Source organism: Mustelus asterias, chromosome 3 (genome assembly GCF_964213995.1).
Source record: "Mustelus asterias chromosome 3, sMusAst1.hap1.1, whole genome shotgun sequence".
Classification (NCBI taxonomy): domain Eukaryota; kingdom Metazoa; phylum Chordata; class Chondrichthyes; order Carcharhiniformes; family Triakidae; genus Mustelus; species Mustelus asterias.
In genome coordinates this window covers 79,359,415-79,431,503 of record NC_135803.1, presented here as the reverse complement: position 1 = coordinate 79,431,503, position 72,089 = coordinate 79,359,415, and the positions used below count along the sequence as shown (strand labels likewise).

Sequence of the window (72,089 nt, the reverse complement as noted above, 5' to 3'; positions counted from 1 at the left end):
CCAATCACGTATGTGTCACACCTGTTGTCGGAAACTGAACACACAGACACCACTGGAGAGTGGGAGTTTTGCTCTCCACCTATATGCAAACATGGACTATATTGTTATTAAGGTCAGGATCTGGTCCACATGCTTACAGATGGTCAGATCAACTTCATCAGCACAATCTCAAGGTCAGGTACCTCACAGGTCCATGTAACCAGGGAGCTGACAAGCCTAGATATACTACTATCACAAATAATATTAGCAATAGCATAGTGACTTACAACATCAAAACTATCCAATCGCAGTGATTTCACACACAACAGAAAATCTTGTTACACAAGAGGAGTTGAAGGCAAAACTGGCGATAGAAAGTAAACCAGTACTAAAAACCAAGTGTTCTCACAAAATAAAGGAAGATTTGGCCACATATTACAGAGAATACAATGAACTCACATTGTTAGAGGACAACTGCATTATACATGGAACTCGTAGGGTTAACCTGGAAGTGCTAGGGCAGGCTTCTCCAACCCACAGCCCATAGGACACTCCCGGCCCACGAAGCCTCTCTATGTGACCCCCCCAAGCCACTTCTCAAAATGCTGGTAAGATGGGTAAGTGGATTGAAAGATTCTGCAAGGAATTTGCTCGCCTAATGATGAGCCATTTCTCCTTGCATTTGCTGATGATAGGCTTATTGATGAGCTACCAGCAGCAAATATGGGAAAAGAATAGCCTGTGATTGGGGGTAATGAACACCAGCAATGGCGAGTGTGCTCAGATCAAAGAGAAGGGGATAGGGGAGGGACAGAAAGGGAGAGATGGGGGAAGAACAGAAAGGGAGAGAGAAAGAACAGGGCCCGGGGACTGCAGGGCCCATGGTGGTGGGGGCAAGGGTTGGAGAAGGCTGTCTGATGTCTGTGTAAAAGAGAGTGTGAGTGTGTATGACAGTATGCGTGTATATGTGAGAGAATGTGTATGAGAGATGTGTGAGAGTGTGTGTAAGAGAGTGTGGATGAGAGAGTGAGTGTGTGTGAACATGCTGTGTGAGAAAGAAGTGAGAATGTGTGAGGGAGCATCCGGGTAAATGTGAGAGAATGTGTGTGTGTGTGAAAGAGTGCATGTATGTGAGAATGTATGTATGAGAGATAGAATGAGTATGTGTGTGTGAGAGTGTACGCGTGTGTGTGAGAGCATTCATAGTGTGAGAGTGTGCATGTTTGCATGTGAGAGAGTCTGCATGAGTGTGAATGTGTGCGTGTTAGAAAGAGTTTGCGTGTGTGTGAAAGAGAAAGAACTGAAAATGTGTGTGTGTGCATGTGTATGTGAAGAGTATGCAAGTGTGTGTGTGTGAAAGAGTTAGTGTATGGATGTGTGTGTGTCGATTTGAGTGTGTGTGTGTGTGTGTGTTTGTAAGAGAAAGGGAATGTGTGTGCATGCGAGAGAATGTGTGTCTATGAGATAGTATGTGTCCAAGTGTGTGGGTGTGTATGTGTGTGCGTGTGTGAGAGGGTGTCTGTAAGTATGAGTGAGTGTGTGAGAGAGAGAAAATGAGAGTGTGTGTCAAAAGGTGAAATAAAATATTTGACCCCATGAAGCAGTCTGGTGGCCACGGCATAGGAGAGTTTGTTGCAAACTGTCTAGCTTGTACACTCAGTGAGAAATCTGTTAAACTGTGCTCTACACCTCTGCAACAAACTCCATAGCCAAATAGAGAATCTCACCAGTGAGATCTTGTGACATGATCTTCCCCACCCCCTGCCATTTATGTAACATGGTTCACACCCAGGAAGGTCAGGAACCCTATTTAAAGACATTCATTCCCCCACATTCAGAGGAGTATTGCCCAGGCATCTCCGTGGCTCCCTCCCCCCGCTCCCTTTTTGGGGGCTGTACCTGTGTGTCCAAGGTGTGTCTCTTCGCCAGGTTCACATTGCTCCAGACCTGTTGTAAACATCACCAATGGCACTGCCCAGGGATTGTCCCTGGCACCAGGGGGGGGCAATGTTGGGGGACAAGGCAGTAGGGTGTCTTCCTCTGGGGAGGTCCATGGTGGAGGGGGCTTCCTGTGACCATGGGGGAGGGGGTTCCCAATGACCATGGGAGAGGAGTTTTCTTGTGTCCATGGGGGTGGGGGTTCCCTGTGACCATGGGGGGTGGGGGTTTCTTGTGCTCATGGGAGGGGGGTTCCCCGTGTCCATGGGAGAGAGTGCTCCCTATGTCCATGGCGAGGAGTTCCATGTGTATGTGGAGGGGAGAGGGTTCCCCATGTCCACTGCGGGTAGAGTGGGGGGGTCTCCCTTCCATGTGTTATGGGGATCTCAGGTTATAATTTTAGTGCTGTTAGCCATTTATAAATGATGCCCTCATCTCTGGAAGGCTGTAATTGCTGGAGGGAGTGGGCTCTTCCAACATTTTATTTCTCAAAGTGCTGGAAAATATGGTGGGAAAAGCCAGCAGTGCAGCAGGTGAGCTGCATACTTCACCTGAGTAAGAAGTCTAACAACACCAGGTTAAAGTCCAACAGGTTTATTTGGTAGCAAAAGCCACTCGCTTTCGGAACAAGCTGTTCCTTCATCAGGTGGGTGGGAGTTCTGATCACAAACAGGGCACAAAGACACAAACTCAATTTACATGAATAATGATTGGAATGTGAGTCTTTACAACTAATCAAGTCTTAAAGGTTCAGACAATGTGAGTGGAGGGAGCATAAAGCACAGGTTAAAGAGATGTGTATTGTCTCCAGACAGGACAGCTAGTGAGATTTTGCACATCCAGGCAAGTCGTGGGGGTTACTGATAATGTGACATGAACCCAACATCCCGGTTTAGGCCGTCCTCATGTGTGCGGAATCTGGCTATCAGTTTCTGCTCAGCGACTCTGCGCTGTCGTGTGTTGTGAAGTCCGCCTTGGAGAACGCTTACCCGGAGATCAGAGGCTGAATGCCCGTGACCGCTGAAGTGCTCCCCAACAGGAAGAGAACACTCCTGCCTGGTGGTTGTCGAGCGGTGTTCATTCATCCGTTGTCATAGCGTTTGCATGGTTTCTCCAATGTACCATGCCTCGGGACATCCTTTCCTGCAGCGTAACAGGTAGACAACGTTGGCCGAGTTGCAAGAGTATGTACCGTGTACCTGGTGGATGGTGTTCTCGCGTGAGATGATGGCATCCGTGTCGATGATCCGGCACATCTTGCAGAGGTTGCTGTGGCAGGGTTGTGTGGTGTCGTGGTCACTGTTCTCCTAAAGGCTGGGTAGTTTGCTGCGGACAATGGTCTGTTTGAGGTTGTGCAGTTGTTTCAAGGCATGAGCCAGAGCCAGCATTTTGAAACAAAAACCTGGAAAGTTCTGCCACTGTTTTCCAGATGAGATGTTAAACCTGAGGCTCTATCTGTCAGCTTGGGTGGAATGGGAAGAAGTTAGAGGAAATAATTCCCTGTATCCTGGCCAATATTTATCCCTCCAGTTTTGTGTGTGTAGACTGGCTGAAGTGTTTCCAGCAATGACTACATTTCAAAAAGTATTTTATTGGCTGTAAAGTGCTTCGAGATATCTGGTAATCATGAAAAGTGCTATAAAAATGCTAATCTTTCTTTTTTTCTCCCCTCTCCCCCTTCTCTTTCTTTCATCTCTCCTTTCCCCATCCACTTTTCCCACTTCCCTTCTGACCCCCTCCTCTTCCCATCCCCACTCGCCTCTCCTACCCTCCGCTCTACCCCTCCACTCCTTTTAACTTCCCTCCTTCTTCACCCCACTTCCCATCCAGTCTCCATTTCATCCATTTACCCTCACCCCAACCCCCTTCAATTCCTTTCACCCCTTCCCCTCCAATTACTCTCCTTTGAAATCGCCATCACTTCACACCCCCTTCCCCTAACTCTTGCTGCAAAGTGTCCATCACTTCCATGCCCTCAATTTCCATTACCCTTCCCCCCCCCCATAATATCCTCTACCATCTCCCTTCCATTCCACTCGCTTTTATTCCTCTTGTCTACCCTCCACCCTCCCAATCCGCTTATCCTTCATCTTGCCCTCCCCTCCATTCCTCGACCTCTTCTCAATCTCTCCTTTCCTCCAACCTCCTCCCCCTCTCCCCCCCAATCTCCCCTCCCCTTCCTACGATACTTTGTTCATCCTGGTCTGACTGGTATCTTCCAAATATTTAGACCTAGTGCAGTGATGTCATCACACTAAAAGAAAACACACTCTATTGAGTTCAAATTGAATACGTTTATTTATTCAACAGGCTCAGTCTCCGACCTTGTGTAAAGGTAAAGTCACCACAGTCCCAGATGACCTTAGGCTCAAAGGGGAGAGCTGACTGGTGGTGATTTAACCTAAGGGCGCACACCACAGGTCAGGGGCAAGGTTGAGAAGGCATAGGCTTCACGAATAACCTCAATCGGTACAAGAATGCTGTTGGCATCACTCTGCATCACAAACCAGCCACCCAGTCAATTGAGCCAACCGACCTCTAACCTGTGTGAGGAACCTTTCATTCATAATGATTTAATTAATGAAGCACTGCCTCAGTGAATGGAACTTCAGTATTCTGAACTTCCATTTTGCAGGATTCTATACAATAATTTTTGAAAAGCAAACAACACAAACCAATGACTGGTAATTGTAGAAAGTCACACAAATGTTTTTGATGATTCAGACATGGTGATGCGACAGAAAAAGAAAATCACTGGAAAATGCAGAAGCTGGGTGGTCAGGGGAGAGGGAAAGAGGAGTGAGAGACGGTGAAAAGAGTGATAGAGAAGTGAGAAAAAAAGGAAATAGGAATGAGGGAAATGAGAAAGTGAAGAAGAGGAAGGAAATGTTAACCTTGTTACATTAATGACAATTCTTCAAACCCTCAAGCCAATTGCCTGTTTTTGATCTATATTTTTGTGAAGTTTTTGGAGATATTTTTCTACATTAAGGAAATTACATAAATGCAAGTTATTGATTCAGTATACCATCTTTCAACATCCAAAACTCTACTGCCTGTGTTCAAACTCTACCCCAACTCCCGTTCACTCATCAGCCCTGTGCTCATTAACCTTCAATGATTCTCAGGTAAGCAACACCTCAATCCAAACATTTCTCATTCCTGTTTTCAAATGCTTCCAGGGCCTCATGGACAGGAGTCCCAGATTTATAAGCAAGTCAACCTGTAAATGGGGTTGTAGCCATGGAATGTAGAGGAGGGAAAGACAAATTTAGGATCAATGATGGAAGATGTTGAGATGTGATGTATATGTACCTTAAAAGGAGCATGTATCAAACTGTTCATAGAAATCATAGAATAGCAACAGTGCAGAAAGGAGCCATTCAGGCCAGCGAGTCTGCACTGATACTTCCCCAGGTCCTATCCACGTAACCCTATCCCTGTAACCACACATATTTTATCCCTCTAATCCCCCTAACCTATATATACCTTGGGACTATAAGGGGCAATGTAACATGGCCAATCCATCCTTTGGAATGTAGGAGGAAACTGGAGCACCCAGAGGAAACCAACACAGACACGGGGAGAACGTGCAAACTCTACACAGGCAGTCACCCAAGGCTGGAATTGAACCCGGGTCCCTGGCACTGTGAGGCAGCAGTGCAAACTACTGTGCCACCATGCCATCCTAATGTTGTCCATCACTATTCATCATGAGACAGGGTATGATGGCATACCATCATTTAGGGCAGCACAGTGGCACAGTGGTTAGCACTGCTGCCTCACACTGCCAGGAACCCGGGTTCAATTCCAACCTTGGGACAGTGTCTGTGTGGGGTTTTTATGTTCTTCCCATGTCTGCGTGGGTTTCCTCCGGGTGCTCCAGTTTGCTCCCACAGGTCAGAAATGTTAACATTGCTTCTCAGTTGCCTTTATACATATATTGTATACCTATATTGTTCATCTTCAAATAAAGAACACATTATTATTTTACCAATCCCTGCTGAATGATTGGTACTTTTGAGATAAACAGACAAATGCAACAGGAGGAGCTGGTGAGGACAAGGGTCAAGATTTTTGACACATTGGAAAGGTCAGGGTGACAGATCAGGGGTCCAAGAGTGGAGTGAGATGAAGCGGGGTAGGTGTGCGATCAGTGGGGAGGCTAACAGAATAGATCCTAGGGGTAAGGGGGCAGGGGACGTACTCCTCCTCATCATCATCCTCCCAATCCATAAGCAGTGCTGGAAAGGCAATTACCCATTCCACTTTATAACCCTTACCTCCTTCAGGCTGGGAAATACTTTCAGGCAATATTACAGCTGGAATACAGAAAAAAAAACTTCAGAACATTCCCTTATTAAAATATTTAAATGAGAGCCATAAATCCTGAGCATGGATTGGTTCCTCACGGGCAGTTCCAGAAGTGGCCGGTTTGAGGTTGGTTATGTTGTAGGTAAAAATACCTCTGAGTCTATTCGTCGGTCAAAATATAGTGGTTTATTTGCACAATTGTGGGAGACCGTCCGATGCCTAACATGGCCTCAGACTTCTCAGCAAATACAGGTTAAAAACATATATTTATACCCCCCCGTTACATTCAGTTTCCCAGGCCTCACAGGTTCCCAGGCTGTGGCTTGTCTTCCATCGTGTGAACCTTGCTGCCTTGGCGGTTTCTTCACGGTTGTCTCAAGGCCGTGACTGTTGTTCTCTGAACACAGGTGGGATATCTTACTAACGTACAAGGTTACAGTCTCGTACAAACAAGTTAACTGGCATACAACAATTTATATATGTTCGTAGGTACTTGTATAATGTATATCGGTATAGGTTATGATGAATATATATGAATGTATCATTATACAATCACAGAAGGCCTACATGTAGGCTTCTACTGTTACACAGCGGTACATATTAAAGAATACAAAATGGCGGGATTAGCCACATTCCTGAACAGATTAGCCAGCACAACATATTCTTGTATACCACAGCTGCTACCCTTATCTGTTCTTGGATACATGAGCATGAAAACACCCTCACGTAAACATGAGTTCTACGGTGTTTCTCACACAATCTTGAAATAGCACAGAATTCACTTTGACACTTTGTGTATTAGAATTCATTAACCCATTCCCGTCTTCACTCCCCCCTTTTGGTCGGGTGCCAGGTGGTCCGCACATGGCCCCATGACCAATTCAGAACCAAAGGTTACCAGCATATGGGCCCATCTCCTTTGTCAGGAGGTCCGCCCCCTCTGCCTGTACACTTGCACCCGGCATAATTCGGGCTGTTGCCGTTTTACAGCAGTTGTTCAATAATGCCATACAAACACAGCAACCAATTACAATTAATACAATCAATCTATGCATCAGGTATGCACCCCATGACCCAAACCATTGCCCCAACCATCCCGGAGTGTTATAATTGTGATACTGGCTCCCCTCATCCTGTATTGTTTTCGCCACGTGTTTAATATGATCTGCTAAGCGAGTTATATTCTCCGAAGCATCGGGAATATACATACAGCATTCCGAGCCAACTATGGCACATGTTTCTCCCTGGGAGGCTAGCACATAATCGAGTGCCAATCGGTTCTGTAACGCCACAGTCCAAATAGCTACGACCTCTGCTGATATCTCAGAGACGGCCGTGCTCACCTCCTCGAACCCGTCCTTAGTCTCATTCGCAAGTCTCTCCAGGGTCGAGGCCATCCATATAAGTTTTTGTGCTGCCTTTGCTGTCCCATAAAGTGGGTAGGCTATCATGAAGAACCATTCTGTCTCACTAATGGCTCGCTTAGCCCTAAGCAGGTGTATCTCGGGGTGGTCCCGTAAGTCAGTGTAATGGTGAATATAAGGCACCACATATGCCAAATAACACGATCTTGTCCAATTCCAGGGAAGCCATGGATAGGCATTGCTTCCACAGATAAAATAGGTACCATTATATGCAGTCATCTCGCTTACATAAGCGGCGGAGAGGCTAACCGGGACGGTGGCTTTGGGGCACTGGATTGTGCCCTGTACCATGGCCCAAGCATCATTAGTGATATCAATCTGCTGTATACAGTAGCTATGACCAACAGGTATGGTTCCATTTCTTATCAGGCAGATAGATCCCCTTTGTTTTTCACAACGAAGTAGAGTGGGGAACCTGATCTGTCATAGCTGGCCTGGTAATGTTTCTTAAAGGACGATAAAGTGCACCCTCCACCCCCTAGCTTTAACACAACATCACTGTTGCTAATACTAAACGTACCCTGCATGGTGGTACCCAATGGGGTTTTGAATGTCAGTTTCCTTGTCCCTTCCTGGGTTCCATTCTGATTTAAAACCCATTCAATTACTTCCGGAGCTGATAAAGGGATAGGGAATAAAGGTATTCCTCCCTTTCCTCCGTGCGTAGGAATGTGTGAACAGACCCAGCACTTGCTCAGATTCGATTGTGATGCATACAGATAAGACATATACATAAAGGTGTTCATATAATAGACAGAGTCATCATTACAGAGATGTTCACTGTGCCCCATCCCCAAATTCTCATAATTCCATCTATACTTTCCCGCTATGGCTAACAGGGCCAGGGTCGTGAGAAGCAGCATGAAAAGCATCTTATCTCTTACTAATAACCCGCGCGACCGTTATACAATGGTCCAAAGGCTATATTGCCCACGCACAACTTTCCGCGAACCTGTTCAGCTTGCTTGGAGATCAGTCATTGTCTGTACACTCCTGCGATGGGAGTATATCACATATTGTCCCAATTAGTTTCAGCATATTCTTTCAACTGAGTTTAATGCTTAATATTGCCATATACTTTTCCCTCTTATGTCTATACAGGCACAGGTATCTCCACTAATTATAACTTCATACAGCCCATCCCATTTCAGTACAAACCCTGATTTGTCAGGTAGTGTCTTCACTAGGACGTCCCGCGGTTGGGACATCAGGGAGCATTTCAAGCTCTCTCTCCGTCTGTTATTTCCTGATTGTCTTTTACCAATTTGCACATCCCTTTCAGTTGGGTGCCTAGTTCCAAAACATATCTCCTGATTTTATCTTTTAGTGAACCTACATCGGTCCCACCTGTTATGATGCGGTCTGGTAATTGCATCACCTGTCCTGTCATTAGCTCATAAGGGGTTAATCCGGTTGTTCGGTCTGTGGTAACCCTTAATCTCATTAATATGGTGGGCAATACCTTTGGCCACAAAAGCCAGTGCATTATACATTCAACGACATACCCCCCCCCCTTGTATAGAAAGCTCAGTGTAAATCAAATAACACTTTGTACATCCATTCATTTGGATATAATTCTATCAAAAGACATCGCTTTCCTCATTACAAACACATGCCATACAGCTCCGATCTTTATATGATGCATTCTTAGATTATATCTAATTTGATCATTTGTTTGCCCACATTTGAAAGTGCACTGTTCAAGCAGAAATGATCCTTCTATAGACAGATTGTCTCATAAGATAAACAACAGTGTTTCGTGGTCACAGATGTGTATACTGCCAGACGCAGCTCTTTAAAAACACAGATAACCGAATGAGCTATCTGTTGTGTTCAGTCGAATGCTGCAAGATTTTTGAGTCTGGCTGCAAAGCCAGTCTCCAACTCTTTCTCTCTCTCTCTCTCTCTCAAGTAATCCAGTTTCACTTCCTGTCATGTTAATGTTAATTGTGCAAGTTATTAAAAATTATGGCAAAGAATGGCTAGATGTTTGGAATAAATAGCCTTTTCTCCTACAGAATTATGTTTTATCAATACACAATATATATCAATATATAAAATTGGTTAAGGCTCTTCAGGATTTGATTTTCTCGGGTAAATCCAAACCCTCTGAATTTAAGCCGTTTCCATTTTTAAACTGCTCCAGATCAGAATCCCTGCATTTTAGAACAATAACAAGCACAATACATATAACAATAGTTACTTGATTAGAAATGTTTTGGTTTGATTCCTAGCTGGCTAGGTGCTAAAACCTTGAACAATATGCAATCCCAACGGTAATATATAATTTGAACATCATACAAGCCTTGAATGTCATATTATTATCATGTTATTTAGAACTAACTGGCAACACAAGTTCCAACAATTCATGGTGTTCGATGGTTAGCAACTAATGCAGATTAAAAATACTCAAGAACAACATTTGTATCTGTATTAACAACTGAGGTTTTAACTGATTAATCTCTGCTGTAACTTGGAGTAATCAGAACTACTATTCACTAATTTGATAGACTTTAAACTGACTCATAGACAATATATTCACCTCATTCTTATGTTCCTGCTTTTCTATTTTTTTTCACAAAATTACTTATTTTTAACTTCTCGACTATACTCGTATACTTTCAACTTCAAGACAAGGAAAGGGCACATGGTCCTTCCAAGGTCTAACTCCTTTCTTAACATTGAACCAGTGAAACGAACAATAACAAAACATTCACGCAACCACTTTGTTAAACACACAGATACACATGGAAGCTTCCAACATTTATTCAGACTTAACATCTTAAACTGGGATGAAAGTAAAACGCTTGAGAATACAGAACGTTGATTAACAGTCGGTTTTATTCTGCTATTTTCCAAACTGTAAATACTGTAAAACTAAATTTTTGTAAAACAGTAAGTAAATTCAAGAAATCGTATCATTTTAATCTCAAACAGTTTGTAACGAACACTTCCCCAGCCTTTTCTTATCTCATTTATTCCACTGCATTATTTCCCTCCTCTCTAATTATATTAATTTGTCAATTTGGTATTATAGGCGGGCACTCCCTTTTAGCCCATCTGGCATTTAATACAGTTTCATGGTTGATCCATGTAACACATTTTAATTAGAATGCATTATGGCAGTATAATAATTGTAAGAAGTTTAACAACACCAGGTTAAAGTCCAACAGGTTTATTTGGTAGCAAAAGCCACACAAGCTTTCAGAGCTCTAAGCCCCTTCTTCAGGTGAGTGGGAATTCTGTTCACAAACAGAGCTTATAAAGACACAGACTCAATTTACATGAATAATGGTTGGAATGCGAATACTTACAACTAATCAAGTCTTTAAGAAACAAAACAATGTGAGTGGAGAGAGCATCAAGACAGGCTAAAAAGATGTGTATTGTCTCCAGACAAGACAGCCAGTGAAACTCTGCAGGTCCACGCAACTGTGGGAGTTACAAATAGTGTGACATGAACCCAATATCCCGGTTGAGGCCGTCCTCGTGTGTGCAGAACTTGGCTATCAGTTTCTGCTCAGCGACTCTGCGCTGTCATGTGTCGCGAAGGCCGTCGCGACACACGACAGCGCAGAGTCGCTGAGCAGAAACTGATAGCCAAGTTCTGCACACACGAGGATGGCCTCAACCAGGATATTGGGTTCATGTCACACTATTTGTAACTCCCACAGTTGCGTGGACCTGCAGAGTTTCACTGGCTGTCTTGTCTGGAGACAATACACATCTTTGTAGCCTGTCTTGATGCCCTCTCCAATCACATTGTTTTGTTTCTTAAAGACTTGATTAGTTGTAAGTATTCACATTCCAACCATTATTCATGTAAATTGAGTCTGTGTCTTTATAAGCTCTGTTTGTGAACAGAATTCCCACTCACCTGAAGAAGGGGCTTAGAGCTCCGAAAGCTTGTGTGGCTTTTGCTACCAAATAAACCTGTTGGACTTTAACCTGGTGTTGTTCAACTTCTTACTGTGTTTACCCCAGTCCAACGCCGGCATCTCCACATCAGTATAATAATTCCCAGCATTACACACACACTCCCATTCTACCTTATGTAACTCCCTTCTCTGTTAAGTTTTGACTCAATATCTTAAAATTACTGCAAGTCTTATAACACGAAGACCCATCCTGTCTAGGACAGGATGGATTAGTTCTCTGCTTGTTTCAGCAGAGAGGCGAAGGGGTAAGTTCCCTCAGCTGAACATAAACAAGTGATTAGTCATCACTTCAAATACGCAGGGATAATTCTTTCCATTTATCTTTTCAGTTTCAGTTCTATCAAGAATACATTTTCAAATTTAACAAAAACCTGATCCAAATAATCCATTTATTTTTATCACTTTTAAATATCCCTGCTAACTTAAGACATTTACACTGTCTTACAGACTCTCCGGTCTCAGCTCAAAAGGTGCATAATTAATTATTTCTACAGCTCTGCCTTTGTAATCTACACAGGCAGATACAAGATCGAATCTACTGTGTGCTTAAATGGTTAACTCTCCTTACGGCTCTTCAGATGTAATGTAATGCTATTTTTCCCACATTCCCCAAATCTCTGTCCGATGCACTATCATAAAATTTCAACTAATTTATTAAAACTCACACTCAGAGCAAGCAGTTCACTTTGATCTGCTATACCCTATTCCACCACATGAGGCTCTCGATCGCACACTTTCACCTCTCTCTCTTTTCCTTTGTCAAGAGAGTGAGGGAGAGAAACTGACAGCCTGCTAGTGTTTAACTCTTTACTATCACACTTCAAACTAACCAAGTGAGCCTGATTTGAGGTCCTTCTGTCTTTTCAGTGGCACTGGCGCTGGTGTCTGTCATATTTATCGAGGCAATGACGGCTACCTTAGATTTCTGGTGATTACCTACACTGGGTCGAGTCCACCACTCCTGTTCACCCGTACTGGTATTGTGGAACAACATTGGCAAGCCAGATACCTCTTTATCTTTCCTGTGTTCGGCTTGCTGTACTAATCCTTTCCTCTCGGTCTCATCTTTGCTTTGCAGTCTTTCCTGTTCTGCTCTATCTCTTTTCTCTTTCTCATACCTCTCACATTCCCACTTCAACCTTACCCAAGTCTTAGTGTTGCCCTCGTTAGCACACACACTGATCCCTCTTCTGTGTGCATTCTTCCCCCTCTTAATTGTTTTATGGTAATTCTGCTCCAATAAGTGGGAGTATTCCCTAATACTCTATGAATCTCCTCTCTGAATCTCTGTTTTACACTAGCTGAAGGGTTTATAATTAGCTTTTGGCCGTGCACCAGTTCCCCTCTGGGTTACTGGCGCTAAGTTGTATTCCAGCGCTTCCCACTCCTCTGGAGGAGCGGTTGGTCCCTGTTGTGTGGACTCATTGGGAGGTAGAGGAACAGTTTCCCCACCCCATTGTTTTTCTTCTAAGACTTGGTTTCGTTTCTCCAATTCTCTTATTCTGGATTCTAACTCTCTAATTTTTTCATTATCTTGCTCAATTAGTCCAGCTAACTGATGTATTAACACTACTCCTATCTTCTTTGTCTTGTTTCTCTTTTCTTTATCTATCCACATTTTCTGCTGCTCTAAGGTCTGGGACGTATCCCAGCCATCCTTTTGCATCCTCTTTATTAATGGTTTTTTCTTTGACATGTACACTTTAATGAGAGAATCTGCAGATTCCCTCATTACTTCATTATCTGCCATTTCGCAGACTTCTCTACCCCGCTTTGGAGCCCGACAATCTCGGGCAAAGTGGCCTGGTTTCTCGCAATTGTAACAGGTACCTTTTGATTTAGTGGCCAATTGGTGAACTAAGAGAACTCCAGTTTTCTTAGTTCTGACTTTCTTTTCTTTTTCCAACCACTTTCGTTGTTGGTCTAGTGGGTGGTCTAAATTCCACCCCCCTTTGTTCATCTGTTTAATGAGTTTGTCCCTCTTAACCATATATTCATGTCCCAGCCCCACTGTCCTTGTCCCGCCATATCATTGATAAGGTTATACTCACCACCTTGGAGTCTTCTAATCTCCTTTCTCGCTCTCCCCCTCCTAGGTTTCTCTTATCCGAGTTCGGTGATACCTGTCAGGGGTGATCAGATCCCTCCGTACCACCACTTACACAGTATTTTTATTAAGCCGGCTTTCACATGAGGGCTTCTCCTTCAACTCCGACGATCACTCAGACAGTTTCTATCTATCACTCACGTCTGAACATCACACCTCAGGCAACCCTGACACCCATTTCAAGTTCCTAACATCAAAGAACAAAGAACAAAGAATAGTACAGCACAGGAAACAGGCCTTTGGCCCTCCAAGCCTGTGCCGCTCCTTGGTCCAACTAGACCAATCGTTTGTACCCCTCCATTCCCAGGCTGCTCATGTGACTATCCAAGTAAGTCTTAAACGATGTCAGCGTGCCTGCCTCCACCACCCTACTTGGCAGCGCATTCCAGGCCCCCACCACCCTCTGTGTAAAAAACATCCCTCTGATATCTGAGTTATACTTCGCCCCTCTCACCTTGAGCCCGTGACCCCTCATGATCGTCACTTCTGATCTGGGAAAAAGCTTCCCACCGTTCACCCTATCTATCCCCTTCATAATCTTGTACACCTCTATTAGATCTCCCCTCATTCTCCATCTTTCCAGGGAGAACAACCCCAGTTTACCCAATCTCTCCTCATACCTAAGACCCTCCATACCAGGCAACATTCTGGTAAACCTTCTCTGCACTCTCTCTAATGCCTCCACGTCCTTCTGGTAGTGCAGCGACCAGAACTGGACGCAGTACTCCAAATGTGGCCTAACCAGCGTTCTATACAGCTGCATCATCAGACTCCAGCTTTCATACTCTATACCCCGTCCTATAAAGGCAAGCATACCATGTGCCTTCTTCACTACCTTCTCCACCTGTGTTGCCACCTTCAAGGATTTGTGGACTTGCACGGCTAGGTCCCTCTGTGATTCTATACTCTTGATGCCTCTGCCATTTATTGTATAACTCCTCCCTACATATTTTCTTCCAAAATGCATCACTTCGCATTTATCTGGATTAAGTTCCATCTGCCACCTCTCTGCCCAATTTTCCAGCCTATCTATATCCTGCTGTATTGCCCGACAATGCTCATCGCTATCCGCAAGTCCAGCCATCTTCGTGTCATTCGCAAACTTGCTGATAATACCAGTTACACCTTCTTCCAAATCATTTATATATATCACAAATAGCAGAGGTCCCAGTACAGAGCCCTGTGGAACACCACTGGTCACAGACCTCTAGCTGGAAAAAGACCCTTCGACCGCTACCCTCTGTCTCCTATGGCCAAACCAGTTCTCCACCCATCGAGCCACTTCTCCTTGTATCCCATGAGCCTTAACCTTCTTAACCAACCTGCCATGTGGGACTTTGTCAAATGCCTTACTGAAATCCATATATACGACATCCACGGCCCTTCCTTCATCAACCGTTTTTGTCACTTCCTCAAAAAACTCCACCAAATTTGTAAGGCACGACCTCCCTCTTACAAAACCATGCTGTCTGTCACTAATGAAATTATTCCGTTCTAAATGCACATACATCCTGTCTCTAAGAATCCTCTCCAACAACTTCCCTACCATGGACGTCAAGCTCACCAACCTATAATTTCCCGGGTTATCCCTGCTAGCTTTCTTAAACAATGGGACCACATTCGCTATCCTCCAATCCTCAGGGACCTCACCTGTGTCCAAAGAAGCGACAAAGATTTCCGTCAGAGGCCCAGCAATTTCATCTCTCGTCTCTCCGAGCAGTCTAGGATAGATGCCATCAGGCCCTGGGGCTTTGTCAGTTTTAATCTTCCCTAAAAAACCTAACACTTCCTCCCTTGTAATGGAGATTTTCTCTAACGGGTCAATACCTCCCTCCAAGACACTCCCGGTTAACACGTCCCTTTCCTTCGTGAATCCCGATGCAAAGTATTAATTTAGGATCTCCCCTATTCCCTTGGGTTCTAAACATAATTCCCCTCCTTTGTCCCTGAGAGGTCCAATTTTCTCCCTGACAACTCTTTTGTTCCTAACGTATGAATAGAATGCCTTAGGATTCTCCTTAATCCTGCCTGCCAAGAACATCTCATGACCTCTTTTTGCCCTTCTACCTCCCCGTTTGAGTTCTTTCCTACTCTCTCTGTATTCCTCCAGAGCTCCATCTGTTTTCAGTTGCCTGGACTTAATGTACGCCTCCCTTTTCATTTTAATCAGATCCTCAATTTCACTGGTTATCCACGGCTCTCGAATCCTACCTTTCCTATCTTTCATTTTTACAGGCACATGCATATCCTGCAGCCTTATCAATTGTTCCTTAAAAGACTCCCACATGCCAGACACGGACTTACCCTCGAACATCCTCTCCCAATCAACGTCCACCAATTCCTGCCTAATCCGGCTATAATTAGCCTTCCCCCAATTTAGCACCCTGCCCGTAGGACAGCACTCATCCTTGTCCATTACTATCCTAAAGTTAACAGAGTTGTGGTCACTATTTTCCACATGTTCCCCTTCCGAACCTTTGACGACCTGACCGGGCTCATTTCCCAGAACTAGGTCCAGTATAGCCCCCTCTCTAGTCGGGCTATCTACATACTGTTCCAAAGAACCTACCAGTATGCATTTTACAAATTCCTCCCCGTCCAGGACCCCAGCTCTAAGCACTTTCCAGTCTATACCAGGGAAATTAAAGTCCCCCACTACAACAACCCTATTGTTTCTGCACCTATCCAGAATCTCCTGACATATCCTTTCCTCCACTTCCCGTGGGCTGTTGGGTGGTCTGTAGTACACCCCCAGCATAGTGACTGCACCCTTCCTGTTTCTGAGTTCCACCCACAGTGACGCAGTACATGACCCCTCTAAGTTGTCTACCCTCTGCACCACGGTAATATGCTCCCTAACTAATATCGCTACTCCCCCACCTTTTTTAGCCCTTCCTCTGTCTCGCCTAAAACACTTATTCCCCGGAATATTCAGCTGCCAGTCCTGTCTTTCTTTTAACCAAGTCTCCGTCACCGCAACCACATCCAAATTCCGCGTAAGCATTAAGGCCCTAAGTTCGTCTGTCTTACCCATTACGCTCCTCGCATTGAAGCATGGGAGATTTCACCTCTTAACAGTCAGTTTAAGGCAGGGTGCCAGAGCCAATTGCCTCCTTGTCCGTATGTGCTCAGTTCAGACGTCTTTCATCAGTTCAGACACTCTCTCATCACAGATGATCACCCACTATATTTTGACCCACTTCATCAAGTTCAGTAATCTAGTTCGGTGTCCCGGTCATGGCCATTCGACCGGACCCGCAATCAGATTTCCCGGATTTCGGCACCATTTGTTGTAGGTAAAAATACCTCTGAGTCTATTCATCGGTCAAAATATAGTGGTTTATTTGTACAATTGTGGGAGACCGTCCGATCCCTAACGTGGCCTCAGACTTCTCAGCAAATACAGGTTAAAAACATATATTTACCCCCCCCCCCCCCCCCGTTACGTTCAGTTTCCCAGGCCTCACAGGTTCCCAGGCTGTGGCTTGTCTTCCATCGTGTGAACCTTGCTGCCTTGGCGGTTTCTTCATGGTTGTCTCAAGGCCGTGACTGTTGTTCTCTGAACACAGGTGGGGTATCTTACTAACATACAAGGTTACAGTCTCGTACAGGCAAGTTAACTGGCACACAACAATTTATATATGTTCGTAGGTACTTGTATAATGTATATCGGTACAGGTTATGATGAATACATATGAATGTATCATTATACAATCACAGAAGGCCTACATGTAGGCTTCTACTGTTACACAGCGGTACATATTAAAGAATACAAAATGGCAGGATTAGACACATTCCGGAACAGATTAGCCAGCACAACATATTCTTGTATACCACAGCTGCTACCCTTATCTGTTCTTGGATACATGAGCATGAAAACACCCTCACGTAAACATGAGTTCTACGGTGTTTCTCACACAATCTCGAAATAGCACAGAATTCACTTTGACACTTTGAGTATTAGAATTCATTAACCCATTCCCGTCTTCAGTTAAAATCAAATTTTAACCAGAGCTAAAATGTCCCCATGAATTCTACCGATTGTCTGAGTTTGAGAAGGCAATGCTAAAAGGAGCACCATGTTCTACATTAATGGCAGGTCCCAGATTCAAGTCAAAGCCAGTTTCACTGCTACTGAACTAAAGGAAGAGGAAAACCAATCAGCACTGGGGTGTTGTTCACAGACACTTAGAATGGGACGCACGTGTGTCGGAGAATCAGATTCGAGGAGTTGATGCATTTCACAGCTGAACAGCCTGTCTCCACACGGGAAGGATCACCATTTGAATGAAGTGCAGGTAGGTCACCACAACCCTTGGAATTCCATCTCAATAGGGATGCCAACTTTCTGTCGAGGAAAGAGGACAACATTCTTGTGCACAGACCCTCAGCTGAGCACAGACATTGATACCATTGGATTATGAATCAGTAATACAATGAAGATGGTCAAGTACTATAGTACAGTCACTGTCTGCTGTGACACTCCGATACTGTGTCTGTAATGCGGCTTATATCAAAATGCCCACATATTCAATAAGGGGTTTTACGATTTAAGGCCATTGCAGTAACAGTCAGCAGGGGCAAAGTTCATTGACCTGGTCTGGTACTAATGAGATGCTCGTGGTCTTAAAATGAGGTCAGTCACCTTCCAATCCCATTGATACCAGTCATGCGGCTGCTGCCAAGAAACCTACATGTGGAGATGCCGGCATTGGACTGGGGTGGGCACAGTAAGAAGCCTCACAACACCAGGTTAAAGTCCAACAGGCTCACCTGATGAAAGACCAGTGCTCCAAAACTCATGATTCCAAATAAACCTGTTGGACTTTAACCTGGTGTTGTGAGACTTTTTACTAAGAAACCTACAGGCAAGGTGTCCAAAGTACCTGCCTGTTTCAGGTGATGCACCTCATTTAATATGGAAATCAAGGCCCCAAGAGGTAAATAGCACCCCAATTGTCAATTTAGGTATGAATGAGTCTGAACTGGCATTGTGTTCACTGCAAACAGCTCCACAGTAGATGGAAGAATAAGGCCCCAGCAAAAGGTTTTGAATTACTAATATGGGTCCAAAAGCAGTCAGAGTGACCTCAAAAATGATCTGATCCACTGATGCCCCGGGAATTCCCACCATCTGTGTACCTCCAGCCCTACGGACCCAGCCTGAACCTAAGGCCTCAGTCTGGCGTGCTACCCGTTTGTCTCCCCACCTGCCAAATTAAAATGGAGGCCAGGCTTCAAAATCTCAGCAAAAGGTGGGGTGTGCAATGAGGGGTTGGAGCACACAGTGCAGGCCCCTTCTCCATTGCTTGGTTCATACTCCACCCTCAAGAAATTCTTGCAAGTCTTATCCTTGACTGGCATTTTTTACCAGAGATTTGTAGGTCGTGGGGCAATACTTTGAGAAGAAATATTCCATTAGGGTTCCACTTCCTGCAGTGACTTGCTTTTGCTGCCCAAAGTTTTTGTAATTCCAGACATGTACTCCTTTCGACTCCGCAAAAAATGATTTAATATTGGATTCTTGCCAACGTTGGAAGTAAGTTTCCCATCTTGTGTATGAGATTGGATAGAAATATTTGGGTGGCAGATAGGAAATGCCTTTACACTCCAAATTGAAAAACTGTCCCAGTTCATTAGATTGGCACCACCGTTTCAAAACTCTGCTCACCAAAGCCGGGCCTTGGGAACCCCAAGTGCCTCCATCGTAATTGCTAACGTAGTCTTCCATGCAGTCCCAGATAAACTGATGCTGCTTCTCAAATCCCAATGCTGCACCGTTAGCTACCTCATATCCTTCAGCACAGATGAAGTTTCGGAACTCCAAGGGCCTTAGCGATATGATATCGGTGTCCAGGTAAATTCCTCCGTACTTCCACAGCAGTGCTATCCGACAGGCATCAGACAACACATGGATCCAATACTTTTCCCAATACGGATTGACCTGAAATATACAGAAAACAATCTGATTCAGTCCTTAAAGATACCGCTTGCTGGATATCCACCTTTGAACTCAATAGCTCTGCATCAAGGAAAACAAACACATCGTGGCCCAGACAACTGACATGTATACTGGTATGCATGTTAGTTGTCTGGGGCATTTCGATTTCACCACATGTCGAATGAATCAGGGTTGTGCGTACAAGATCATCCAGTCACAAGCTCTGAAGTATGGTGACTGGGGAAGAGATCAAACCATGAAAATGTCAACAGGGAGACAGGAGAGGTAGAAGAGAATGAAATGGCTGAAGGATGAGAAGGTTGGAGTTCAGCGGATTGCAAATGAGACTAAGATCTGATGTGGGAATGCTATTGTAATGGTTAAACCAAGTCTGTATTGTCCATTTTGAGATAAAGAGGATGATGCCAATTTCGTAATAAAGGAGGAGGTAGTGGGGAAATTAGATAGGGCAAAAATAAATAAAGAGAAGTACTTCAATTGTTGGTGTGATCAAAATGAAAAAGTTGGCCAGTCCAGATAGGATACAATCTGGTTACTAAGGGAAGAAATTGCAGAGGCTCTGGCCTCATTTTTCAAGATGTGGAGATGCCGTGGACACATAAACACTCACCTGAAGAAGGGGCTTGGAGCTCCGAAAGCTTGTGTGGCTTTTGCTACCAAATAAACCTGTTGGACTTTAACCTGGTGTTGTTAAACTTCTTACTCATTTTTCAATCCACCTTAAATATGAGGACTGGAGAATTGGATCCCTCACAATTAGAGGCCGGTTAGTATAAATTGTGATTGTTTGAAATTTGGTATTCTTGCATTTGTCCTGATGAGTGAAAGATGTAAAGATTCAGCAACATGTCTCTTTTCAACAATAATTAAGGAAAACATTGAAGACAGAACCAAACAGGGAAGAAGCTATTTTTGATCTTGTTTTTGTATAAGACAGGGTCAGGATCATCTTCTCTGTCTTCTCTCTGCTTCTGGTGTGTGCTTGCTTTTGAAGGGAGCTACACTGTTTTTTTATTTGAATGAGCCACCTGCAGTGATCCTGTACGAGCTTCTGGGGGTGGCACGGTGGCACAGTGGTTAGCAGTGCTGCCTCACAGCGCCAGGGACCCAGGTTCGATTTCCGGCTTGGGTCACTGTCTGTGCCGAGTGTGCACATTCTCCCCATGCCTCTGTGGGTTTCCTCCGGGTGCTTCAGTTTCCTCTCACAGTCCAAAAGATGTGTTGGTTCGGTGCATTGGCCATGCTAAATTCATCCTCAGTTAACTCGAACAGATGCTGGAGTGTGGCGACTAGGGGATTTTCACAGTAACTTCATTGCAGTATTAATGTAAGCCTACTTGTAACAGTAAGAGAACAGAACTTAAACAGAACTCGGGGTGTTATCAAAACTCCTAAGTGAAGCCTTCCTCTACCGTGAGTGCGTAACCCAGACTCAAGCACTTCATAGAAGATTTGGTTTGCTAAGTGACTGTCAGGCATTCTGTCTACATGACCAGCCCAACTCTGTTGTGACTGTCTCAATATGGTGTGAATGCTTGGCATGCCAGTGTTGGTGAGCACCTCAGTGTCTGGCATTTTGTCCTGAAACTGATCTTCAGGAGGTTCAAGTGAAAGTGCTTGAGCTTCTTGGCCTGACATTCATACACAGTCCTTGTACATCATACATGTGTAGAGCAGAGTGGATAGAACTATTGCTCTATAGATTTTCAGTTTTATAGGCAGGCTAACTCCTCTTCATTGCCAGCCTGATGTTAGAGTTCTGCTGAAGACAACACTTGGTTTGAGAATGCTGCCTCATCCTTTATATAGACAGCTTGAGAGAGTTTATGGCTGAGATATGTGAACTTACCAGTGCTAAAAGGTTCCGGTCCTGCATTGAAATCTTGAGCTCAAGATGGGGCTTTCCTGGAGCAGGCTGGTATAATACTTTCCTTTTCTTCATGTTCATCTTCAGGCTGTAGTCATAGAGGTCATAGAGGTTTACAACATGGAAACAGGCCCTTTGGCCTAACTTGTCCATGCCGCCCTTATTTTTTTTTTAAACCCCTAAGCTAATCCCAATTGCCCACATTTGGCCCATATCCCTCTATACCCATCCTACCCATGTAACTATCTAAATGCTTTTTAAAAGATAAAATTGTACCCGCCTCTACTACTACCTCTGGCAGCTTGTTCCAGACACTCACCACCCTCTGTGTGAAACAATTACCCCTCTGGACACTTTTGTATCTCTCCCCTCTCACCTTAAACCTATGCCCTCTAGTTTTAGACACCCCTACCTTTGGGAAAAGATATTGACTATCTATCTTGTCTATGCCCCTCATTATTTTATAGACCTCTATAAGGTCACCCTCAGCCTCCTACGCTCCAGAGAAAAAAGTCCCAGTCTATTCAGCCTCTCCTTATAACTCAATCCATCCAGTCCCAGTAGCATCCTAGTAAATCTTTTCTGCACTCTTTCTAGTTTAATAATATCCTTTCTATAATAGGGTGACCAGAATTGCACACAGTATTCCAAGTGTGGCCTTACCAATGTCTTGTACAACTTCAACAAGATGTCCCAACTACTGTATTCAATGTTCTGACCGATGAAACCAAGCTTGCCAAATGCCTTCTTCACCACTCTGTCCACCTGTGACTCCACTTTCAAGGAGCTATGAACATGTACCCCTTGATCTCTTTGTTCTGTAACTCTCCCCAATGCCCTACCATTAACTGAGTAAGTCCTGCCCTGGTTCAATCTACCAAAATGCACTACCTCACATTTGCCTAAATTAAACTCCATCTGCCATTCGTCAGCCCACTGGCCCAATTGATCAAGATCCCACTGCAATTGGAGATAATCTTCCTCACTGTCCACCATGTCACCAATCTTGGTGTCATCTGAAAACTTACTAACCATGCCCCCTATATTCTCATCCAAATCATTAATATAAATGACAAATAACAGTGGGCCCAGCACTGATCCCTGAGGCACACCGCTGGTCATGATGTGGAGATGCCGGCGTTGGACTGGGGTAAACACAGTAAGAAGTTTAACAACACCAGGTTAAAGTCCAACAGGTTTATTTGGTAGCAAAAGCTTGTGTGGCTTTTGCTACCAAATAAACCTGTTGGACTTTAACCTGGTGTTGTTAAACTTCTTACTGTGCACACCGCTGGTCACAGGCCTCTAGTTTGAAAAACAACTCTCTACAACCACCCCCAGAAGCCAATTTTGTATCCATTTAGATACCTCACCCTGGATCCCGTGAGATTTAACTTTATGCAACAACCTACCATGCAGTACCTTGTCAAAGGGCTTGCTGTAGTTGTTACATTACTATCAAGAAAAATATCAGAGAGCATGGCGGAGAAAAATATGTTAAAATATGTTGGCGCTAAAACGCGGAGTGTTAACGTCTAACTCCATTAGTGACTGGGACACTCTGAAGGCTCAATGCGGTCCGAGACATTCGGGTGCATCCCGTCATGGAACTGATGAACTATTGTGATGAATGGATTTCTCCATTTTTTCCAAAGATCCTCATGGCTGACTGTGTTGAAGGCCTTGGTCAATTCAATAAACGTGATGTGTCTAACTGCAAACACCATGCCAGTGGTTCCTCGATCTTTTCTGAAACCAAGCTTACTCTCTGGAAGCAATGCAACATCTTCACCAGTATTTATGCAGCTCAAAGGGGTTCTGGTGAAGCCACAAAGAGAAGTTAAATTCCTCGATAACTGTTGCGAGATTAGCAAGTTCCTTTCCACATGTGCAAGTGGGCAATGGAAGCCGTTTTGTATTCTTGTGGGATCCTTCCTTGCTCTCACATAAACTGAAAGAGGTCAATGAGCTTCTCGACCAAGCACTGATTTCCAGCTTTGTAGAACTCAGCTTGGATAGCATCAACTTTTGGAGCTTTCCCTAGTCAGGAGTTTTTATAGGTTTTGTCATTTCTAACAGTGTCGGACAGTCATCAAGAAAAGTTTATGGGAACCTACGGCAGCCTATTGGTTGCTTCTCCATTGATGGACAAAGGCTGGTTGAGGATGTGGTTAAAGTACTCATAGAATTATAGAAACCCTACAGTACAGAAAGAGGCCATTCGGCCCATCGAGTCTGCACCGACCACAATCCCACCCAGGCCCTACTCCCATATCCCTACATATTTTACCCGCTAATCCCTCTAATCTATGCATCCCAGGACACTAAGGGGAAATTTTAGCATGGCCAATCAACCTAACCCACACATCTTTGGACTGTGGGAGGAAACCGGAGCACCTGGAGGAAACCCACGCAGACACAAGGAGAATGTGCAAAACTCCACACAGACAGTGACCCAAGCCGGGAATTGAACCCAGGTCCCTGGAGCTGTGAAGCAGCAGTGCTAACCACTGTGCTACCGTGCCGCCCACTCTGCACATCTTTCTAGAATTTGAGTTTTTTGTGTGAGCAGCCTTAAACCATTGGCATTGAGGATTTGTGATGAACCAAAGACTGGGGCCCATAGACAGATTTCAGAGCATCATAGAATCACTACCAGTCTTTGTGGTCTGCATACCACTGAAGTTCATCTGCTTCTCGATTTGGCCAAGTATCAGGTATCTCTGAACATACACAGGACAGTCCTGCGGATGTTTCCCTCAACATCATGCTTGGATAATGATAACCTCTCGTTGAAATAAACCTTGCAGAGACAAAGTTTCTCCTCCCATGGTGTCTGGATCACCTCACTGTTTTCATTGAATCAACCTAGATGCTTATGAGAGGTAGGATCAAGGGTATTTAAAAAGTGGAGTACACTCTATTCCTGAAGGTTGAGTGAGTATCCATTTTCTGTACAGAGGAGACTCTTCAGTTTCTCTGAGAGACATGCCTTCATGACTGTCTGTTTGAATCATGAGACACTTTTGGACCTCCAAGATCTTGATGTTTAGCTCCGAAATGATAAAACGATGGTCAGTCCGGCAGTCACCGTCTCACTTGGCTTTCATTACACACACACATCCTGTCTATCCCTCTGTCTGGTGATAACATAGTCGATCAGATGCCAGTGCAGAGAACAGGGGTACAGCCAAGGTATCTTATTGTGATTTCGGAGGCAGGAAATGGTGCTGGTGATTAAAAGCTGCTGTTCAGGGCACATTTTCAGCAAGAGGAGGCCATTGAAATTACAACTGCATTTTTCCAATGATCTCTTTGCAAGCCTGGAGATCCCTATTGAAATTGCCACAAGCTTCTGCTAGTTTGTGGTTTCTTAACCTCTGTGATAGCCACGAGGCATTGACCACTCAAGACTGGATCAGGAACACAACATGGATCCTTTATTCAAGCATGGTTCTGCAAGCCCACAGTTCTTCACGGTACAGGTCTCTCCTTCAGACTGTTAACATACAAAAGTCACATCCTTTAGACTCCTGTACATTAGAAACACAACCACACCTCTTAAAGGTAAACTGCAATGTACCAAAGTTTACATTAAAGTCACCATGAAAGCTTGCAGGGAACATAAAGACTGACACTAAGAGTTTCTATAGATATGTGAAGAGAAAGAGATTGGTGAAAACAAATGTAGGTGCCCTACAGACAGAAACGGGGGAATGTATAATAGGGGACAAAGAAACGGCCAAGCAACTGAATACGGTGGCACAGTGGTTAGCACTGCTGCCTCACAGCGCCAGAGACCTGGGTTTGATTCCCAGCTGGGTCACTGTCTGTGTGGAGTTTTCACGTTCTCCCCGCGTCTGCGTGGGTTTCCTCTGGGTGCTCTGGTTTCCTCCCACATCCGAAAGATGTGCTGGTTAGATGCATTGGCCCAAACGGGCGTCGGAGTGTGGTGACTAGAGAAATTTCACAGTAACTTCATTGCAATGTTAATGTAAGCCTTACCTGTGACTAATAAATAAACTTTAACTTTAACATACATGGGTTCTGTTTTCACAAAAGAGGACACAAATCAGATGCCAGAAATGTTGGAGAATTCAAGGTTTAGTGAGAGGGAAGAACTGAGAGAGATCAATATTAGAAGAGAAATGATGCTGGGAAACCCGATAGCATTGAAGGTGGATAAATCCCCAGAGCCTGATAATCTACATCCCAGAGTACTTAAGGAAGTGGCTCTAGAAATAGTGGATGCATTAGTGGTCATCTTCCAGGATTCTACAGTCTCTGGAACAGTCCCTACAGATTGGAGGGTCGCTAATGTCACTCCAATATTCAAAAAGTGAGGGAGAGAGAAAATAGGGAATTATAGACCAGTAAGCCGAACATTGGTAGTGGGGAAAATTCTCGAATCCATTATCAAGGACTTCATAGCAGAGCATTTAGAAAGCAGTGGCAGGATCAGACAGAGTCAGCATGGATTTATGAAGGGGAAATCATGCTTGACAAATCTATTGGAATTCTTTGAAGATTTAACTAGTAGAGTTGACAAGGGGGAACTAGTCAATGTGGTATATTTGGACTTTCAGAAAGCGTTTGACAAAGTCCTGTATAAGAGATTATTGTGCAAGATTAAAGCGCATGGGTGTGGTGAACCATAAGACCATAAGACATAGGAGCGGAAGTAAGGCCATTCGGCCCATCGAGTCCACTCCACCATTCAATCATGGTTGATTTCAACTCCATTTACCCGCTCTCTCCCCATAGCCCTTAATTCCTCGAGAAATCAAGAATTTATCAATTTCTGTCTTGAAGACGCTCAACGTCTCGGCCTCCACAGCCCTCTGTGGCAATGAATTCCACAGACCCACCACTCTCTGGCTGAAGAAATTTCTCCTCATCTCTGTTCTAAAGTGACTCCCTTTTATTCTAAGGCTGTGCCCCCGCGTCCTAGTCTCCCCTGTTAATGGAAACAACTTCCCTACGTCCATCCTATCTAAGCCGTTCATTATCTTGTAAGTTTCTATCAGATCTCCCCTCAACCTCCTAAACTCCAATGAATATAATCCCACGATCCTCAGACGTTCATCGTATGTCAGGCCTACCATTCCTGGGATCATCCGTGTGAATCTCCGCTGGACCCGCTCCAGTGCCAGTATGTCCTTCCTGAGGTGTGGGGCCCAAAATTGCTCACAGTACTCCAAATGGGGCCTAACCAGTGCTTTATAAAGCCTCAGAAGTACATCCCTGCTTGGAACCATCGTTGGTTCCCACTAGATAGTACTGAGCCAGGGTCTGGCCAGTACTCCAAGTATGTATATATGTTGCTGTTGGGGTTAGGGATGGGTTGTTCTACTTGTTGCTGTTGGGGTTAGGGTGGGGTTGTTACACCTTTGTTTTATAGTATTGTGGTACATCCCAGTCGGGCTCCGCCTCCTGGGAGAGGTATAAAGGTCTCTGCTCTGTCTGGGACCCTCAGTCTGGGATCGTGTATATAATTAGTAGCTGCCTTGTTACAGCAAATAAAAGCCTGTATTTCCTGAGCATCAAGCCTCGTGTGTGATAACGCGCATCAATTTTATTTGCTGTAAATAAACTCTCATCGAAGAAGAAAAAAAAAGAGAGTATGGAGCAGATACTGAAGCATGAACGCCTTACTCTAGATCCACGTGCGGTGGGCGCCTCTAACACCTTTGACCACTGGTTGAAGTGTTTTGAGGACTACCTGGCAGCCTCCGCAGCGGTCACCACAGATGATGACAGACTCCAGGTCCTCCATGCGAGGGTAAGCGACACCGTCTACCTCGCGATCCGTGCGGCCACCGATTACACAAAGGCCCTCGAGCTTCTGAAGAAGTGTTATATTAAACCGCCCAACGAAATACACGCTCATTACCTCTTAGCCACTCGACGACGGCAGTCCGGCGAAACGATGGAGGAATACGCGAACGAGCTCCCACAGCTAGCCAGGGGCTGTAACTGCAAAGCTGTGTCGGCATAGCAGAATATGAACGACCTCGCTCGAGATGCGTTTGTGGCAGGAGTCAGATCGTCGTACATTCGACTCAAACTACTGGAGAAAGGTAACCTTGACCTTACCCAGGCAATAGAACTAGCGGAGATGCTGGAGACGGCCTCCAAAAGCTTAGTATTGTATCCTGAAGACCACGTGGAGACAACATGGCAGGAGCAGTCGCCAATCCCTCCTCGTCCCTCGGGTTTGAAATGCTGCGTGATGGCGTGCTCACACTCGGGCCAGACGACGGCAGCAGCTCCGGGCGGCCCACGGTGTTACTTCTGTGGGGGAGCGAAGCATACTCGGCAACGGTGTCCCGCTAAAGCTGTGTTGTGCTCCGCCTGCGGTAAGAAGGGGCACTATTCGAAAGTGTGCCAATCTAAATCTGCTTCCAGGAACAGCAGTGCGGCCTGCAATTCCTCAGAGCCCGGTTCTTCGTCGTCGAAATCGTCGAGGGTTTCGTCCACGTGCGAGGCCAGGACAATGCCATTACGGTCGATGGAGTCGGAGATGTGTGACCACCAGGGGTCGCTGAGTTTGGCGCCATCACCCACATGCGACCTATGGGAGCGGCCATGTTGGTCGGCACTGACCGCGAACGACCAGCAGGGGTCATCCTCATCAATTTCAGCTGCCTGCAGTGGCGCTCATGAACCAACGGTGGCGTCGATCATCCTGTACCAGGCCAAGCCTCATAGACTTGACAAGTCTATGATGGACATTCAGGTAAACGACCACTTGATGTATTGTCTGTTTGACAGCGGGAGCACTGAGAGCTTTATCCACCCAGAGGCTGTGAAGCGGTGTGGACTCCGGATTCAACCTGTCAAACAGACAATATCTATGGCATCAAGGTCCCGGTCTGTCACCATGCTAGGGAGTTGTCTGGTAACTTTAATGGTGCAAGGCACAGTTTACGAGCGTTTCAAGCTCCTAGTGTTGCCGCACCTTTGCGCGCCAATACTTCTCGGACTAAACTTCATGGTCCACTTGAGGAGTGTAACCCTACAGTACGGTGGGCCACTCCCTTCGCTTTCAGTGGGAGAACTGCAGCCTCCAAATTGCCCAACGCGCCCCGCCTGTAGCCTCTCGACGCTGAAGAACACCACACCCTCCCTGTTCCAGAATCTCGTGCCAGGCTGCAAGCCCATCGTGACTAAGAGTAGGTGTTACAGCGCTGAGGATCGGATCTTCATTAGATCTGAGGTTCAGCGGCTCCTCAAAGAAAGGATCAAACAAACCCAGCGCTAGTCCGTGGAGAGCGCAGGTCGTGGTGGTCAAGAGTGGGAACAAACCCCGGATGGTCATTGACTATAGTCAGACCATTAATAGATACACGCAGCTGGATGCGTATCCCCTCCCGCGCATATCTGACATGGTCAATCAGATTGCGCAGTACCGGGTGTTCTCCACCATAGACCTCAAGTCTGCCTACCACCAACTCCCCATTCGCCCAGAGGACCGACAATACACGGCTTTTGAGGCGGATGGTCGCTTGTATCACTTTCTCAGGGTTCCCTTTGGTGTCACCAATGGGGTCTCGGTCTTCCAGCGTGCTATGGACCGAATGGTGGACCAGAACGGGCTGCGGGCTACCTTCCCGTCCCTGGATAATGTCACCATCTGCGGCCATGACCAGCAGGACCACGACACAAATCTCCTGAGTTTCCTACGCACTGCAGCTCGCCTGAACCTGACCTACAACAGGGAGAAGTGTGTGTTTCGTACGCGCCGTTTAGCCATCCTAGGATATGTGGTGGAACACGGGGTCATTGGCCCTGATCCAGACCGTATGCGCCCCCTTTCTGAACTTCCCCTGCCCACGAGTGCAAAAGCACTGAGAAGATGCTTAGGTTTCTTCTCTTATTATGCACAGTGGGTTCCCAATTACGCGGACAAAGCCCGTCCGCTCATTAAGTCCACTTCTTTTCCCCTAACACCAGAGGCCCGATTGGCCTTCGATAAATTAAAAGCCGACATCGCGAAAGCCACGATGCACGCTGTTGATGAGTCCATCCCCTTTCAGGTGGAGAGCGATGCATCTGATTTCGCCCTGGCCGCCACATTTAACCAGGCAGGCAGGCCCGTCGCATTTTTTTCCCGCACCCTCCAAGGCCCCGAAATTCGGCATTCAGCGGTGGAAAAGGAGGCCCAGGCCATTGTGGAGGCCGTCAGGCACTGGCGCCATTACTTGGCGGGAAAACAGTTCACCCTGATCACGGACCAGCGGTCCGTGGCGTTCATGTTTAATAACACGCTGAGGGGCAAGATCAAGAACGACAAGATCTTGCGGTGGAGAATTGAACTCTCCACCTACAACTATGACATCATGTATCGTCCAGGGAAACTCAATGAGCCCTCGGATGCCCTCTCGCGTGGAACATGCGCCAGTATGCAGGAGGACCGTTTGCAGGCTCTCCATAATGACCTATGCCATCCTGGGGTCACTCGGCTCTACCACTTTATAAAAGCCCGCAACCTGCCCTACTCGGTGGAGGACGTCAGGTCCGTAACAAGAAGCTGTCGGGTTTGCGCGGAATGCAAACCGCACTTTTACCGACCTGACCGGGCACATTTAGTCAAGGCCACTCGTCCCTTCGAGAGACTGAGTGTCGATTTTAAGGGCCCCCTTCCCTCAACAGATCAGAATGTGTACTTCCTCAACATCATTGACGAGTACTCTAGATTCCCTTTCGTTATTCCCTGCTCTGATACATCCGCTGCCACGGTTATCAAGGCATTCCGTGATCTTTTTACCCTGTTCGGGTACCCCAGCTACATTCACAGCGACAGGGGCTCGTCGTTCATGAGCGATGACTTGAGGCAATACCTGCTCTCATACGGGATTGCCTCTAGTAGAACCACGAGCTACAACCCAAGGGCTAACGGACAGGTGGAACGTGAGAATGCTACAGTCTGGAAGGCTGTCTTACTGGCGTTGAAGTCAAAAAGCCTTCCAGTCTCCCATTGGCAAGAGGTGCTCCCTGAGGCGCTGCATTCCATACGCTCACTCCTCTGTACAGCAACCAACGCTACTCCCCACGAGAGGATGTTTTCATTCCCTCGGAAGTCTTCCTCGGGGACCTCATTACCGTCTTGGTTGACGTACTCAGGACCTGTCCTCCTGCGACGACATGTAAGGGCCCGCAAGTCCGACCTGTTGGTCGAACAGGTCCATCTCCTCCACGCCAACCCTCAGTATGCCTATGTGGCATACCCTGACGGGCGAGAGGACACGGTCTCGATCCGAGAACTGGCACCAGCAGGGGATGTAGCAACCCCTGTCGCTCCCATACCCCCTGCTACAAACCCCATAACTCTTGTTTCCCCTCCGGACACGGCGCAGGCAGCATCGGGACCATTACTTAACTCTTTTACTCCCGTGTACAGCTTGCCTGAGTCCAGAGGATGGTCGCCACTTCAGGGCGTGTCGGAACTCCATGGATTACCGTCACCTCAGGGTCAACCGGCCCCTGAGTCTGTGGAGGAACAGTTGGACATCGCCTTGGGGAGAACGCCACCGCAAGTGCCTACTCCGGTGTCATCGCTGGTATTGAGGAGGTCACAACGACGGTGCGGTCCCCCTGACCGTCTAAACTTATAGACTGATGACAAATTATTCTGTTTTTGTACCCCGCCGGCCTTTGTCTTCAAAGGAGGGGTGAAAGTGGTGAACCATCATTGGTTCCCACTAGATAGTACTGAGCCAGGGTCTGGCCAGTACTACAAGTATGTATATATGTTGCTGTTGGGGTTAGGGATGGGTTGTTCTACTTGTTGCTGTTGGGGTTAGGGTGGGGTTGTTACACCTTTGTTTTATAGTATTGTGGTACATCCCAGTCGGGCTCCGCCTCCTGGGAGAGGTATAAAGGTCTCTGCTCTGTCTGGGACCCCTCAGTCTGGGATCGTGTACATAATTAGTAGCTGCCTTGTTACAGCAAATAAAAGCCTTTATTTCCTGAGCATCAAGCCTCGTGTGTGATAACGCGCATCAATGGGATCGGGGGAAGTGCATTGAGATGGATAGAAAAGTGGCTGGTAGAGAGGAAACAAAGAGTAGGAATTAATGGGAGCTTTTCAAATTGGCAGGCAGTAACTAGTGGGGTGCCACAGGGATTGGTGATGGGACCCCAGCTATTCAGAGTATATATTAATGATTTGGATGAGGGAACAAAATGTAACATCTCGAAGTTTGCAGATGATACCAAGTTGGGTGGGAGGGTGAACTGTGGCGAGGATGCAGAGATCCTTCAGAATGATCTGGACAGGTTGGGTGAGTGGGCAAATTAATGGCAGATGCAGTATAATTTGGATAAATGTAAGGTTATTGTGATGACTTTAATCAGGCAATTGAGGTTGGCCTACTTGAGTATGAACTCCCTGATTGAGAGCTAATTGATGGCCCCTTTCTTAATGTAAGGTAGTAGTTGTTTGTTACTGGGTTAATGGATGGCGTTAGCCGTCGGTTATGTTCATATAAAAACTTGCTGGTCTATTGTTGTTGTGAGTTGTCTGCAGCTTTGAAGATGGGTTGTGGGCAACTTGCAATGCATACCAGCTGTCCGTTATAGTGCTTCGCTGTTAGTACATTTGTAGATAATTATTAAATAACATGTTTGTTGTTGATTATTAAGTGTTATCTTCATAATTTGTAATTGAGATGGCACTTTTTCTTAAATAGTATAATGTATTTTTGCATTTGTATTTTTGTAATTGTTTTGAGAATAAAAAGAGGAACTAATTGATGGCCCAATCAGGGAGCCCCAAGTCCTGTATTTAAACAGGAGTGTCAGTCCCTCTGCACTCCTGATGTAGATAGCACAGTGTGAGCACTCTTTATGGTATGGTGAGATCTTGTAAATAAAGGAACTCGGTGATGGGATTTTCACCTCCGTGGACTTATTACAGTTATTCACTTTGGAAGCAAAAACAAGAAGGCAGATTACTACCTGAATGGTTGTAAATTGGGAGAAGGGAGTGTGCAGCGGGACCTGGGTGTCCTTGTGCACCAGTCACTGAAGGTAAGCATGCAGGTGCAGCAGGCAGTAAAGAAGGCAAATGGCATGTTGGCCTTCATTGTGAGAGGTTTCGAGGAACAGAAGGGATGTGTTGTTGCAATTATACAGAGCCTTGGTGAGACCACACTTAGAATATTGTGTGCAGCTTTAGTCTCCTTTTCTGAGGAAGGATGTTCTTGCTCTCAAGGAAGTGCAGTGAATGTTTACCAGGATGGCGAGACTGATGTTATGAGGACAGATTGACTGGTTTTGGATTGTTTTTGCTGGAGTTCAGATGAATGAGGGGGGATCTCATAAAGACTATTAAAATTCTAACAGGAGTATACAGGGTAGATGCAGGGAGAATATCCCAATGATGGGGAAGTCCAGAACCAGGGTTCACAGTCTGAGGATTCAGACCGTTTAGAATGGAGGTGAGGAGACATTTCTTCACCCAAAGAGTGGTGAGCCTGTGGAATTCACTACCACAGGAAGTAGTTGATGCCAAAACATTGAATGTATGCATGGGGCAGCTGGATCTAGCACTTGGGGTGAATGGGATCAAAAGTTATGGGGATAAAGCAGGATTAGGCTATTGAGTTGGATGATCAGCCATGATCGTAATGAATGGCGGAGCAGGTTCAAAGGGCCAAATGGCCTCCTCCTGCTCCTATCTTCTATGTTTCTATGAAAGGTTACTTTCACTCAATTTGGCACAGCGACAATCAAGCGCTGGAAGGTATTCTTGCTTTCTCCAGGGTTGATTATGGTAGGGGTCTGCTCACTAATGAGAGTTACTTGCTGCCGGCTGTGCAGAGGGTTTTTAAGCACCATCAGACAATCATTAACCAGTCAACTTACTCACAAGGTGGTTCATGACAGTAAAGCCCACACCAGTTTTGCGCTGTTCTTTTTGGTTACTCGAAAAGAATGTGTAACCTGCATCGATCTCCTACAGCTAACTATCCTCAGGTAGCTGAGTCTCACTGAGGGCAATGATCTGGATGTTGTACTGAGCCAGCTCTCTGGGATGGCACAGTGATTCGCACTGCTGCCTCACAGCGCCAGGGACCCGGGTTCAATTCTGGCCTCAGGTCACTGTCTGTGTGGAATTTGCACATTCTCCCCATGTCTGCGTGGGTTTCCTTCGGGTGCTCCGGGTTCCTTCCACAGTCCAAAGAAGTGCTGGTTAGGTGCAGTGGCTATGCCAAATCGTCCCTTAGTGTCAGGGGGATTAGGAGGGTAAATATGTGAGGTTACGGGGATGGGACCTGGGTGGGATTACTGCCGATGCACACTCAATGGGCTAAATGGCCTCCTTCTGCACTATAGATTCTATGATTCCAAAAGCAGCACTTTGCTCAGATCTGTCGATGGTAACATTGTCTATGAGGGTGAGCGTGTTCCCTGTGCCAATGGTGACCAGTGTTACCGTTATTTCTTTTTTGATAATGACTTGTTGATGGAACCCCTGCCAGCTGTTGCCTGCTGCCCAGGAAGGTGAGGTAGACAACATTTAGGACAGCTTTTCAGTAGTGTCTTGAAAAAAGGTTGCTCAGTTGCAGCTGAGTTTCACATCTGCTTCAGCCAGTGAGTCCACACATGCTGCAGATGAGGTTCAATCCAGAGAAGAGTGAGGTGATGCACTTTGGTAATGAGAACATGGAGAGACAATAGAAAATATGGGATACAAATCTAAAGGGGGTGCAGGAGCAGAGGGACCTGGGTGTATATGTGAACAGATCATTGAAGGTGGCAGGACAGTTGGTGAGTACAGTTAATAAAGCATACAAGCCGGGATTTTCCCCCAAAAATTATAAGTGCTGAGTTTGTGTAAAAATCAGAGTAAATCCCGCTGATTTTTTAGCGGGATTTCCAAAATGAATCTCCCACATTCTGTGCATCACAGAGTGACCAAGCGTGAATCGCGATGAAAATCTGTGGGCAGAGCCTAATCTCGCTGAAGTGGCTGAGCAGACCATTGCGCATGCACTGATCTGTCATAGTGGAGATCAGCGCATGCGCAGTAACCCCGCAATGCTGGCTTCCCAATCGATAGCCAGCCCAATTGTTGGCCAGCCCTGCAACTCCCGCATCTCTGGCCGTGCGACCCCCTCACCACCCAATTGCTGGTCTCCCGGGTCTCCGGGCCAGCCCCAACCTCCCCTTCCCACCCCAGAGGTCCCGATCGCCCGACACCACCTTCGCTCGGCAGTCCTGATGATCCCCTGTGGCAGGCTGACCTCCCCCCACCCAACCCCCCCGGCAGGCTGACCTCCCCCCACCCAACCCCCCCGGCAGGCTGACCTTCCCACCGCGGTTCCCCCCTCCCACCGCCCCCCCAACAAGGTGGTCAGCCCTGATCAGCCCTTCCCTCCCTCTGTCACGGATCCGAAGTGCAGAGTGGCAGCAGGAGCCCCCACCACCAGCCCACCCTCACTGATCTCCCCCCAGAGGCCCCACCTTCCCAACAGGCCCTACCCCCTCTGGCCCCACCCCCTTGGCACTGCCCAATGCCCAGTGAGCAGTGCCAAGGTGCCGCTGGGCATTGCCACTTTGCGCCTTTGGCAGTGCCAGGCTGGTAATGCCCAGGCAACACCCCCCCCTCCCCCCTTAACCCCGACCTCCTTGAAGGAAGGCCTTCCTTCACTCCAGAGGGATTGGGCCGCCAGCTCCCCGTTAGTGGGAGTTGTTGTAAACCCCACTGGAGTGAAACACTCCTGGCGGAGGGGGTGGGGGGGGGGAGGCTAGCAGGCCCGGATACTTCAGTCCTGGGCCCATTAATAAGATTTACATCATGATTTAAATATTTTCATCAGCTCCATGCCAATTTCCGGCTCGGAGCCGACGATGCCGGAAATCTGGCAGCCAGAGATGCTCGGAGGCCGTTGCGCCCAGCGGGGAGCCCGCTAAACACCCTCCACTTATGTCTCCCAGCTCCAGCAGTACAGCGGGCTGGGAGAATCACCCCCATAATATGCTAGGCTTTATTAATGGGAGCATAGAGCACAAGCGCAAGGAGGTTATGCTGAACTTATACAAGAAACTGGTTAGACCTCAGTTGGAATGTTGTGCAGAGTTCTGGGTGCCACACTATAGGGAGGATGTGAATGCATTAGAGAGAATGCATAAGAGGTTTGCACGGATGTTTCCAGAGATGAGAAACTTCAGTTATGAAGGTAGATTGGAGAGGTTGGTCTGCTCCCATTGGTAAAGAGAAGGCTAAGAGGAGATTTGTTGTAGTTTTTCTATGTTTCTATTTTTAAGAGACTCCTGGATGAGTACATGGGACTTAATAGGATGGAGGGTTATAGGTGGGCCTAAAAGGTAGGGATATGTTCGGCACAACTTGTGGGGCTGAAGGGCCTGTTTTGTGCTGTAGTTTTTCTATGTTTCTGTGTATTCAAAATCATGAGAATGCTGGACAGAGTAGATAGGGAGAAACTGTTCCCGCTCATAAAAGGATCAAGAAGGAAAGGGCACAGATTTAAGCTGATTTGCAAAAGAAGCAAATGTGATATGAGAAAAAACATTTTCACAGTGAATGGTTCAGGTCTGGAATGCACTGCCTGGAAGTGTGGTGGAGATAGGTTCAATCGAGGCATTCAAGAGAGCATTAGATGATTACTTGAATAGAAATAATGTGCAGGGTTATGGGGGAAAGACAGGAGAATGGTACAAAGTCATACCGCTCATTTGGAGAGTCAGTGCAGGCACAATGGGCCAAATGGCCTCCTTCAGCACCATAACTGTGAATCTGGTACATTGCTCACCCATTACCACAGGACCTGTGACAGGTACATAGTCGAGGACAAATGAAACATTGGGCCTGATTTTACCATTTTCATTCTAAGTGCTGAATCTGGGCGCAATTCAGGTTCGACTTTGGAATCTGCTTTCAGGGGCCCCCATACGTACTTAGCCTGAAAAAAAAATCACGAGTCCCGTTCGCGTAGTGGGTGGGGCTTAGCGCACCCAATGCGATAGGAGCTCTGAACTGCGCATGCGCAGTTAGAAAGAAATTTGAAAAAGCGCGCTCGTGTCAGATCGCTCCCAGGCTGCAAAAAGTGGAGAAAGCGGCCCAGGAGCGAAAAGCGGGAACAATGGTCCCCACAGACCTCACTGTCCCCCTTATTAACCCACCCCCCGCTACCCATGACCGATCGCGACCCCCTGTCTCCTTCCCCCCCCCACCGATCGCCTGCAGAGTGGCAGCGGACCCCCCCCCCCATCCCCTCCTATCACTGGGCAATTGGGCCTCCCCCCACACCAGAGATACATCTTACCCGCCTCCCTCCTCCATCCCCGCCCCCCCCCCCCCCCCCCCCCCACAAACCAGAGAACGATCTGGCCTCACTCCCCACCACCACCCCCCCCCCCACCCCCCGAGAACGATCTGGCCTCACTCTCCGCCCACCCCCGCCCCCGCCCCCCCAACAGAATGATTTGGCCTCACTCTCCGCCCCCCAGAGACCGATTTGGCCTCATTCCCACCATTTCCCCCCCCCCCCACCCCAAGAATGATCTGGCCTCACTCTCCCCCTGCCCCCACCCCCCCAGAGAATGATCTGGCCTCACTCCTCCCGCTCCCCCCGCCCCCCTCCAAAGAGAATGTTCTGGCCTCACTCCCCTCCCCCCTCCCCTCCAGAGGTACATCTGACCCGCCTCCCTATTCCCCCCCTCACCAGAGAATGATCTGATCCGCCTCCCTCCCCGCCCCACCACCGATCTGAGTCAGAGAGCCGTTGGAAGCTCTGAACCCACGTCTTCAGCAGTTGGAGCGCCCAAAACAGACTTTTATTCAGCACGTCCATTTCGGCGCGATTCTAGATTGGCAAATGCAGTAGTAAAGGGGAAAATGCTGATAAAGTTGGGCGGGCAGTTCATTAATTCAATTTAAACGCATTAAATCGCTATTGCGCCCATTTCGGGTGCGAATCGGATAGCGGCCATTCCCGGGCCTGGGTAAAATGGCAATTTGCGCGGACGCGGGTGCAGATCGCGTTAATGGCCTCACACCCAACTTTACCACGTTTCTGGGTGTGACGCAATGGTAAAATCGGGCCCATTGAGTACAGACAATAGAGACATTGTAACTTTTGTCATTGTGTGGAAAGCATCAGAAACAGTTGTGCACATCCAATAAGCCTAGACTGCAGCACAGGCACATGCTTAACTGCTCCTGATGCCTTTCTGATTGGTGACAGGAGTTTGGATTTATCAAAGCATGAATTGAATTCATCCCATCAATCACTATCCATCCCAGCCCCCAATCTATGAAGTGATCATCTCAATAAGATTCTCTGAGCATTGCTTCCTTTGGCTATATCCAGCTGTGTAAGGGATAGTGCAGTGGCAGCGTATCTACATAGCCTTGTATAGATAATGGAACTCTTAATCCCAGGATCATTTTGAATGTCTCATTGGGTCATGATTTTTTCTTAAATATTTTACTCAAAATACTATTTTTATTGATTTTTATCTAAGCATCCTTAAACTAAATATTACAATCAATTCTCCACAGTTGAGAACTTCATTTACTGAAATTTCCTGAAACTTATGTAAGAAACATGTTTTATAGGGGGAACAGTTACTAAATGATAGGTGGACTGAATACAACTGGTTAAGGACTGCACAGACTTAAAAATGGATAACTTTAATTTTATTGTTATCTATGTCAAGTCAATTTGATTATTTTAATGAGGCCAGCTGTCACTCTGATACTGGAACTGCAATTAAGGATGTGCAGGAAGTGCTCCCTTTAGTGTTGCAGCACAAATAAACACAGCCATGACTGAAAGATAATGAACATGACTTGTGTGTTAGAGTTACATTTTGTCTGCCTCATTCTCTGACCTATCTTGGTCAAGTGGCAAGATGTGCCTGACAGCTGGAGGCAGATTCCAAAGCACTCAGTGACCTGGACATCTTCAGTGTCTGCATTCCACAACATGTTGCTGACCTTCAAGACCATTGGACCTAAAATAGCCTCCTCATCCCAATCCACTGGAAAGAGTCCTCACATGCTGGGCTAAGAATGTAAGGTGGGCAGCACCTCTTACAAGTGGATTTGCTGCATTCCTTGGAGTAGGCTCGCCCTGTATGGATCGTTACCTTCACCCAGCTCTCAACTCTGACTCCAAGTAGCTGTTAGCACGTGATAGTGGCCATATCCTGGTATATCTCCTCAACAGTCAAGCCAAACCAGGTGAGGGAAACGGTCAGGTCTCCTACCTTCAACAATTTAGGGCCCAAGCAACGATCCCAAGAAGGGCAAGGGAGTTTCACCTGGGAGCCTGATCAATATTTACCGCTCAATGAATGTCACTAAAACAGATTATCTGGTCACATCACCTGGAAGAACTCCACTGCTCTTCAAAATGTTGTCATGGGATCCTTTCTATCCACCTGAGAGGGTATATGGGGCCTTGGTTTAACATCTGATCTGCAAGACTGCACCTCCAACACTGCAGCAAACCCTCAGTACTGTACTGGAATATCAGTAAGAAGTTTAACAACACCAGGTTAAAGTCCAACAGGTTTATTAACCTGGTGTTGTTAAACTTCTTACTGTGTTTACCCCAGTCCAACGCCGGCCGCTCCACATCTGGAATGTCAGCTCAGTCTATATATTTACATCTCTGAAGTGGGGTCTTGTGAACCCACACCAGAGTGCTACCTACTGAGCCGTGAAGTCCATTTATTAGATGTAAATGATAGTTCAATCTACACATATCCCCTTACCTTTTCATACCAGGAGCTTAGAGGGGTATCCTGAAATAGTGCTTTAAGACTCAGAGGAGAAATGGTAACATTTTTCAACGATGAAAGCACGTGAATAGCTTTATGCCAACGGCGTGGATAGTGTGACAGGTTCCCACTGAACCCTTTCAGGAAGTAATAAACCGGTTTGCCCGGGTTCCTCAGACTAGCTGATTCCACTGAGCAAACAGCAAGTGCCGAGGGCTCCACGGTATCCGTGGTCTCTACAAACATAATCCCAGGAGATTTCATTAAGTTTGCGTTCTTAAAATCAGAAGGGAAATCATCCTTTGAATAGCAGGTCAGCACATAGCAGATGAAGGACATGTAATGGAGAATATAGCTACTGAAAACTAGAAGTAAAACAGCCAGGAGAACTTTCTGAAGCTTCTTCATCACTTTTCCTCAAATGTTTCCCTGAAATAAAGAAAAGAAATGAAATGAAAAGCAAAGCAAACACTCAGTCTATTTTACTTTCTGCAAATAGACATCAAAGAGCCTGAAATTAAAAATGACAAAACTCAGAACCTCAAGAACCCAAAATCCACAGCCTCATTGTGCTGTTAGCCAAATCACGCTGGTGCCAATATCTACAAACATCAAATTGACCATAGGTAACATCAACAGATGAAATCAATGTTTCTCTCTACTTAATTGAGGTATCAACCCATTAAAGATAGGAAAAAAGGAATAAGAGGTGGGGTAGCTCTGTTAACAAAGGATGAGATCAGTACAGTAGTGAGAAATGCTCTCGGTTTGAAAAATCAAGAGGTAGGGTGGAAGCATCCCAAAGTAACACTAAGTGCAGTAACAGCCATGGGAAACAATGTTTTACCTGCCAACAGCATTGGTGGATTTTTCTGCCATACGGTCTCCTTCCCATTCATAAATTATGCAGACACAGGAAACATGCCATCTCACTGGCGGACAGCCTCCAAATCACCTGCCATCCCATTATCTCACCACTATCTCAGCACCATATTTAAAGTGCAACCATGCACACAGTTCTCAATGCCTGCAGCCCAGGACTGCTCTACATGGCCCCAAAATTTAGAGAAGTGCAGGTCACCAGGCGCACGTCACTTATGTACCATTGTGAAACATATGCACATCAATGTGAGTGTGTGCATGATCCTGTGTGGGTGCGGCGGGGGGGGGGGGGGGGGGGGGATGTTCTGGTAGCAGATTCTAACGTACTGAAGTTAGATTCCCGATGTCTGGCGGTGGGAAATGCCGCCCACTATTGACAGGCAGAGTGGACAATCACAAACTGCTTTCATCATGACATTAAACTGATTATTGGACTTCTTGCCACATTCTCCATTCATCCCAGCAAACATGCCCACTGTCAACGGTTTGTTCCATAGAATCAGTTTGGGTGCAAATAAGACAGAAATGGATGAGAGTAGTTTATAGGCCTTTTGAGAGTAGCTACAATGTAGGAGAGAGTATAAATCAAAACATAATGAGATCTTGTAAGAAAAGTACTGCAATAATCATAGTGACTTTAGGAGATTAGGCAAATTGAATTGACCAAGATAGCCTGGACGATGATTTGATTTGATTTATTATTGTCACATGTATTAGTATACAGTGAAACCTATTGTTTCTTGCGCACTATACAGACAAAGCATACCATTCATAGAGAAGGAAAGGTGAGTTTGCAGAATGTAGTGTTACACTCATAGCTAGAGTGTAGAGAAAGATCAACTTAATGTGAGGTAGGACCATTCAAAGGTCTGATGGCAGCAAGGAAGCTGCTGCTCTTAAATCAGTTGGTACGTGTCCTCAGACTTTTGTATCTTTTTCCCGATGGAAGAAAGTGGAAGAGAGTATGTCTGGGGTGCATGGGGTCCTGGATTATGCTGGCTGCTTTTTCGAGGCAGCCAGAAGTGTAAACAGTGTCAATGGATGGGAAACTGGTTTGAGTGATAGACTGGGCTTCGTTCATGACCCTTTGTAATTTATTGCGATCTTGGACAGAGCAGGAACCATACCAAGCTGTGATACAACCAGAAAGAATGCTTTCTACAGTGCATCTGTAAAAGTTGGTGAGAGTCATAGAAGACGTGCCAAATTTCCTTAGTCTCCTGAGAAGGTAGAGGCGTTGGTGGGCTCTCTTAACTATAGCGTCTGCATGGAGGGACCAGGACAGGTTGTTGGTGATCTGGACACCTAAAAACTTGAAGCTCTTGACCATTTCTACTTTGTCTCCATTGATGTAGCCAGGGGCATGTCCTTCACTATGCTTCCTGAAGTCAATGACAATCTCCTTCGTTTTGTTGACATTGAGGAAGAGATTATTGTTGCTGCACCAGTTCACCAGATTCTCTATCTCTTTCCTGTACTCCATCTCATCATTGTTTGAGATTCGACCCATTACGATGATGTCATCAACAAACTTGAAAATCGAGTTGATGGGGAATTTGGCCATACAGTCTTATGTGTATAGTAAGGGGCTGAGGACACAACGTTGTGGGGCATCAGTGTTGAGGATGATCGTGGAGGAGGTGTTGTTGCCTATCCTTACTGATTGCAGTCTGTGGGTTAGGAGGTTCAAGATCAAGTCGCAGAGGGAGGAGCCAAGCCCCAGGCCACGGAGTTTGGAGATGAGTTTCATAGGAATAATGGTGTTGAAGGCTGAGCTGTATCCAATAAATAGGAGTCTGACGTAGATGTCTTTGTTTTCTAGGTGTTCCAGGATTGAGTGTAGGGCTAGGGAGATGGCATCTGTTGTGGACTTGTTGCGGTGATAGGCAAACTGCAAAGGATCCAGGAAATCTGGAAGGCCGGAGTTGATTTGTGCCATGACTAACCTTTCGAAGCACTTCATTATGATGGATATCAGAGCCACCAGATGATAATCATTAAGGCACGCTGCCTGGCTTTTCTTTGGTACCGGAATGATGGTCGTCTTCTTGAAGCAGATAGAGACTTCAGATTTGTGTAAAGAGAGGTTCAAGATGTCTGCGAATGCCCCTCCAGCTGGTCCGCACAGGACCCGAGTGCTTATCCGGGTACCCCATCCGGGCCAGTCACTTTCCGTGGGTTGACTTTCGAGAAGGCAGGTCTGACATCTGAAATGGTGACCTCAGATACAGGTTTGGCCGAGGCTTCTAGGATGGAGGGCGTGCTCTCGCTGATCTCTTGCTCAAAATGGGCATAAAATGCGGTGAGCTCATCAGGCATTGCCGGCGATTTTACATGCCTTCATCTTGTAGCCTGTTATGTCTTGCAGACCTTGTCATAGTTGGCGAGAGTCCATGTGGCTGACTTCGGACTTTAGTTTGATCCAGTACTGTCTTTTGGCATCTTTGATGCATCTCTGTAGACCATATCTGGCCGCCTTGTAAACCTGTAATAACCTGTTGGACTTTAACCTGGTGTTGTTAAAACTCTTACTGTGTTTACCCCAGTCCAACGCCAGCATCTCCACATCATGCCTTGTATAGGTCAGGGTAGATTTGAACACCTCAGACCTGGACTTCAGCAAGCAATGGGTATCCCTGATTCCGGTTGGCAAACACACAGATTTGCTTCTTTGGCACACAGCCTTCTAACACTTACTAAGGAAGTCAGTTACTGTAGTGGCATACTCATTCAGGCTGCTCGCAGAGTTTTTAAATACTGACCAGTCTACTGACTCTAAGCAGTCCCGTAGGAGATCATCCAATTCCTCATACCAACATTGTACGACTTTCTTTAATGGATTCTCCCATTTCAGTTTTTGCTTGTAAACTGGGAGCAGGAGCACAGCCTTGTGGTCTGATTTACCAAAGTGTGGGGGAGCGATAGAGCGGTAGGCATGTTTGATATTTGTGTAGCAGTGGTCTCGGATGTTTGGGCCTCTGGTGGAACAGGAGATGTGTTGGTGCTTTCTTAGTAGGACGCCATAGAGCTTGGCATGACTGAAGTCCCCGGCCACGATGAACAAGGCCTCGGGATGTTTTGTCTCAAGGCTATTTGTGATGGTGTATATTTCATCCAGTGCAGTCTTCATGTCTATGTAGGATGGGATGTAAACTGCTGTCAGGATAATAGAGGTGAGCTGCCACGGCAAATAGTAGGGGCGGCATTTTAATGTCAGTATTCTAGGTCCAGGGAGCAGAAACTCGCCAGCGTTGCTACGTCTAGGCAACATGAGGTGTTGATTAGAAGGCAGACCCCACCTCCCCTAGCCTTGCCTGATGGTGCTGTATGGTCCATTTGGTGGATTGAGAAGCCCTCTGGTTGTAGGACACAGTCCTATTACATTACATTTCTATGAGTTCATAGAAATGTAATGTAATAGGATGAATCAATGATTTCATAGTAAAGGATCATCAAGGCAAGAATGATCATAACATGATAACATTTCACGTTAAATTGGAGGACAAGAATCCTGGATTTGAACTAGTTCTTAAAATTAAATAAAGGCCATTACAAGGATATGAGAACATTGTTGGCTACAGTAAACTGGACAAACAAGTTTAAAGATAAGATGGTAGAGAATCATTGGCTCACATTTAAGGAGATGCTTCATAACTCCCAACAAAGGTATATTCCATTGAGAAAGAAAAACTCCACGAGGAGAATGCATCACTGTTGCTAACTCAGGAAGCAAAGGATGGTATCAAATTGCAAAATAAGTTTATAATGCTATGAAGTTTAGTGGTGGGAGAAAATATTGGGAACATTTTAGAAACCAGGAAAGAATTACTAAAACTGAAGGAGAAATTAGAACGGGAGAGTAAACTAGAAAGAAATATAAAAAGACAGTGAGAGTGTTAACAAGGAGAAAAAGGAAGAGTACAGCTCAAGTAACCATTGGTCCCTTCGTGGCTGAGATGAGGGGATTAATAGAGGAAAACAGGGAAATAGCAGGACTTTGAATAAATATTTTGTAACTGTCTTCATGGTAGGAGACCACAAAAGTATCTCAAAAATAGTGGAAAGCCAAGAGGCAAAAGGGATGGAAGAACTGAAACTGTCACTCTCCCTAGAGAAAATGGATTAGGAAAACTGATGGGACGAAAGGCAACAAGTCCGCTGGACCTGATGGACTTCATCCTTGGGTTTAACAGTAGTGGCAGCAGAGATAGTGGACACATTAGTTCTAATCTCCCTAAATTCAGGAAAGATCTCTGCGGATTGGAAAATTGCAAATGTTATACCTCTAAGGTGGGAGACAGAAAACAGGAAACTATGAGATAGCAGACGAATATCTCTCATTGGAAAAATGCTGGAATCCATTATTAAGAAGTTAGGAGCAGGACGTTTAGAAAATCATAATATTATCAGGCAGAATCAACATGGTTCCGTGAAAGGAAAATCATATTTGACAAATTTATTTGTGTTCTTTGAGAATGTACTGAACAGAGAGGATAATGGGGAATCAGTAGGTATAGTGTATTTGGATTTCCAAAAGGCATTCATTATGGTGCCACATAAAGAGCCACTGCACAAGAAAAGAGCTCATGGTGTGAAATGATATATTTGCATGGAGAAAGCATCAGGTAACTCACAGGAAACAGTCATTTTCTGGTGGAAAACTGCAACTAAGAGAGCTCTATAGGGATCAGTGCTGGGGCCTCAACTATTTACAATCGAGATCAATGACTTGGATGAACGGACTGATTGTATTATGGGCAAATTTTCTGCAGAGACAGTTAGGTGGGAAATCACGTTGTGAAGAGGATACAAGGACTCCGCAAAAGGATACAGATAGGTTAAATGAGTGGGGGAAAAAAATTGGCAGATGGATTATAATATAGGAAAATGTGAGGCTGTCCACATTGGCAGGAATAATAGAAAGACAGAACATGCAGAAAGAGTGCAGTCTGGGATCTGGGTCACGAAAGGTTAACATGCAGGTAGAGCAAATAATTAGGAAGACAAATGGAATGCTGGCCTTTATTGTAAGGAGATGGCATCTAAAAGTAGGAAGTCTTGCTCCAACTGTACAAGGCATTGGCGAGACCACACCTCGCGTACTGTGTTGTTCTCCTAATTTGAGAGGAATATACCTGAATTGGAAGCAATGCAGAGAATGTTCACTAAGCTGATGCCTGGGTTGAAGCAGTTCTATAGAATCCGTAGAATCCCTACAGTTCACAAGTCATTTGGACCATCAAGTCTATACCAATCCTTCGAAAGAACACTCTAGGTAGGCCCACTCCCACTCCCTATCCCCATAACCCCATGTATTGATTATGGCCATTCACTTAAGTTGCACGTCTTTGGACTTACTGGTTGGGCAGGTTGGGCCTCTACTAAGATTTAATGGTAATCTTTTTGAAACATAAGATTCTGAGGGGACTTGACAGTGTAACTACTGAGGGGATGGTTCTCCTCCTGGGGCAATTTAAAACCAACAGGAACTGTTTCAGAAGGGGTCTTCCATTTAAGACTAAGCTAAAGGAAGAATATCTTCCCTCACAAGGTCAAAATTCTCTTGGATTTCTTCACTCAGAAAATCTTCAGAATTCTCTTCTGTGAAATTCTCTTTCCCAGGAAACAGTGGAGGCTGGAACTTTCAATATATTCAAGGCCAAATTATATTTTTGATCTACAAAGAAATCAAAGGTTATGCACAGAAATCAGGGAAGTGGAGTTGAGGCCACAATGAGTACCTGATGTTGAAATGCCGCCCCTACTACTTCCCATGGGAGTTCACCTCTGCTATCCTGACAGCAGTTTACACCCCACTCCATGCGGATTTGAAGACTGCGCTTGATGAAATATATACCACCACAAATAGCCTTGAGACAAAATATACTGAGGCCTTGATCATCATGGTTGGTGACTTCAAACAGGCCAATCTCAAGAGTGTCCTACCAAGACACCAACATGCTGCTACACAAACATCAAAAATGTCTATCACTCTATACCCTATCTGCACTTTGGCAAATCAGACCACAGGGCTGTGCTCCTACTCCTAGCTTACAAGCAAAAACAGAAACGGGAGAATCCAATAAAGAAAGTCGTGCATTGTTGGTCTGAGGCATTGAATGATCTCCTACCGGACTGCTTCGAGTGGGTGACCTGGTCAATATTCAAGAACGCAGCAACCAACCTAAATGAATACGGCACTATGGTAACAGACTTCATTAGTAAGTATGTAGTAGATTGTGTGCCAAAGAAGTTAATCCGAGTATTTTCCAACCGGAAATGATGGATGAACAGGGATTTTCACTGCTTACTGAAGTCCAGATCTGAGGCGTTCAAGTTGGGTGACTCTGGCCTATACAAGAAATCCAGAAACAATCTACGGAGAACCATCAGAGATGCCAAGGGACAGTACTGAACCAAACTAGAGTCCCAGGCTAGCCACACAAATATCTATCGATTGTGGCAAGGTCTACACAATATAACAGGCTACAAGGTGAAGACGAGTAGAATCGCCAGCAACAATGATCCCCTCCCCGACAAGCTCAATGCATTCTATGCTTGATTTGAGCAGGGGTCAGCGAGAGGACGTCATCAGTCCAATAGCCTCGGTCGCACTGGCATCTGAGGTCACCATTGAAGACGTCAGATCAGCCTTCTTGAAAGTTAGCCCACGCAATGTGAGAAGGGGTCTCCGGCCGAGCACTTAGATCCTGCGTGAACCAGCTGGCGGAGGTATTCGCAGACCTCTCCTTACTCCGATCTGAGGTTCCCACCTGTTTCAAGAAGATGACCATTAACCAAGTAGCAAAGAAATGCCGGACAGTGTGCCTTAATGACTACCACCCTGTGGCTCTGAGATCCATCATTATGAAGGGCTTCGAAAGGTTAGTCATGGTACACACCAACTCCAGTCTTCCAGATTTCCTGGACCCATTACAGATCGCCTATCACCGCAACAGGTTCACAGCAGACTCCATCAATCCTGGAATACCTGGATAACAAGGACATTTATGGCAGACTCCTATTTATTGACTACAGCTCAGCCTTCAACACCAGAATTCCTACAAAACTCATCTCCAAAGCCCATGACCAAGAGCTCAGCTCCTCCCTCTGCGACTGGATCCCAGTCTTCCTAACCCACAGACTGTAATCAGTAAGGATCGACAATGACACCTCCTCCACAACTATCCTCAACATCGGTGCCCCGCAAGACTGTGTCCTCAGCCCCTTATATTCCTTATACACCTATGACTGAGTGGCCAAATTCCACTCCAACTCCATCTTCATGTTTACTGGTGACACCACCGTAGTGGCTCAGATCACAAACAATGATGATATGGAGAACAGGAAAGAGATAGAGAATCTGGTGAAATGACAATAATATCTCCCCCAATGGCAGTAAAATGAAGGAGCTAGTCATCGACTTCATGAAACTTAATGGAGGACATGCCCCTGCTTACATCAACGGAGATGAAGTGGAAATGGTCAAGAGCTACAAGTTTCCAGGTGTCCAGATCACAACAATATGTCCTGGACCCTTCACGCCAACACTATAGTTAAGAAAGCTCATCAACGCCTTTACTTTCTCAGAAAACTAGGGAAATTCGGCATGTCCACTATGACTGATGAATTTTTACAGTTGCACCATAGAAAGCATCCTTTCCAAATGTATCACAGTTTGGTATGTATGGCTCCTGCTCTGACCAAGACTACAAGAAACTACGAAGTGGAGTGAATGTAGCCCAGTTCATCACGCAAACTAGCCTCCCATTCATTGACACTGTCCACACTTCCTGCTGCCTTGGGAAAGCAACCACCATAATCAAGGACCCCACGCACCCCGGACGTACTCACTTCCACCTTCTTCTGTCAGGAAAAAGATACAAAAATCAGACTTTTGAATAATCCCATCATATATTAAGCTGATCTTTCTCTTCACCCTACCTGTAACTGCAACACTATATTCTGCACCCTATTATTTTCCCTTTCCCCTGTGTACTTTATGAATGGTATGTTTTGCCTGTATTATGCACAAGAAACAATTTGTTTCATTGTATCCCAGTACTTGTGACAATAATAAACCAAATCTAACCAAATCAATTGAAACGGGTTTAAAGGGCTGAATGGCCTACTCCTACTCCACGCTTCACGCTCCTCATGCTGCCACACACCCGCAGGTCTGAACGTTTAAAAACTTACCTGAGTATTGTGAAAAGAGAGTGTGTCCTCCCTTTACCATCTCTTCTCAGGCTCTACCCCTAAAGAGGCTGTTCTAACCCTTTGATGCTTCAGCCGGGATTGGAGGATATGACTGAAAATAATTGTAAGGGTTGGGTTGTAGAAATCTTTGTGGGCAACATTAATCTGGTCAGCCTTGACACTGACCATTAGAACTTGGCCATTGTAAATAGCTGTGATCAATGCCAATGAGCCAGTCTATAAAAAATGCTCTCGCTCCTTCAGGAGTAAGAGGAGAAAGGATAGACAAATCCATTCCACTTGTTGAACTTGTATATGATCCCAGTTAGTCCTCAGTTGTTGTATGGCATCCAGTTCTGGTCACCATATTTGAGGAAGGATGTGAAGGCATTGGAGAGAGTGCAGAGGAGATTCACAAGGATGATTTCAGGAATAAAGAACTGTAACTATAAGGATAGATTGGAGAGGTTGGGACTGATTTCCTTGGAGAAAAGAAGGCAGGGAGGAGACTTGATTGAGGTATTCAAGACCCTGAGGAGTATGGACAGGATAGTGAGAAACTGTTCCCACTCAAGAGCACATCAAGAACTAGAGGGCACAGATTTAAAATAATGAGAAATAGGAGTCAAAATGATGCGAGGAAAAATCTTTTTACCCAGAGAGTGGGTGGAGTCTGGAATGAACTTCCTGACAGGGTGGGGAGGTAGGTTTGATCAAGGTATTCAAAAGGGAACTGGATTGCTATCTGAAAAGAAAGAATGTGCAAAGTTACAGGGATAAGGCAGACAAGTGGGACTCCTTGTGATTCTGTTTCTGTACACAGAGGAAGACTGATATGTGTCGACACACACACGCACACTCTCTCTCTCCTTTTCCTATGCTAGCATTTCCAATTACAATGTTCCCACTTTTTAATCTTCCATTCTGATGATTCTTGATTTCTGTTCTTTACAAGTTCTGCTTGTAAAGAATTGCCAACTTAGATTGGGTGCAATCTTGGGAAGTTTGACCACATGATGTTTGATTACATAACAAATGCCTGTGATTTGGAGATATAGTGCGGAATTTTATGGCTTCGCTCCAGCGAGACCGGAAATTCCTGTCCAAGGTAAATGGACATTTCCATTGTCGGTCCCTCGCCTGCTCTGATTCCGTGGCAGGCGAGGTGGTAGAATTCTGGCAATAATGGCACTGAGCAGAATAAATTTACCTCACAAATAACGTTGCTCCAACTAATCACTCAATTTGGAGCATTCCCAAGCTGCCTATAGTTCTATCACCAATTCCCCTCAACATAAACACAAGGAGCCCAAGACCCTCACCACCCCCACCTCCAGATCCATTAACATTCTCTACAGGATTCACTTTATTCTCTCTCAGCTGCAAAGGGGGTGTTTGAAACTGGAACCCTTTGAAATAACAGGCAAGACAAGTCAATTTATCAAATGACACATTAAACCTCTGGCGATTTAGTCAGCCTATCTAATTCAGCTGCAGGAGTGAGGGAAAGGGCAGAGCAGCAACATTCCTCACCAATATAAATTTTGTACATTTTAGTTCGGACAGTTGGACATGTTGATGGCATCACAGCCCATTTCTTTGTCTCGACTAGAAAATTTGGGCTGAGTGACTAAACTCATCAGTAAACACAGAAAAAGTTAAAATAACCCTCCTACAGCATTTTGTAATAGGAAATCTATCAGCCAGTCTGGCATTTACAACAAGGAATGTCTAAATGACACTGTTTAGTCTTTTACCTTTGTATGGCAAGATGTGGTTAATATGCTCAAAACTCTGGAATTGGGGTTTCATCAAATTACATTTATATAGCGCCCTTAACATTGTAAAACATCCCAAGAGAGTTTGACACTGAGCCACAAAGCAGGATGTCAGGGCAGATGACCAAAAGCTCTATCAAAGGGTTAAGTTTCAAGGAGGGTCTAAAAGGAAGAGGAGGTAGAGAGATGTCAAACTTGAACAAGTGAATTCCAGAGTTTACAGTTGCCAGTGATGGAGCAATTTAAAAATAGACCCTGTGCAAAAGGCCAGAATTGGAGGAATGCAGATATCATTTCACTCACCTTCGGGAAATGGAGAGAGATGGTACAGGTGAGGGAGCACCCAGAATCGGGAGTGAATAAATGGAGAATGAGGCTCTGAGCCTTCAGGTGTCGCTACGTGCTGAGAAAATTGGAAAAAAATCAGTCACATCATAGGAAACCCTGTAGGTTGATGAGAAACTGCTGTCAGGGAATATCTGTAAATAGCTAGGTTACTTCATTGTTATTAGGGTCCGTGTTAATAACCGGAAATTAGTTTTTTAAAATTTAAAAGCCTTAAGTAACTACCTTATATTTAATTAAGAGATGCAAACAGAAGGCGAGTTCACTGTCTTATTTTTAAGTGGGAAGATTTATTGTTTCACCACAGAACCATAGATTCCCTACAGTACAGCAGGAGGCCATTTGGCCCATTGAGTCTGCACCGACTCTTTGCAGTAATCCGTTCTGTTCAGTATGACGATGGCTGAGCAGAGACTGATGGCCGGGTTCCGCACACATGGGGACGGCATCGGACGGGATCTTGAGTTCATGTCACGCTGTCTGTGGCTCCCATGACTTGCCTGGGCTTGCAGGGTGATGCGCGTTATCAATCACGAGGCTAGATGCTCAGGAAATAAAGGTTTTTGTTTACTGTAATGAAGCAGCCAATAATTATATACACGATCCCAGACTGAGGGGTCCCAGCCAGAGCAGGGACTTTTATACCTCTCCCAGGAGGCGGAGCCCGACTGGGATGTACCACAACACTACAGTGCAAAGGTGTAACAACCCCACCCTAACCCCAACAGCAACAAGTAGCACAACCCAACAGTAACATATGTACATCCTTGTAGTACTGGCCAGACCCTGGCTCAGTACTATCCAGTGGGAACCAACGATGGTTCACCACATTCACCCCTCCTTTGAGAACAAAGGCCGGCGGGGTACAAAAAACAGAATAAAGTGTCATCAGTCTATAAGTTCAGACGGTCAGGGGGACCGCACCGTCGTTGTGACCTCCTCAATACCGGCGGTGACACCGGAGTAGGCACTTGCGGTGGCGTTCTCCCCAAGGCGGCGTCCAGCTGTTCTTCCACGGACTCACAGGCCGGTTGACCCTGAGGTGACGGTAGTCCATGGGGTCCTGACACGCCCTGCAGTGGCGACCATCCTCTGGACTCAGGCAAGCTGTACACGGGAGTAAAAGGGTTAAGCAATGGTCCCGATGCTGCCCGCGCCGTGTCCAGGGGAGAAACAAGAGTTAAGGGGCTTGTAACAGGGGGTATGGGAGCGACAGGAGTTGCTACGTCCCCTGCTGGCGCCAGGTCTCGGATCGAGACCGTGTCCTCTCGCCCGTCAGGGTATGCCACATAGGCATACTGAGGGTTGGCGTGGAGGAGATGGACCTGTTCGACCAACGGGTCTGACTTGCGGGCCCTTACATGTCGCCGCAGGAGGACGGGTCCTGAGTACGTCAACCAAGACGGTAATGAGGTCCCCGAGGAAGACTTCCAAGGGAATGAAAACATCCTCTCATGGGGAGTAGCATTGGTTGCTGTACACAGGAGGGAGCGAATAGAATGGAGCGCATCAGGGAGCACCTCTTGCCAACGGGAGACTGGAAGGCTTTTTGACTTCAACACCAGTAAGACAGCCTTCCAGACTGTAGCATTCTCACGTTCCACCTGTCCGTTACCCCTAGGGTTGTAGCTCGTGGTCCTACTAGAGGCAATCCCGTATGAGAGCAGGAATTGCCTCAAGTCATCGCTCATGAACGACGAGCCCCTGTCGCTATGGATGTAGCCGGGGTACCCGAACAGGGTAAAAAGATCACGGAATGCCTTGATAACCGTGGCAGCGGATATATCAGAGCAGGGAACAACAAAAGGGAACCTAGAGTACTCGTCAATAATATTGAGGAAGTACACATTCCGATCTGTTGAGGGAAGGGGGCCCTTAAAATCAACACTCAGTCTCTCGAAGGGACGAGTGGCCTTGTCTAAATGTGTCCGGTCAGGACGGTAAAAGTGCGGTTTGCATTCCGCGCAAACCCGACAGCTTCTTGTTACGGACCTGACGTCCTCCACCGAGTAGGGCAGGTTGCGGGCTTTTATAAAGTGGTAGAGCCGAGTGACCCCAGGATGGCATAGGTCATTATGGAGAGCCTGCAAACGGTCCTCCTGTATACTGGCGCATGTTCCACGCGAGAGGGCATCCGAGGGCTCATTGAGTTTCCCTGGACGGTACACGATGTCGTAGTTATAGGTGGAGAGTTCAATTCTCCACCGCAAGATCTTGTCATTCTTGATCTTGCCCCTCTGCGTGTTATTAAACATGAACGCCACGGACCGCTGGTCCATGATCAGGGTGAACCGTTTTCCTGCCAAGTAATGGCGCCAGTGCCTGACAGCCTCCACAATGGCCTGGGCCTCCTTTTCCACCGGATTTCGGGACCTTGGAGGGTGCGGGAAAAAAATGCGACGGGCCTGCCCGCCTGGTTAAGTGTGGCGGCCAGGGCGAAATCAGATGCATCGCTCTCCACCTGAAAGGGGATGGACTCGTCAACAGCGTGCATCGTGGCTTTCGCGATGTCGGCTTTTAATTTATCGAAGGCCAACCGGGCCTCTGGCGTTAGGGGAAAAGTCGTGGACTTAATGAGCGGACGGACTTTGTCCGCGTAATTGGGAACCCACTGCGCATAATAAGAGAAGAAGCCTAAGCATCTTCTCAGTGCTTTTGCACTAGCAGGCAAGGGAAGTTCAGAAAGGGGGCGCATACGGTCTGGATCAGGGCCAATGACCCCGTTTTCCACCACGTATCCTAGGATGGCTAAACGGCGCGTACGAAACACACACTTCTCCCTGTTGTAGGTCAGGTTCAGGCGAGATGCAGTGCGTAGGAAATTCAGGAGATTAGTGTCGTGGTCCTGCTGGTCATGGCCGCAGATGGTGACATTATCCAGGGACGGGAAGGTAGCCCGCAGCCCGTTCTGGTCCACCATTCGGTCCATAGCACGCTGGAAGACCGAGACCCCATTGGTGACACCAAAGGGAACCCTGAGAAAGTGATACAAGCGACCATCCGCCTCAAAAGCCGTGTATTGTCGGTCCTCTGGGCGAATGGGGAGTTGGTGGTAGGCAGACTTGAGGTCTATGGTAGAGATCATCCGGTACTACGCAATCTGATTGACGATATCAGATACGCGCGGGAGAGGATACGCATCCAGCTGCGTATATCGATTAATGGTCTGACTATAGTCAATGACCATCCGGGGTTTGTTCCCGCTCTTGACCACCACGACCTGCGCCCTCCACGGACTAGCGCTGGGTTGTATGATCCTTTCTTTGAGGAGCCGCTGAACCTCAGATCTAATGAAGATCCGATCCTCAGCGCTGTAACGCCTACTTTTAGTCGTGATGGGCTTGCAGCCTGGCACAAGATTCTGGAACAGGGAGGGTGTGGTGATCTTCAGCGTCGAGAGGCTACAGGCGGGGCGCGTTGGGCAATTTGGAGGCTGCTGCTGTTCTCCCACTGACAGTGAAGGGAGTGGCCCACCGTACTGTCGGGTTACACTCCTCAAGTGGACCATGAAGTTTAGTCCGAGAAGTATTGGCGCGCAAAGGTACGGCAACACTCGGAGCTTGAAACGCTCGTAAACTGTGCCTTGCACCGTCAAAGTTACCACGCAACTCCCTAGCACGGTTACAGACCGGGACCTCGATGCCATAGAGATTGTCTGTTTGGCAGGTTGAATCCGGAGTCCACACCGCTTCACAGTGTCTGGGTGGATAAAGCTCTCAGTGCTCCCGCTGTCAAACAGACAATAAATCACGTGGTCATTTACCTGGATGTTCATCATAGATTTGTCAAGTCTATGAGGCTTGGCCTGGTCCAGGATGATCGACGCCACCGTTGGTTCATGAGCGCCACTGCAGGCAGCTGAAATCGACGAGGAGGACCCCTGCTGGTCGTTCGCGGTCGGTGCCGACCAACATGGCCGCTCCCATAAGTCGCACATGGGTGATGGCGCCAAACTCAGCGACCCCTGGTGGTCACACATCTCCGGCTCCGTCGACCGTAATGGCGTCGTCCTGGCCTCGCACGTGGACAAACCCCTCGATGATTTCGACGACGAAGAGCCGAGCTCTGAAGAATCGCAGGCCGCACTGCCGTTCCTAGATTTAGATCGGCACACTTTCGAATAGTGCCCTTTCTTACCGCAGGCGGAGCACAAAACAGTCTTAGCGGGACACTGTTGCCGAGTATGCTTCGCTCCCCCACAGAAGTAACACCACGGGCCGCCCGGAGCTGCTGCCGTCGTCTGGCCCGAGTGAGAGCACGCCATTACGCAGCATTTCGAACCCGAGGGACGAGGAGGGATTGGCGACTGCTCCTGCCACGTTGTCTCCACGTGGTCTTCCAGATACAATACTAAGCTTTTGGAGGCCGTCTCCAGCATCTCTGCTAGTTCTATTGCCTGGGTAAGGTCAAGGTTACCTTTCTCCAGTAGTTTGAGTCGAATGTACGACGATCCGACTCCCACCACAAACGCACCTCGGGCGAGGTCGTTCATGCTCTGCTCAGCCGACACAGCTTTGCAGTTACAGCCCCTGGCGAGCTGTAGGAGCTCGTTCGCATATTCCTCCATCGTTTCGCCAGACTGCCGTCGTCGAGTGGCTAAGAGGTAACGAGCATGTATTTCATTGGACGGTTTGATATAACGCTTCTTCAGAAGCTCGAGGGCCTTTGTATAATCGGTGGCCGCACGGATCGCGAGGTAGACAGTGTCGCTTACCCTCGCATGGAGGACCCGGAGTCTGTCATCATCTGTGGTGACCGCTGCGGAGGCTGCCAGGTAGTCTTCGAAGCACTTCAGCCAGTGGTCGAAGGTGTTAGAGGTGCCCACCGCACGTGGATCTAATGTAAGGCGTTCCGGCTTCAGGATCTGCTCCATACTCTCTTTTTTTTTCTTCGACGAGAGTTTAACAACAGTAAATAAAATTGATGCGCGTTATCAAACACGAGGCTAGATGCTCGGGAAATAAAGGCTTTTATTTACTGTAATGAAGCAGCCAATAATTATATACACGATCCCAGACTGAGGGGTCCCAGCCAGAGCAGGGACTTTTATACCTCTCCCAGGAGGCGGAGCCCGACTGGGATGTACCACAACACTACAGTACAAAGGTGTAACCACCCCACCCTAACCCCAACAGAAACAAGTAGCACAACCCAACAGTAACATATGTACATCCTTGTAGTACTGGCCAGACCCTGGCTCAGTACTATCCAGTGGGAACCAACGATGGTTCACCACACAGGGTCTCGCTGGCTGTCCTGGCTGGAGACGGTGCACATCTCTTTGGCCTGTGCTTGGCCCTCTCTCCACTCACATTGTCTGTGCCTTTGAGACTTGATTGCCTGTGGGGACTTGCATTCTGACCATTGTTTTGTGGATTGAGTTTGTGTCTTTGTATGCCCTGTTTGTGAGGGGGGCTCCCATTTGCCTGATGGCGGGGTGGCTTGTGCTACCAGTTGAACCTGTTGGACTTTAACCTGGTGTTGTGAGACTTCTTACTGGACTCTCCCACCATTGGGAACATCCTCCCTGCATCTGCCCTGTCTAATCCTGTTAGAATTTTATAAGTCTCTATAACTTCCCCCCTCATTCGTCTGAACTCCAGCGAAAACAATCCTAATCTAGTCAATCTCTCCTCATACATCAGTCCCGCCATGCCTGGAATCAGCCTGGTAAACCTTCGCTGCACTCCCTTGAGAGGAAGAGCATCCTTCCTCAGAAAAGGAGACCAAAACTGCGCACAATACTCTAGGTGTGGCCTCACCAAGGCCCTGTATAATTGCAACAATGATGTTTGAGAGCACATTTCCACTCCATCTGACGAAGGAGCAGTGCTCCGAAAGCTTATGGTATTTGCTACCAAATAAACCTGTTGGACTTTAACTTGGTGTTGTTAAAACTCTTACCTAATTGCAACAACACATCCCTGCTCCTGCACTGGATACAAAACTGGCTCAGTCAAAGAAGACAGAGGGTATCAGTGGAAGGGTGCGTTTCTGAATGGAGGGCTGTGACAAATGGTGTTCCTCAGGGATCAGTGTGGGACCTTTGCTGTTTGTAATATATATAAATGATTTGGAGGAAAATGTAACTGGATTGATTAGTAAGTTTGCGGACGACACAAAGGTTGGTGGATTTGCGGATAGCGATGAGGACCATCAGAGGATACAGCAGGATATAGATCAGTTGGAGACTTGGGCGGAGAGATGGCAGATGGAGTTTAATTCGGACAAATGTGAGGTAACGCATTTTGGAAGGTCTAATACAGGTAGGAAATATACGGTAAATGGCAGAACCCTTAAGAGTATTGATAGGCAAAGGGATCTGGGTGTACAGGTACACAGGTCACTGAAAGTGGCAATGCAGCTGGAGAAGGTAGTCAAGAAGGCATACGGCATGCTTGTCTTCTTCGGCCGGGGTTTGAGTTTAAAAATTGGCAAGTCATGTTGCAGCTTTATAGAACCTTAGTTAGGTCGCACTTGGAATATAGTGTTCAATTCTGGTCGCCACACTACCAGAAGGATGTGGAGGCTTTGGAGAGAGTACAGAAAAGATTTACCAGGATGTTGCCTGGTATGGAGGGCATTAGCTATGAGGAGAGGTTGGAGAAACTTGGTTTGTTCTCACTGGAGCGACGGAGGTTGAGGGGAGACCTGATAGAAGTCTACAAGATTATGAGAGGCATGGACAGAGTGGATAGTCAGAAGCTTTTTCCCAGGGTGGAAGAGTCAATTACTAGGGGGCATAGGTTTAAGGTGCGAGGGGCAAGGTTTAAAGGAGATGTATGAGGCAGATCTTTTACACAGAGAGTAGGTGCCTGGAACTCGTTGCCGGGATAGGTAGTGGAAGCGGATACGGTAGTGACTTTTAAGAGGCGTCTTGACAAGTACATGAATAGGATGGAAATAGAGGGATATGGGTCCCCGGAAGAGTAGTGTATTTTAGTTAAGTCGGGCAGCATGGTCGGTGCAGGCTTGGAGGGCCGAAGGGCCTGTTCCTGTGCTGTAATTTTCTTTGTTCTTTGACTCTCCAAAAGAGCATCCCACACTGGCCCACGTCTCCGCCCTAACCCCGTACATTTACCAAGGCTAATCCACTTAACCTACACATCTTTGGACACTAGGGGGCAATTCAGCATGGCCAATCCAACTAACCCACGCATCATGGAAGGCAGGAGAGTAAGTTGTGAAGAGTCTGAAGAGTTTGCAAAGGGATATAGTCAAATGAAGAAATGAGTGAGCAGAAATTTGGTAGAATACAATGTGGGAAATCTGTCCACGTTAGCAGTTGGAACAGAAAAACAGTATTTATTTGAATGGAGAGAGATTGTGGAACTCTGCAGTTCAGAGGGATCCGACCGTCTTGGTAAATGAATCACAAAATGTTAGTGTGCAGGTACAGCATATGATTAGGAAGACAAATGGAATGTTGTCATTAATTGCAAGGGGAATGGAATATTAAAACTAACAAAAAAGCTCCCTGATTCACTAATGTCCTTTAGTGAAGGAAATCTGCCATCCTTATTGGGTAAGGATGTAACTCCAGACCCACAGCAATGTGGTTAACTCTTAACTGCCCTCTTAAATGGTATATAGCAAGTCACTCAATTCAAGGCAATTCGGGATGGGCAACAAATGCTGATCTTGTAGGTAAGCTCACATCAAGAAATTTAAGAATATTCAGAACAAAGCAGTCCGCTTGATTGGCACCCTATCCACAAACATTCCCTCCTTCCACCACCAACACACAGGGACAGCAGTGTGTACCATTTGCAAGATGCGCTGCAAGAACTCACCAAGACTCCTTAGACAGCACTTTCCAAACCCATGACCTTTGCCATCTAGAAGGACAAGGGCAGAAGATACATGGGAACATCACCACCTGGATGTTCCCCTCCAAACCACTCACCATCCTGACTTGGAACTATATCACTGTTCCCTCATTGTCGCTGGGTCAAAATCCTAAAAATCTCTAGCAGCACTGTGGGTATACCTACACCTCAGGGACTGCTGTGGTTCAAAAGGCAGCTCAACACCATAGGTTGTCTTTGACACACTGTTTACCTTCTGCCATTAACCCATTCTGATCTCTTAATGGGCCGCTATCAGTTATCCTTCTTAGCCATGATCACCACCATTTACATTCCCTTTGTCTTTTTGTCCATGACATCTTTGTTAATCTCTTCCTTGCCACCACCTATTGCTTACTCTCTATTCAACCCCGCACAGCATCCCATCACTACCCCCCCAACCTCATCACAACAGTAGAAATTTCATCCTATTTTTAATTGTGTTTAACTCTAATGAAGAGTCATCCAGACTCAAAATGTTAGCTCTGTTCTCTCTCCACAGATGGTGTCAAACCTGTTGAGATTTTCCAGTATTTTCTGTTTTCATTGCATATCCATGTTGCTATTCTATGAGCCCTAGCTTTGCTCACATGGCTGTTGTGTGGCACTTTATCAAATGTCTTTTGGAAGCCCATGTAGATCACATCATCATTACCCTCATCAACCCTGTGTCTTCAAAATTTCCACATGGGGTTGTTAGATAAAGCCATTTAATTCAAGTCATACAGAAGCCTGTCAAATGGCTTCAACTTCACTACTTTCTGTCACATACATTATATGTATATTATATTCTGCAATCAAATGCAAGAGAGAAGTGGAAAGCAAAAGGTTTTGCATTCCATCGTTCATGCATGGCACCTGGAAGCAAACTTTGAGCAAGCCAATGTGAAGCTTCAAACCAATGCACATTGCAAATTCTTGGCCAATTAAGGGAGGAGACTTTCCAGAGTGTATTACAAATAGAGAGGCAGAAGAATTTTTATTTTTAATAACTGCCTTCCACATACTTTCTGCTGCTTTGAGTGGAGTTCTAAGCAGCAGCCGCATCAATGGCTGCTGAGGTGAACCTTCTATCCTGTCTGCTCTGTGGTCAGCCTTCCTCCATTCCACCTCCAGCCTATCTGCTTAGATGGTGTGCCCGTCCCTATGCTCATTAAGTCCACAACTCCAGCAGTGTTGTGTTCAATTGCCCTCATACATTTATCTAGCTATTTCTTTAACGCACCAATGCCACTCACCTCAACCACTCTAGCGAGTTCCACATTCTACCCAAACTCTGGGAAAAGAACATGCTCCAGAATGCCTGATTGGATTTATTCATGGCAATCCTATATTCATAGCCCTTGGTTCTGGTGTGCCCAGCAAGTGGAAACATCTTTGCAAAGCCCTTTCATATTCTTAAATACCTCAATCAGGTCACACCTCAGTCATAGAATCTTTCCAGTGCAAAAGGAGGCCATTCAGCTTATTGAGTCTGCATTAGCTCTCTGGAAGAGCATTTTACCCACTCCCACTCCCCTGCCTTATCCCTGTAACTTTGTACATTCTTTCTTCTCAGACAGCAATCCAATTTTCTTTTGGAATACCTCAGTCGAACCTGCCTCCACCACCCTCTGAGGAAGTTCATTCCAGACTCCACCCAACCTCTGAATGAAAAAGATTTTCCCCACATTATTTTTACTCCTTTTACTAATTATTTTGTATCTGTGCCCTCTAGTTCTCGATGTACTTTTGAGAAGGAACAGTTTCTCACTATTTACCCTGTCCATACCCGTCAGGATCCTGAATACCTTGATCAAGTCTCTTTTTCAGCCTTCTTTTCTCCAAGGAAAACAGTCCCAACCTCTCCAATCTATCCTTGTAGCTACAGTTCTTTATCTCTGGGATCATTCATGTAAATCTCCTCTGTGCTCTCTCCAGTGTCTTCACATCCTTCCTCAAGTATGGTGTTCAGAACTGGACTAGAACTCCAGATGACGGCCACTCAGCTCTGACCACATTACAACATTGGTCCAAACATGCACAAAACAGTGTTAAATGCCAGAGGTGAGGTGGGAGTGACTGCCCCTGACATCAAGGCAACATTCAACCGAGTGTGACATCAATGAGCCCTAGCAAAATTTAATGGGAATCCGGGGCAAAACTTTCCACTGGCTAGAAGATGACTTGTTATTTGGAGATTATAAATTTCAGTCCCAGGACATTGCTGCAGGATTTCCTCAGGATTATGTCCTTGGTCCAACCATTTTCAGCTGCTTCATCAATGATCTTCCCTCCAACAGAAGTCAGAAGTGATTACTGCATAATAATCAGCACCAGTAACATTCCTCAGATACAGAAACTGTTCATCCCTGCATGCAGCAAGATCTGGACAACTTCCAGAGTCGTGTTGATAAGTGGCAAGTGTTTGTGACACACAAGTGCCAAGTAATGATCATCTCCAACAAGAAAGGATCTAATTACATGACCTTGACATTAATGGCATTACCATCGCTGAATCCCCCACATCTTGGAGGTTAGCATTGACCAGAAACTGAACTGGACTGGCCACATAAATATTGTGACAAGAGCAAGTCAGAATCTAGAAATCCTGTGGTATGTAACTCACCTCCTGACTCCCCGAAGCTTGCCCATCATCTACAAGGCACAAATCAGGAATGTGATGAATTACCCTCCACTTGCCTGGATGAGTGTAGCTCCAGCCACACTCAACTTAAGCGGCCAATTAAAGATAGCTTCCCACATCCACTGATGAAAGAGTTGTGGGAGGGAGCCAGAGTATGACTGGAATGCTCACAAAGAGGCAGGCATAACTGGCATACATAGAACATAGAACATACATGCGGTTACCCATAGCCATACCTTTTATTTGGAGGAAGTGAGACGAGTTAAAAGAGAAATTGTTGAATGAGACAACAAGTTCAGCCAGATCGAGGAGAGTGGTAGTGGATGGGGATTGTTCAGACCTCTGTTCGAGGAAGAAGCAAAGAGCTCTTAGGCCATCCTGGTGGGGAATTGAGGTGTAGAGGGATTGGACATCCATGGTGAAGAGGAGGTGGTTTGGGCCAGAGATCTGGAAGTTGTTGATATGGCGCAGGGCATCAGGGGAATCGTGGATGTAGGTGGGAAGGGACTGGGCAAAAGTCAAGATAGGAAGAAATTAGTTTGGTGGGTAGAAACAGGCCGACATGATGGGTCTACCGGGGCAGTCCTGTTTGTGGATTTTGGGAAGGAGGTAGAAGCATGATGTCCGGGGTTGGGAGACTATGAGGTGGAAGCTGTGGAGGGAAGATCTCATAGAAACATAGAAAATAGAAGCTGTGCATTTTAATGTGGTGCACACACAGCACTTGCCTGTCCCTGCTGCTGGGGTACGTTATGCTGTCAATGATTACTTCTGCTGCATGTCTGCTGCTCTTCTACACCGTCTCCTTTCTCTGATTTCTGACTGTGAGGTCCACATAGCCCCTGGACTGCCTTCCTTCGAGACTCCTTTCAATTTCACAGTAGGAATGTTTGCACTCTGCTTGTTTTCTGCCAACACCTGAATTTAAACGGGAGTCTTGACAGAGTTCCTATTTCCAAAGAGGCTTATGGACAACATTGATCTTCACAAAGCACTGCAGCCCTGACCTGTTTAGCATTTGTACGAACCATCCTTGTACGAACCACACTAACACACACCCACCCCATAATCTGCAGTCTACATGCATCCCTTCCAGTAATGCATCTACTATCCCTTAGACCCTCTTGTTTGTAAGCTTTTCATGCAGCCTTGTCAGGGTTCGGCATCCCTCCCCTCAGATTTCCCTCTGCCTTCCATTGTTCATCTTCTTCATCCACTTCCTTGCCCCTCTGCCCTGCCATCATGAGCCCTTGCCCTGCCCGCCGCCCCCCATGCACAGCCCTCTTTCCACATTGCCTCCCTTGTCTTCATTAAGCCAACCCCGTCTCTCTAACCCCCGCAGCCTCACCTCGCACTCCACCCCGGTTGAACTTTGGACCTTTGTTGTGGTGCCTGCAGCATAGTGCTGTTCAGATAGACACTGGTGTTGTGACACTGCCGATGGTGGTGGTGTTGGGAGTGGGTGGGGGGGGGAGGGGGGGGGGGGGGATTCATGGTGGAGGCCCCTGTACTCCCCAACCGCAGGCACTGTACTGATCTCATTCAATAACACAGGAGGATCCATGGGTCCAGCAGTCCATGAAGACCAGCCTAGCTTGGAGATGGGAGGACAAGAACCAGTCTGCCCCAGCAGCATGGTGAACAGCGCATCAGGAGTAGCACAGCACTATGGCAGGTCGATTTTGTATGTTGCACTCACCTCCTCCGAACAGAGGACTGCCTTGTGCTTTATCAATCGGGTATGAGGCTGACGTGAATTCCCACAGGCCTAACTCAAGATTGAAAAGCCTGACAGGATACAGAGGATAGCTGTGTAAATGAACATTCATGAGATGCAAATGAGCTGCAAATGAATGCAAATGGTGTTCACACCATTGTTGTAAATGTAGGTTGGGGTGTGTGCTGCCTCTTTAAGAGTGAGGACTAGGTGACCCCGGTGGCTAGCTCCACCCAGGGTGAAGCTTGGGCAGCCAGTCTGGGACTGATTGTGAAGCTGTAGAGACCTATAATAAATTGCTCCTTTTTTAAGCTCTACAGGCTTACCTCGTGGTCTTTTCATGCCTTATAACAAGACCCAAATATAATATTTGGCGATGAGATTGTGTCACGGCCCACAAACTGCAGTTGAAGCCAGGGTACTCACCAAGGGATAGGGCTAAGAATGGCGCGGGAGGCAGTTTTGAGGGGACTCGGGCTGCAACGAACGGCTGGGGAGAAAAAGGGAGTACTCACCCAGTAGCTTACTGAAATCATAGTGGTGAGTGGTCGTGAGGGGACTCGGGCTGCGGTCAATGGGGAGAAAAGAGCACTAACCACGGTCAGTGAGGGAGCAGCTGGCTCAGAGAGTGCCGACTCGAGTGGCAGGAAAAATTCTCACTGGCGGGAAAAAAAATGACAGGCCAATTTGGAGCAATAGGACACCTTTTGATGAAGAAAGTTGGATACTGTACACAGAATGTTTCAGTGCGTACTTGAAGGCAAATAATGTGTCTGAAGGCATAGTTGTGCCAGTTTTCATGAGCACCATCAGGAGCAAGACCTTCATGACCCTGAGAGTCTGGTGCAAATGGAAAAACCAGCAGAGGAGACCATTCAGGAACTATGTGACGTGCTGGAAACCCACTTTGCCCCAAAGACCCTGATGATTATGGAATGGTTCCATTTTAACAAATGGGGCCAACATGAAGGAGAGTCCATCTCCCAATTCACGGCCATCTTAAAGAGGTTAGTGGAACATTATGAACTTTGACGTTTCCTCCAGGATGCATTGTGGGACCGGCAGGCTTGTGACTCCTGACATGAAGCATAAGTTGCTAACTGAAAGGAACCTGGATTTCAAATCAGCTTTCGAGACCGCTACCTTGATGGAGTTGGCCACCTGAGAAGCAACACAGTTGGGTGTCAGTGCCTGGGTACATAAGGTGGCAGGAGCTCACCAGAGCGCAGTACTAACCACAGAATGCCGCCGGTGTGGCGATTCTAGCCACAAGGAGTTAATGTGTTGGACTTGAGAAGCCCAGTGTCGCAATGCAAGCAAGTGGGCCACATTGCCCAAAATTTCAGCATACCACTCAACAAAAAGAGAGTGGGAGACAAAAAGAAGCAATAAAGGGGACAAAGCACAAGGTACATTTTGCCAGCCATGGAGAGGACAGGGAATCAGCCGGGTCTGCGGGAGAAGCAGAAGGCCCAGAGTTACCAAAGTTTTGGTTAAACATCCTATCGACACAGGGTGGGGCCGATTGATTCTGGGTCCGACCCAAGCTAAAGGGGAAGACAGTAAAAATGGAAGTGGATATGGGTTTATCTGTGTATCTGATTCCAGAATCAGTCTATGGGGAGAAGTTAAGGGCACTGCCACTGAAGCCTGCCAAGATCGCATTGCAAACATACACAGAACATGTAGTGTCAATAAAGGGCTATGTTCCGGTGAAAGTACAGTTGATGGACTGGTGTGCAGAATTGCAACTATACATAGTGAAAGGCGACTACCCTGCATTATTTGGATGCTCCTAGTTACAGAAGTTAAAGTTGAATTGGGGAGTGTAAATAGGCTGATGGAGACCAGCGTGCGTTTGCAAGATATCCTGGACAAACATAAAGGAACCCTGGGAGAAATGAAGGGGACCGAGGTTAAATATGACTGAAGCCGGAGGCTTGTCCCAGGAGTCTGAAGGCACATCCGGTACTGTATACCATCAGGTCTAAAGCGGAGGTGGAACTGGAACGGTTGGTAGATCTGGCAGCGTTGGAACCAGTGAATGGGCCAGCCCAATCGTCCCGGTCTTGAAAGCAGTAAGCCTTTGTGGTGATTTTGTGGTAACAGTAAGCCCAGTCCTGTGTACGAAGCAGTACCCACTTCCCCTCATTGAAGACCTATTCAGCAGACTGGCTGAACGAAATTAGCTAAAATTATCCATCGCAGGCCTACTTACAAATGGGGGTTGTGAAGGAGCCTCAGCTGCTGCTAACGATTGTGACCCACAGGGGACTTTTCCACTACAAGCAACTTCCTTTTGGCATCACTCCATTGGCTCTGTTCCAGAGGGCCATATTTTAAGTGGGTTGCTAGGAGTCCAGTGTTACTGGACGACATTTTGGCTTTACTGAAGAAGAGCATTGAGGAACCTAGTGGAAACCTTAAAAAGGTTGCAGGAGCATGGCCTACAAGTAAAAAGAGAGGAATGTGAGTTTTGTAGGGACTCAGTTGAGTACCTGGGCCATGTAATCGAGGGCGAGGACTACACAAGGTTCTCAAGAAGATGGAGGCCATCATGAAGGCCCAGAGACTAGAGAATGTGGCCCAGCTGACACCGTACTTGGGACTTCTTAATTACAATGGCAAGTTCATCCCGGATCTGGCAACTGTGTTGAAAGTTCTGCATCGGTTGCTGGGAAAAGGGCAGCTGTGGAAATGGACCTAGGAATGTGAGGATGCTTAAGGGGGGTGAAGCAAGCCTTTAAAAGGTTGGAAGCATTAATTCATTTTAACCCAAAGTTACCATTACAGTTGGCATGTGACACCTCGCATTATGATGTTGGCGCTGTATTGCCTCACATTTTACTGAATGGAGAGAAAAGGCCCATCGCATTCACATCGAGGTTACTGACAAAGGCAGAGGAGAAGAACGCCTAAATTGAAAAGAAGGTTTGGGCATTGTCTTCGGCATTAAGTTCTACCATTTCCTATATGGCAGGCACTTCATGCTGCTGACCGACCACAGGCTGCTAACTTCCATCTCCGGTCCGTATACAGGGATACCATCAATGGCGGCAGCATGCCTACAGAGATGGGCACTGGCTCTGTCAGCCTACTCACATGAAATCAGATACTGGCAGTCGGAGAAGCACGGCAGTGCGGATGCTCTGTCAATGCTACGGGGGTAAAGGTGTTCCCGACTGGAACCTGAAGATTATGTATTTCTCCCAAGAAGACGAGGTACCAGTGTCAGCAAGTCAGGTGTGGAACACTACCTAGAACAACCCGATTTTGATCCAAATGGTTGACTTACTCGTGAGAGGGAGGACAAATCAAAGGGATCACCTAGAATTATGGCTTTACCTATCCATAAGGTGAGATCTGTCCATATCAGACAGGTGTTTACTTTAGGGTATGAGAGTCGTTATTCCCTTCCCGTTAAGAGGAGAGGTGCTGGAATTAGTGCACCAAGGCACCCTGGTGTGGTACAAATGAAGGAAATAGCCAGGAGTTACTCTTGGTGGCTGAACGTGGATTTCCAGATTGAGGAGAAAGCGGGATCGTGCGAATCCTGCATAGTAGTAAGGAAGGCGCCGCCATTGTCACCCCTTCATCCATGGGATCACCTCGATCACCATGGCAGCGGATTCACATTGACTTCACTGGACCAGCAGAGGGACAGATGCTCCTAGAGGTCATGGATGCCCACTCCAAGTGGCCCAAGGTAGTGGTTATGAAGTCGGTATCAGCTGAAGCAATGATAGGCCACCTGGACAAAATATTTGCCAGGTTTGAAATCACAGAAACCCTACAGTGCAGGAAGAAGCCATTCAGCCCATCGAGTCTGCACTGACCACAATCCCACCCAGGCCATACCCCCATATCCCTACATATTTTACCCGCTAATCCCTCTAACCTACACATCTCATAGAATCATAGAATCATAGAAACCCTACAGTGCAGAAGGAGGCCATTCGGCCCATCGAGTCTACACCGACCACAATCCCACCCAGGCCCTACCCCCACATATTTTACCCACTAATCCCTCTAACCTACGCATCTCAGGACTCTAAGGGGCAATTTTTAACCTGGCCAATCAACCTAACCCGCACATCTTTGGACTGTGGGAGGAAACCGGAGCACCCGGAGGAAACCCACGCAGACACGAGGAGAATGTGCGAACTCCACACAGACAGTGACCCCAAACAAGTTGTTAGTGACAGTGGTCCACAGTTTGTGGTTAGAGTTTGGGGAGTATCTGGAATACCACGTGCCAGACAGGTGAGATCAGCTCTGTACCATCCAGCAACAAATGGCCAGGCAAAGAGATTTGTGCAAACTATGAAGCAAGTTTTGAAGGCCTCACAAGGAGCGGGGTTGCTAGGACGGCAAATCAACAAGTTCCTCAACATGTATTGTGACAAACCACACATGATGACTCAGTACTCACCAGTGTCCTTGATGTTCAATCGGCAGCTGAGAACCATGTTTGGTGTGCTGCAGCCAGAGGAGACCAGCGAGGCGGTAGAGCAAAAACAAGAAGGACAATTGGCCAGAAGGGCAGGAACCTCAACGTCGAGGACCTTCCAAAGAGGGGAGATCATCTCGGCCAGAAACTATACGTCAGGGGCAAAGTGAATTCCAGCGACTGTGGTGGCTCAAATGGGACCATTGTTGTACACGGTACAGATCAGGAATGAGCTAGCCTGGAGGAGGCACATGGACCAGCTGGTTGCATCACTGTCCCAACGGTGAGAAGTTCCTCAAAATCCACAGCTGGCCAGGATGGAACCAGTGGTGTCATCCGAGCTGCGTGTTTCCCAGTCAGGGGTGGTCATCCCTAGGGAGGCGGCAGCAGCAGCACCACCGGACAACAGCAGCGCGTCAGAGAGGGACGCACCTGCTGAACAGCAGTAGCTCCCGGAAATCCGGGAGACTACCACGGTAAAGACTCCTGAGATAGCAGACAGTCTGCTGGAAACCGCCATCCCCCTGAGAGACTTATCACGTCTATGTAGACTACTGACAGGTCATCTTGCATGGGGGGTGGCTTGTTTTAATTCAATGCCTTTTGTAAATATTCCTCATGATATGTATATGTTAGCTACAACGCCTGTGTAAATACTTGCAATTGTTTTAAATATGTTCGGTTATGGGGCTTTTGAAATAAAGGGGAGGGGTGATATATATGTAGGTTGGGGTGTGTGCTGCCCCTTTAAGAGTGCAGGTCAGGTGACTCCGACAGGAGTTTGTGGAAATCAGTCTAGGACTGACTGTGAAGTTGTAGAGACCTATAATAAACTGCTCTTTGTTTAAGTTCTACAGGCCTACCTCGTGGACTTTCTATGCCTTATTACAAGACCCAAATATAATAATCATCAGCCAGTGGGAAGAGCGACCTGCCATTGGGAGAATTGCAATGTGATTTTACACCTGCAGATTTCCAACTTTTTGGCTCCCACGAGATTCTCTGCTCCTGCCCACCACTAATCATGCTGCCGGTGGGATGAGAGAATTCCGCCCAATATTCTAGGTGTGGTCTCACCAAACGCCCTGTAACATTATCGCAAGACTTCCCTCCTTTTATACTCCACCTTCCTTGTGATAAAGGTCAAAGTTATAAATTGTCTTCCTCATCACTTGCTGTACATAGATACTAATTTTTTGTGACCCAAGACCCAAGAATACCCAGCTCTCTTGGTGGTACATCATTCTGCAGTCTCTGTCTCCATTTAAACAATATTCTGTTTTTCTATTCTCCTGCCAAAGTGGACAACCTCACATTTTCCCACATTATACTGTCCGAACAGGCAGCATTTATTACGTTATTCTCACAGATGAAATTTATTGACAGGACCCAGGCACTGCAGGAAGCCTTGAGCTGCCAGTTGATTGAAATAAGATATGAGTCCCTTTTAAAACCTTCTCCACAGGCCTGCAGGGGCTCTGAAACCTTCCACTGGGCCTCAAGTTCCAGTCAGCCTGAACTGGAAGATCAAGCCTAGTTGAGAACCAGGGAAACATGTATAGCACTGGGAATTTCACCGTCATTAGGAATGTTGCACAGCTTACAGAAACCTAAACATAACACTACTAGCGTATTAAACAGACAGAAATATTCACTTAACTTACAGCTCCAAAAAAGATCCTATGAGCAACAGTTCTGTTTCATTTGCACTGAGTTCCTCTTCAGCAGCCTACTGCACAGGCTGAGCAATTGATTCTTCGATCTTTGTGCCAGTGGAGAGAAATAAGTTGAAACTACCGTATCCGGATTGGGAGGGCGGAGCTAGACTGCAAGAGAAGCCATTGATTGGCTCGGCATTAGCTAGTGTCCTGACAGTAAATCGGGCAGCCTCTGGTTTCTGTAAATAGATACAGCAACAACACTCACCTGTTATCTGATCCTATGGCTGTTTGCGAGAACAAAACTCTGGAGAGATGGGAGAAGAGGAGCAGCTGCCCTAGAAAGAAGTGACAGAATAAACAGTCTGGTGCTTTACTCTGGACACTGCAAGCAAATATCTGGAGTTAAGGCCGAGGTGAAATTGTACAGGAATGTTGGAGTGGAGCAGAATTTCAATGATTTTTTTGAAAACGAGAGTTCTTTTATTTACATAGCACTTGTCAGAAACTCGAAACATCCCAAAGTTATTTATAGCCAAGTGGGGTCACTGTTGTCACCTAGGAATCATGCAGCCAATCTGTGCCAAGAAAGATCCCACGAACAGTAATGATTATCTGCTTTGCTGATGTTAATTACATACAAACATACAGGATGGAAGGAGGAGTAGGCCAGTCAGCCCCTCGAGGCTGCTCCACCATTCCACAAGATCATAGCTGATCTGACTGTGGCTTCAAACCCACATTCCTGCCTTCCCCAATAACCTCTCACCACTCGCTTATCAATAATTTATCTATTTCTGCCGTTAAAACCTTCAAAGACTCTGCTTCCACTGCCTTTTGAGGAAGAGAGTTCCAAAGACTCACTACACTCTGAGAAAAAAAAATTCTCCTCACTCGCTGTCTTCAATGGGTGACCCCTTATTTTTAAACAATGACCCCTAGTTCTAGATTCTCCCACAAGAGGAAACATCCTTTCCACATCCGCCCTGTCAAGGCCACACAGGACCTTATATGTTTTAATCAAGTCGTCTCTTACTCTTCTAAACTCCAGAAGATATAAGCCTCGGCATTCCTCATAAGAAACCCATCCAATAAATCTAGTAAACCTCTGAACTGCTTTCAACACATTTATATCTTTCCTTAAATAGGGAGACTAATACTGCGCACAAGAGGGCTAAATATTTGCCAGGACACTGCGGAGACCTGCTCTTCCTCCAATGGTGCCATGGGATCTTTTCTGAGAGGACAGACAGGGCCTCAGTCTCAGTGAGGAGCCAGCACCTCCAACAGTGCAGCATTCCCTCACTGACAGAAGAGAAAGAAAGACACACCGAAACTTATTGGTGGGATTGGGAGGGAAATCATTTTCTTCATGTCTGCACTACTATGCTGAGGTTCATAAGATCTTGTGGGTGGAAATTTCCATTTTTGAAACTAAGTTGGCGGGCGGGTTCCGCAGCATGTTTTCCACTGGTCAGATGGCAGGAAATAGTGCATAATTGTGTGCTCAGCATTTCATTAATTACGCATAGGCGAGTACCTCCCTGAACTTCATAGCGGGTCACAAACTCATTCCTCTGCCCGCTGTGATCTAAGAGCAGTGGTGGGCAACCTCGGCTAGTGAGTGGGCCGCCTGAGTGGTCCTCCTTCATCTGAGTGGCCGCATGATTGAAATCAGGCATGTTCACTAACCACGACCCCATGAATACAATTAAATACATTCAATACATGCTGAATATTTCATAATGTGTTACAGAAAATGCTAAAACTTTCCTATTTTAATAGAACTGATATCAACTTCAAATGGGAGAAATATTTACGCTAACCTTATGTATATTACAATTTACTGTGCTTGTCAAAGCACCAGCCAGAACTAAAAGTTATACATTTCTTAATTACACAGCTATGTGCTTTTAGGTATTTATTTGACCTTCATTTATTCATATTTATTTACCTTTATTTATTTTATCAATAGATTTCATTGCTCCTGATAACCTTTATTACTACTGTTATAAAAACTATGAAGAAAATCTTACAATTGGAAATAAATTGTAAAAGTATTTAAAGATAAATGAGGAAAGCAAATAAAATACTCATCTAACAATCGCTCCGCATTCAGTCTTGCTCTTTCCCATAAACATTTATCATCAAACTCCATTCTTTCTCGCTTTTTCTGGCACCATTTTATCCCCAGGTTTCACTTTCTCTCTCATTCTTTCCCATATCCTTCTACCCCCTTGCTCCACTCTTGGTCTTGCTCTTTCTTCACCCTTTCATCTCCAGGTTCCGCTCCCATTCTCGATCATTCTTGTGTTCTCTTTTCTTGGCTTCGCACTCTCGTAAACTCCATGTTCATTCTATCATCAAAACATTGCGTGGGCTGCAGTCAGAATCCTGACAGGCTGCATGAGGCCTTTGGGCTGCAGGTTGCCCACCACTGCCCAACAGGATTGAAGATCTGGGTGCCATATTTAAACCCCACCTGAGCACATACATGCTACTCTCTCCAGCCCAGACTGGAGAGATGTCTGCTCAACAGAAGAAGAAGACTGCCCTGCCGTTTAGCCACAACTCGCCCAAGGCTTTGATTGAAGGTTGTGCTTTACACAGACGAGGAAGCACAACAGTCTCACCTCTCTGACCTGGGAGGTAATAGCAAATCAGGTCACTATGGCTGGTAACCACCCCTGTAACTCAATACAGTGCTGGAAGAGGATGAATGATCTCCTCTGCTCTGCCAAGGTAAATCAATTGTTAGCTCATTCCAATCTCACACTTTTATTATGGCATTATGTACTCAAAGCATTACACTCTTCAGGAGTCACACACATTCCAGCATCTCATTGATCATACTGCACAAACTGCATCCTCAGTCATTACTGGATAGGGCTGAACACACACAGGAGACTTGCCTGTTTCCCAACCTTCGCTCCATTTCTTCTCATCACATTCCATAGAAACCATAAAAACCCTACAGTGCAGAAAGAGGCCATTCGGCCCATCGAGTCTGCACTGACAACAATCCCACCCAGGCCCTATCCCCATATCCCTACATATTTTACCCACTAATCCCTCTAACTTACGCATCCCGGACACTAAGGGGCAATTTAGCTTGGCCAATCAACCTAACCCGCACATCTTTGGACTGTGGGAGGAAACCGGAGCACCCGGAGGAAACCCACGCAGACACGGGGAGAATGTGCAAACTCCGCACAGACAGTGACCCGAGCCGGGAATCAAACCCAAGTTCCTGGATCTGTGAAGCAGCAGTGCTAACCACTGTGCTACCATGCATTCC

At 46.4% G+C, this 72,089-nt stretch overlaps 1 protein-coding gene across 3 annotated transcripts; it reads right to left on the bottom strand.

The window, feature by feature from the left end:
• Window positions 1-17,025: 17,025 nt before the first annotated feature.
• Window positions 17,026-68,932, bottom strand: LOC144491447 (lactosylceramide 4-alpha-galactosyltransferase-like). 3 transcript variants are annotated; one of them, XM_078209269.1, is made up of 4 exons: window positions 68,798-68,900; window positions 61,695-61,884; window positions 39,284-39,718; window positions 17,026-19,644 (listed from the first exon to the last, which is right to left on the bottom strand). In XM_078209269.1, exons 3-4 carry the CDS (start codon window positions 39,695-39,697, stop codon window positions 19,048-19,050), a joined length of 1,011 nt encoding a protein of 336 aa, XP_078065395.1. In that variant the 5' UTR covers window positions 39,698-39,718; window positions 61,695-61,884; window positions 68,798-68,900; the 3' UTR covers window positions 17,026-19,047. The 3 variants fall into 3 exon arrangements, with proteins under 3 accessions (XP_078065395.1, XP_078065396.1, XP_078065397.1); XM_078209270.1 differs by lacking the exon at window positions 61,695-61,884 and adding an exon at window positions 50,452-50,551 and having other exon boundaries at window positions 68,798-68,894; XM_078209271.1 differs by lacking the exon at window positions 61,695-61,884 and having other exon boundaries at window positions 68,798-68,932.
• Window positions 68,933-72,089: the final 3,157 nt, after the last annotated feature.

Excerpts from the sequence above, each read along its gene's own strand:
- LOC144491447 (XM_078209271.1), bottom strand. The coding sequence starts at position 39,697 with ATGAAGAAGCTTCAGAAAGTTCTCCTGGCTGTTTTACTTCTAGTTTTC. Across the intron at positions 19,645-39,283 it reads TAAGCTCCTGGTATGAAAAG|GTCAATCCGTATTGGGAAAA; the intron begins GTAAGGGGATAT and ends TGTATATTTCAG.